General features: G+C 33.8%; 7 protein-coding genes, 2 long non-coding RNA genes, 2 other non-coding genes and 2 pseudogenes across 13 annotated transcripts; 7 read left to right on the forward strand and 6 right to left on the reverse strand.

Moving 5' to 3' along the window:
- Positions 1-2,486: 2,486 nt before the first annotated feature.
- Positions 2,487-6,773, reverse strand: LOC125590040. Its single transcript, XR_007326272.1, has 4 exons — positions 6,526-6,773; positions 3,173-4,119; positions 2,964-3,085; positions 2,487-2,693 (listed from the first exon to the last, which is right to left on the reverse strand). It is a non-coding gene; the product is annotated as an uncharacterized LOC125590040 (long non-coding RNA).
- LOC125590039 lies at positions 2,776-4,715 on the forward strand (annotated as a pseudogene).
- A 148-nt stretch (positions 6,774-6,921) lies between the features above and the next one.
- On the forward strand, positions 6,922-8,755 carry LOC125590041. Of its 2 annotated transcripts, XR_007326274.1 has the most exons (3): positions 6,925-7,403; positions 7,510-8,383; positions 8,453-8,755. It is a non-coding gene; the product is annotated as an uncharacterized LOC125590041 (long non-coding RNA). The 2 variants fall into 2 exon arrangements; XR_007326273.1 differs by having other exon boundaries at positions 6,922-7,403; positions 7,510-8,755.
- Positions 8,756-12,545: 3,790 nt separating this feature from the next.
- On the forward strand, positions 12,546-13,831 carry LOC106408368 (annotated as a pseudogene).
- Positions 13,832-25,431: 11,600 nt separating this feature from the next.
- On the forward strand, positions 25,432-28,290 carry LOC106415975 (shaggy-related protein kinase eta). The gene is made up of 8 exons (XM_013856790.3): positions 25,432-25,640; positions 26,386-26,811; positions 26,889-26,963; positions 27,023-27,079; positions 27,156-27,296; positions 27,384-27,434; positions 27,509-27,688; positions 27,776-28,290. Exons 1-8 carry the CDS (start codon positions 25,626-25,628, stop codon positions 27,971-27,973), a joined length of 1,143 nt encoding a protein of 380 aa, XP_013712244.2. The 5' UTR covers positions 25,432-25,625; the 3' UTR covers positions 27,974-28,290.
- Positions 28,291-30,489: 2,199 nt separating this feature from the next.
- On the reverse strand, positions 30,490-31,401 carry LOC111209498 (glutathione S-transferase T3-like). The gene has a single exon (XM_048764317.1). It carries the CDS (start codon positions 31,399-31,401, stop codon positions 30,490-30,492), a length of 912 nt encoding a protein of 303 aa, XP_048620274.1.
- Positions 31,402-34,809: 3,408 nt separating this feature from the next.
- TRNAE-CUC lies at positions 34,810-34,882 on the forward strand. Its single transcript has one exon. It is a non-coding gene; the product is annotated as a tRNA-Glu (tRNA).
- On the forward strand, positions 34,845-36,168 carry LOC125590042 (60S ribosomal protein L11-2). Of its 2 annotated transcripts, XM_048762951.1 has the most exons (5): positions 34,845-35,035; positions 35,144-35,251; positions 35,363-35,405; positions 35,473-35,668; positions 35,760-36,168. In XM_048762951.1, exons 1-5 carry the CDS (start codon positions 35,033-35,035, stop codon positions 35,956-35,958), a joined length of 549 nt encoding a protein of 182 aa, XP_048618908.1. In that variant the 5' UTR covers positions 34,845-35,032; the 3' UTR covers positions 35,959-36,168. The 2 variants fall into 2 exon arrangements, with proteins under 2 accessions (XP_048618908.1, XP_048618907.1); XM_048762950.1 differs by lacking the exon at positions 34,845-35,035 and having other exon boundaries at positions 35,138-35,251.
- A 326-nt stretch (positions 36,169-36,494) lies between these two features.
- LOC106414726 (transcription factor MYB98) lies at positions 36,495-39,260 on the forward strand. Its single transcript, XM_013855329.3, has 3 exons — positions 36,495-37,949; positions 38,128-38,254; positions 38,346-39,260. The coding sequence occupies exons 1-3, from the start codon at positions 37,375-37,377 to the stop codon at positions 38,823-38,825; spliced, it is 1,182 nt and encodes a 393-aa protein (XP_013710783.2). The 5' UTR covers positions 36,495-37,374; the 3' UTR covers positions 38,826-39,260.
- On the reverse strand, positions 39,167-43,162 carry LOC106415724 (cellulose synthase A catalytic subunit 8 [UDP-forming]). The gene is given in 12 exon segments (NM_001315941.1): positions 39,167-39,864; positions 39,944-40,297; positions 40,393-40,839; positions 40,919-41,131; positions 41,203-41,328; positions 41,410-41,547; positions 41,608-41,953; positions 42,037-42,312; positions 42,404-42,560; positions 42,648-42,699; positions 42,786-42,865; positions 42,970-43,162. Coding segments are annotated over 12 exon segments (2,955 nt in total). The 5' UTR covers positions 43,148-43,162; the 3' UTR covers positions 39,167-39,276.
- Positions 43,163-43,421: 259 nt separating this feature from the next.
- On the reverse strand, positions 43,422-47,619 carry LOC125590043 (metal transporter Nramp5-like). The gene is made up of 4 exons (XM_048762952.1): positions 46,349-47,619; positions 45,659-45,795; positions 44,933-45,585; positions 43,422-44,845 (listed from the first exon to the last, which is right to left on the reverse strand). Exons 1-4 carry the CDS (start codon positions 46,927-46,929, stop codon positions 44,621-44,623), a joined length of 1,596 nt encoding a protein of 531 aa, XP_048618909.1. The 5' UTR covers positions 46,930-47,619; the 3' UTR covers positions 43,422-44,620.
- A 134-nt stretch (positions 47,620-47,753) lies between these two features.
- LOC106414049 (ras-related protein RABA1d) lies at positions 47,754-50,001 on the reverse strand. The gene is made up of 2 exons (XM_013854769.3): positions 48,572-50,001; positions 47,754-48,359 (listed from the first exon to the last, which is right to left on the reverse strand). Exons 1-2 carry the CDS (start codon positions 48,790-48,792, stop codon positions 47,933-47,935), a joined length of 648 nt encoding a protein of 215 aa, XP_013710223.2. The 5' UTR covers positions 48,793-50,001; the 3' UTR covers positions 47,754-47,932.
- A 2,000-nt stretch (positions 50,002-52,001) lies between these two features.
- TRNAG-UCC lies at positions 52,002-52,073 on the reverse strand. The gene has a single exon. It is a non-coding gene; the product is annotated as a tRNA-Gly (tRNA).
- Between the last annotated feature and the right edge of the window lie 19,220 nt (positions 52,074-71,293).

Genomic DNA, 71,293 nt, shown 5'->3' on the forward strand with positions numbered 1-71,293 from the left:
ATAACAATTGATTAACTTTGACAAAAAAAAACATAAGGTTAACTAATTTAAACTTAAAACATTAACTCTAAACCCTAAATCATAAACTCTAAACCCCAAACCATAAACATCAACTCTAAACCCTAAACCCCGAAACATCAACAATAAACTCTAAACCTTAAACCCTAAACCCTAAACCCTAAACCCAAACCTTCAAACCTAAACCCGAAAATATCAACTCTAACCCTAAACATAAACCCTAAACCCTAATCTAAAACTTAAAACATCAACTCTAAACCCTAAACATGAAACATCACTCTAAACCCTAAACCCTAAACTCTAAACCTTCAAATCTAAACCCCTAAAACATCAACTCTAAACCCTAATGTAAACCCAAAACCCGATATTTTTCTGAAATTCGAACCCTAAACCCTAAACCCCTAAACCCCTAAACCTTCAAATTTAAACCCTAAAACATCAACTCTAAACCTAAACATAACCCTAAAACCTAAACCTTAAACCTTCAAATGTAAACCCTAAAACATCACTCTAGGGTTTTAAGGTTAGGGTTAATTTTTTAGGTTTAGGGTTTAGAGTATACTTTTTAGGGTATAGTATTGATAGTTTAGGGTTTAGTATTGATGGTTTAGGGTTTAGAGTTGAAGTTTAGGGTTTAGAGTTGATGTTTCGGGTATAGGGTTTAGAGTTGATATTTTTAGGGTTAGGGTTTAATATTTCAAAAAAAAAAGGGTTTTGGATTGATGGTTTAGGGCTTAGCATTCATATTTTTTAAAAAAGATTTAGAATTGATCGTTTAGGATTTAGAGTTGAGTTTTGAATAATTAAACCCTTCATACAAATATTTATATTGGGATATTTTGATAATGGTTAATTTATAAAAAAAATATTTTTGTTGAATTTAAGTGATTGAAAATTAATTTAAAGTTCTCAGAAACTTATTTGTTTTTAATCTAAATATTTATTTATCTGATTATGATTTTTTCTCGATGCCACGCACCAGATTTTTATTATATATTATAAAGACATATTTGATTGTTATTTGAAATTTGAAATTTTTTTGAGCGGATCTCCAACGGATTGGGCTACGACTCCTGCTTGATGGAGAGGAGAGGAAGATAGATACGACGTAGAAAAGAGGCGGTGGTGCTAGACGATTTTTTTTTTCCCTGCGTCCGCTTGTGATGGAGGCTAGATTTTTTTTTTAAATACACCCGAAACAAAATAAAAGGATTTATAGGAATTGGCTTAAATAAGAGAACAATGTTAGATCATGTATTGTTTATGTTTTATAGTATAAAGCCCATACGTAAACACAATCGTAAACTTTAAGCACAAAAAAAATGATCTGATGGTCATAAAGCCAAACGTAAACTTTAAACCCAAAAAAAAAATTGATTAGGCGAATATTTTTGATGACGTGGCGTTCTCTGGATACAGAATAGGTTGCTTTTAGTATTGTGATCTTATTTTAAATTTTATAAACCAGTGTAAGATTGAACAAGTTTTAGCAGTATAGACTTATTTTTGTAGAAGAATTATGGAAACATTACTTACTATGATTACATTTTTAACCAAATTTGTGACGTTTATAAAGTATGAAATAATATTTTTTTATTAACATAGGATACGCTAGACCAATGGAAATGTCTAAAGTAATTTTCAAGTAGAAATGTAATTTACGGATGGATTTTTTTTTTTTGCAGGCATTCAAATGAGATTCAAAACATGACTTCATATTTACGTAGTTACACGGATTTGGTATTGTGAATGAAGTAATGTTTTTATTATACCATTTTCTTGTTTTTTTTTTTAATTTTTAACACTTATTGGATTAGTAGTAGTAGTGCATCACTTGATAAAGTAAACTAAAGCTTGAAGTATTAGAAATCTTGCTTTCGAGCTCTAATACTTGAAGAGTGTTCACCCCTTAAACCAGTTAACAATTGATAATAAGTCAATTTTAATTTTGTTGTCTATAAAAATATTAAAATGCTAATTTCTCTAATGATACATCGAGGCAGTGTCGAGACTTTTCTTCGAAAGACTTTGAACAAATGGTCGTCTCAATTACTTAGTGTATTCGGAGAAAAAAGAAAGAAGATTAGTGCACATGATCAAACGTTGCGTGGCTCGGAAAAGGACAGAAGAACATGCGTTATATTACCAATAAAGTCGGTCCACTTCACTTAGTGTTTATTTGGCTCACGTCAGACTCCTTTTCTCATTTTGTACTTTATTTATTTCATTTGTTTTATTGCTTTTGGAAAAATAGTCGAAACTTGAAACACAACCACTACTCACGTTTTGCCTGAAGAATCATTTACACTAATCACTAATGCAAATTTGTTTGTCTCTGATCTTCTTGTATTCTAATGTCTAACGATGTCATTTTCTATGCATAGCAGGTTAAGTTTCCAACAGCAAAACAAAAGTAGTTAGTTGTTAATCTCATCATTAGTTTTCAATCAAATCTTTCGTGTGAGGGATTTGTTATCAAGCTCAACTATATGAAATGAAAATATTAAAGATCTTACATTAAATTCCCTCAGCTAGAAATATTGAGAAAGTGATTTTAGAAAAGAAAAATCAAAGAGAAAAGTCTCTTTATTGACAATTAATTATCTACATTCATCTCCTATTTCCCTAAACTCAAGCCTTCAATCTCGGCGCTAGGCCCCAAGCATTCGGCGACCCTATAGACACAATAAACTCTATTGATTTTCCTTATTAATAAGAACAACCAGAGTCTCAAACACATAGACTGGTCTCTTTTTCATGTTCGTTTCCTGTTTTTTGCTCCTTGATCATCTTTTTTTTGATAACTTTGATTCTTTAATTTTTTTTTCTTTATCAAGAATGGAGGGGAGGAAACTGAATTTGTATTCTCCATTACCATCAATAAGGCGAATTTCAAGTAAAACAAAGCATTCAAGTGAATCAGATAACAAGACAACAGTTATTACCAGACCAGAGCGTCGATCATGCCTAAGAATAGAACAAGAAACGCCGGTTTCTGTATTACCAGACCAGAGCTTCGATCATCTCTCCGAACCAGCTTCAGTTCCTTTTATGTGGGAACAAACCCCTGGAAAACCAAAGATAACATGACTACACTGATTCAAGAATCAGGTTTACTAGAAACTGATGATGAAGAAGAAGAAGATTTGTATACAGGTTCTTCTGATGGAACCTTCTCCGTTAACTGCAGCACAAGTGGAGTGAGTGAGATCGAAAAGAACGTTGAGAAAGCTGACGATGCGTCGTCTAGAGAAAGTCTCGATCAAATGATGGCAAGATTCTTACCAGCTGCTAAAGCAATGGCTTTCACACATCAAAAACGCTCTTCAGAGCAAAAGCAAAACCTACAAAACAGAGAAGCACTTGCAATTCGCCAAAGAAGTCAAGTAGTCGCAGAACATGAGCATTTCGCTATTGTTCAGAGTCTTTATGATGATTTAAACATTGATGATGATGATGATGAGTATGATGTTGATCACCGAATCTACCCTGAAGTTACTATCAAGAAGGCTTGTGGGTTCTTGCCAAGGCTTTGTGCCAAAAACTCATTCAAGATTTCAAACCCGGTTCCTTTGGTTTCAGGATCAAACCGGGGTTTGTATCATTCTTGTGAACAAACCGGTTTACCAAACTGGTCAACCAGGCGTCTTTCCGGTTTTATATCTCCGTACCGAACCTCTTGTTCGGCTCCGGAGAAACCAGAGAGCTTCAAAAGGTTAAACAGAGGAATCAGCAAGTCTCAAGAACTGTATACACCAAGAACAAGAAGAGAGAGTCTTCCTAATCACTCACATTCTGGAGAAGTCCGAATGTTTAGAAACTCCATCTCAACTCCGTCGAGGATCCAAGGGACGACCATTCACGACACGAGGTTTCTTGCGGAGGAAGTAATTAGAAGAAGAAGAAGAAGCAGCAACAGGTCAGGGAACCTTTTGAAAACATGGCCGGAATGTACGGCGGCGATTTCTACGCCACCCTTACCAGAAACTCCGACTCGGCCTTGGCTCCGACGAACACTCCTCCCGCCGGTAAGCCCTAGACCTTACGGCGTCGTGTTAGGTCAAGTTGGTGCTAAGAAACTGAGTCAAGAAATTCTTGAATCTACAAAATGGGAAACGATGGTTAAAACATCTTATGTTCACAACGACCACGTTCGTTATTCTCAGGTATTGAATACTATTTGAACATTCTCCATAGAAAAATAAAATTTATATAGATATGTGTATTAGTGAACATCTAATTTATATATATTCGTTTTGTGAAATTCAATGCAGGAGCTGACTGTTCATCCCTCTCGCCAGAAAATTACATAAAAACAGAGAAATTACTTCTTCGTTTTTACTTTACAATTAAATTAATAAATAGCTTAAATTTCTGCCTCTTATTTTTCATGATGCAGGCAACACGAATTTACCTGAGATTGATTTTTTTTTTTTGTTATATATTTGTGTGTGTGTGTGTGTGTGTGTTTTATGATTGTTGGCTTTGTTTTTCTGACCACGTGTTTTGTAATTGAAGACCTAAATGTTCTTGATGTTTGATAAAACATAGATAAACCGGTTATAACTAATACGGCTAGGCCGGGACAGTTACACAACATAACAAGGCTGGTTCATAATATTGAAGTATGTAATATGTATCATCTACAATAAAATTTTCGGTTAGTTTCAAAAAAAAAAAAATCGGTTTATGATCAATTTAACAGCGTTTTTTATCAGTTGATTAAAAATAATAAAAAGAATGACGATATTAAAGTTAAATTTAGAGTTCAATTTCTGTAATATCATATACAGTAGAACCTCTATAAATTAATAATGTTGGGACTTTGAAATTTTATTAATTTATAGAGATATTAACTTACAAAAATTTCCTTATTTAGATTTCTTATTTTAAGATATATTTATCCTAAGATGAGAAAAATATTTGATTTTAGAGTATAGACATTAATTGTTATTTTTTTTGAAATTTGATATTTATATTAATTTTATTATATTATTTGGTGAATATAATATATATTGTATTGCATAGAACTTAAATGTGGTTTTAGATAGAATAATACAAAATCTCATCAAAATATATTAAGTGTTAAAAAAATATAAAGATAATTCCATTGTGAATATAAAACAAACCATATAATAATAGGTTCTTACTTATATAAAATATGTATACATATAAATTATTAATTTATAATTTTAATGGGACCATATATTTACATATAATTTTTTTAAAAATTATTATCTTACTATTTTATCGATTTGTATCAAATTTTGAACCGACCCAAGTTGGAACCGGCGGAATTTATTAATTTATAAAAATTATTAATTTATCGAGTATTAATTTATAGATGTTCTAACGTTTTATTTTAATTGTCATTTTAGATTTGAATACACAAATTAAAAAAATATATTTAATTTTGTGTATTTCTAAAATAAAAGATCATTGAAACGAAAATTTTGAAATATAAAGTTTGCATTGGGATTATAAAACAACAATTATTTTGAAACGAAAATTTTACTGTACAACTATGGTTAAACTGAAACGAAGAAAGTATTTATATATATATATATATATATATATTATATTATTTAATTAAGAGTATATTCAAATATTTGGAAACCCAACCAATAATATCTAATTTGGATACTATTTGTTGGGTTTTCAAGAATTTTAGTATGCTTATATATACATACATAAATATATAATTGAAGAATTCCATAGTAAGATATTTACCATTGTTGTTGCTTTTAGAGCAATCTCGACAGTGGACTCCTCAAAAAAAAAAAAAAAAATATATATATATATATATATTGGAAAATCGGTGAGAATTCACCATTAGAAGTGCTCTAATTAGACACCATTACATCAAACATAATAATATCGAACGGTGATAAATATTTATTATTTTATTAAAAGCCCTACATTACTAGGTCTATTAGCAAAGTAGAACATGATTATTTGGAGGTTCTTGGGGTGAAGTTCTTAACGGAATATAAGAATCTGTTTTTTAATTTTTAACTAAAAAAATTAAGAACCGGTTCTTAGTTTTTTTAGTTAAAAATTAAGAAACATGTTTTTATATTTCGCTAATAATTTCACCATAATAACCTCCAATAATGTCTCAGGTCCTACTTTTTTTGTACTGTCGAAATCCAACTTCTTCTTAATTATAATTACTTTAAATATTTACACAGTATAAGGATCTGTGATTTAATTTGAAGAATTAAACATCTATAATTATGAAAATGTGAAAACTATAAGAAAATTACTAGGGATTAGAGCATAATTAGTGATGGTTTCCGAAGAAAAATTTCTCAGAAAAATAATTACAATATTAAAAAGTAAGAAAGAGAAAGACTAAAAATTGAGGTACGTTTCTTTATGGCGAATCGATGATGAAATGGGATGAAATGGTTTCTATGGCCGTCTATATTTTACTGGTGTTTTTGTTTTCTAACTATTAAATTTAAATCAGATAGATAAATTAAACTAAAATAGTAATATACATACTTATGAATCCGTGTCGGAGAGATTGAACCGTTGATGATACTCTTAGGGGTTGAAGAAATTAGAAATTTATATTCCAAAAAAGTTCTTCAGAAAAAAGAAATTTCTGGAGAGAGAGGGGGAAGAAAAAGAAGAGGCAGGAGAGGCAGAGCCGTGCTTACCCATCTGAAAAAAAGGCAATGGCCTCAGGCCTCTTATATAAACATCAAATCTTAGGCCCCGTTTTTACAAAAAAAAATTGATTAGCTTATGTTTTAGAGGTTTTACTTAGAAATATTTGTATTTATTTTATATAAGTAATTTCCCTACATATTTTTTTGAGAAATTGCACTCTACACATACACATTATAGCTTATTTAGCAATATGCACATTTAGAATTGACATTGTTTTCATCGAATTTTATCGGACCATTATATCCCTATGAGTAAGCTATAATTTGCCTTATTACAATAATGAAATTTATGTTTACGTGTAAAAATCCTGCAAAAAGATTTTGAAAAGAATAATAATAATAAAGCCAATTATCCCAAAGAGTAAAGTAGATTTCTTGCAACTGAAAGTACTTTTCTTGAGCTTCTCTCTTTGGTTTCTTCTCAGTCTAATCGAAAACATCATTCTTCGATATTCATTTACTGAAGTTTTGAGTGAAGAAAAACCCTAGAAATAAGTACAATTTTTCTTTAATAGGTTGAAAATCTATGGCTGTTGAGTCCTCGCCGCCTTCTGCGACAGACTTCGCTTTCTCCACGGTTTCGCTTTCATCCGACTGACTAGGAAGTCGTAAGCTATAACTTGAAGATAAACGTTCTGGGTAAACCCGTACACTTCGATGCAATTGGGGAGGTTGATATCTACAAGCATGAGCCTTGGGACTTAGAAGGTTTGTTGGGTTTCTTTGTCTCTTTTTTTTTGTTTACGTATATGTATGATTTGGTTTCTCTGGTAGACCTGTGAGTTTGTTTCTTCTGATTTTGGATTCTTTGCAGTTTGGTCTCTTAACTCAATTATGGGAAAAGAGCTTAGCTTTATGGACTGAATTCCTTTTCTGGAGAAGTTTCGTTAAAGATTTACCCTTTTGCTATGTTTAGACTATAAAACTTTGACGTAAATTGACTTATTAATTGTATAAATCTAGTAATTTTTGGCAGATTCCTTAAGAGTTTCTTGCTATGTTTGCTTGTGTTTCAGGGAATGAAGCTTTGTTGCTTTGTGGTTAGCCATTACTCTGAGGTTCATTCCAATTCTAGTCTATTGATTGCTTTTTCAATTATATTGATCTAAGAACTGTTTTCTTTGTTGTTACTTCGTGTTAGTGTTAATAACAATTTGACTTGAATAGCAGATAATTGTTACAAACATTAAATCAGTTTTTCGGATAGTTTGTCAACATTACACGGCAATTAGAATGTTAACCATCTCCAGCATTACTTGACCATATTGCCGTTGTAGCTGGGGTATCAAAATTATTGTCTAGATAATATTATATTTACCATTTAGCAATACAGAAAAGAATTACTTTTCAGGAACAAATTCCATCAATATAGCCCTGCTTAATTGTTAATTGCATATTTTGTCTGAAAATAAGAACATGTTTTTCGTTTCGCAAAATGTTGTTGAAGCTTTTGATGAAATGGATAGTCTCGTTAGAATGCATCCTTGTCTCTTTCAATCTCCATTAGCTACAAACATTCTTTAAAACACTTTTAAAAGGCTCACCTATGATCTCTGCACAAAGAATGTGGTTTCTTTGTATTAAGTTCTTGAAAACGATAGGTGTAGCTTATGCTTCAGCTGTTTAGTTATCTCGAGAGTGGGTGTTGTGATTTGCTCGGAGATCATGGTCTCAACCATTTTCTTCTGGTATGTTGAATCTTTTAAGCTAGCTCATCAAGAGATTGCAATGTGTGAATTATCGTTTTTTTGTGTTAGATACCATCACCACATAGAGACGAAGATGATCAAGAAAGGAATGTGTATTTTTATAACACGGAGTGTGTCTTTAAAGGCATACATTATTAGCTCAAAAGTAGTAACTGAGGAAGAGCTTTAAATCACTCTTCGAGCTGCAAAGGAAGGAATATATTCGCTCCAACGGAATTTAGATGCATCAAGCGATTTGTATTTATGTGTTAAAATTTTGATTAATTTTCTAAAAAGTTGTTTAGCGCGATAAACAAATAGTTGAAAGTCACTTACAGATTTATTCTAGACAATAAAAGTTTTAGCCAGATATTATCTACATATAAATTCCAAATGAAGTTTAAAATTCATTGTTAGATTGCTAACATATTTAATAACATAAAGAACTATTGTTAGATGTCTAACCATTATAATAGCAATAACAATTTGTTCATATTTTTAAATGTATCTTTGAATTATTTGTGAACATTTTTTGTTAGCTTGCTAACATATCTAACAACATATAACAATCTGATTGTATTTTTATAAGCATTTTTAATTAGTTTTTGATTTTTTTTATTAAATGGCTAATATATCCAATAACATATAACAATTTATTTTATCTTATTTAAATTTTGAATTTTTTTAAGTTGCACACATTCAAGATTAATAACAAGTATTATATAGAAGTATTGTAAACAATGAACAATATATTACAATCAAACACTTTTTTTTTTTTTTTGGCATCTACAATCAAACACTTTATATGATTGCCAAATCAAGGTTAGACTCCTAACATTTATAATAATTATTAGCTAATAACAAATAATTTATTAGTGAAAGGTAATGTTTAGTTGTAATAGAATAACACGTTCTATTGGATATAACAATCTGAAATATATTGATTTTGTAAACTTGAACAAACTGATTTAACTCGGTATGGTGAGAAAACCCAAATCCACCTCACTTAGTAAACTCTTGTTTGCTGAAATACAATGGACAATGTATACTGCCAATGGTTACACTGTCAACATCGTATATATTAAAACAGAAGTCACAACCTTGATTCATCTGTGATTTTTTTTTTTAAATAGACCCAATAGACCTATTACTGTAAAATCATGTTACATTTAATCTATAATTTTATCATTTAAATTTTGGGTCAACCAGAAATTTTTATTGGGCTATTGATTTAAACAATAGATGATCCATTGGATTTTTAGATAGTATAAATTAAATATATATAATTTAATGTTGTAATACTATACCTCCATATGTTAAATATTTAAATATTTATCTATGTTAACTTTTAAAATTATAAAGATTTTTTTTAAATAACAAAAATCATATTATCTAAAAATGATTAATCTTTACTACTTTAAACCAATGAAAACAAATTTTAAACTATATAGTTTATTTTAAAAATGAAACAAAAACTAAATGTTTAATTATTTACTCGATAATATAAATCTATGAGGCGAAAAGTTTAATTTTTTAAAAACTTTCTAAATTTGTGAAATGTTACAATATCTTTGAACATGACAATAAAATAATATTTTACTAATCTTTATATATATAGTTACGATTTTAATAATGAAATAATAATCTGAAAATATATATATAGAAGAAGATACATATACATGTGAAAGTTTGAAACAATCTATTCAATGAAAAAAATATACCGTAAACTTATTATGTTTTAAAAATTGATAGACACATATATATATATTATAATATATACCAATTTAGAATCGAAAACAAAATATTTATATAAAAATAAATAAAAACAAAAATCCGTGCGGTTGTGCGGATCGAGATCTAATTATATATTAAAAGATAAATAAATATTTAACAGGTCAATAAATTATAAGACACGTTAAATATAAAAGAGGTCATTTTTTATTTGTTATAACATAGCGATATATCCATAACTCCTACACACCTTCAAGCTGAGAAAAGCAGTGCTAGTATTATACATAAGACAAATATTTCAGTATCAAATTTAATCATATTTACATATAATTTTTTCAGTTCGCCTTAGGCCCCTAAATACGTAGACACGACACTGAGGAGAGAGAATGCAACACCACCATTTGGTTCTGTAGAGACAAAAACGGTGGAAGAAAGAAAACTCCGAGATTATTCTGTTAGATTTGGATTTAACTATGGGCTTCCAACTTAAAACCAATTGGTGATTAGTGGATTGTCCGTAACCCTTTATATATTACTTAACGTTCTTTAGAATTTCCGATGGGATAATATATCCTAATACTCCTCATCGAGATGATGACTCTTATTGGCCAGAAATCTCGGAACTTTAGGACATTTGTACCTGATCGGAAAGGTTAATATTAATTAGGAGTTTGAATATTTAGGATCTAGGCTCTGATACCATGTTAGATTTGGGTTTAATTATGGGCTTATAACTTAAAACCAATCGGTGATTAGTGAATTGCTGCCAGTAACTCTTTATATATTACTTAATGTTCATTAAAAATTCCGTTGTTGTGTGATATATATCCCTAATATAGTCTGCAAAAGCATTATCTTGTCCTACCTGTGTTTTTGGTTTCTTCATTCTCAAGAAACATAACAAAACTCATTATAAGTAAATTCCTTTTCACGGTAAGTTTTCTTTTTGGTAAAAATTGCACAGTAAGTTTATCTAAATCTTCCACTCATTTGTTTGATTCCTTTACGTAATTTGCAATATTCTTCAATTAAAGAGGAAATAGGATTTCCTATACACTGCTTGTTCGAGAAGGTATCCCTTTTTATGATTTTTCATCTAAATTTTGTTTCTTTAATCTTTGTGTCTTGTCAGGTATTAAGAACCAACGACTTGTATAGTGGATTCTACTATGACTACTACTACTACTACTACTCTTGCGTCCTCTTCTTGATCATTAGCCTTGAAGCTCCTCTCTCGTTTTCTATCAATACCCAAGTCCATGGTCAGTTTTTTAATAATTCATCTTCTTCTTCTTTTCAAGATTTGTTTAGGGTTTTGGTTCTTTAATTTAGGATTCGCATTGTTGAAATTCCGGGTAAGAATGAACTCGGATCCTCATGGAACTCTTTCAAATTGGAATGTTTCTGGTAGTGATCTCTGTTCCTGGTCAAGGGTAACATGTGTTGAAGGTGAAGTGCACATTCTGTAAGATCCTCTCTTCCACAAATCTACCAAATGTGAGATAATTAATGTATTTTAATGTTGTGAAAATGTTTTGTTATCTCTACATGTATTTATAGGGATCTTAATTAGCGGATGTTCTTTGGAAGGAATGTTAGCTCCTGAGCTTAGGCAATTGAGTGAACTAAGATCTCTGTAAGGATATCCTTGATGGTCAAACTCCAATATTTATCGACTATTGGTTGGTTGATGGACTAAACCACATCTTGTTCTTATAGAATACTCTTCAGGAGCCATTTCTCTGGAGAGATTCCAAAGGAGTATGGGAGTTCCGGAAAACTTAAGTCTTGGATTTCAGGATTTGAGAGACAATGATTTGAGCGGCACAATTTCACCCGAGCTAAGCAATGTCTTGTCGCCAAAACACTTGTGAGTTTAATTGCTGTATATATCTTGAGCAAAAAAATTCCTACTCCATAAAAATGTTTGGCGGTTCATTTTACTATCTACAAACAGATATTAAAAACGAATTTTGACAAAAGGTTGTTTAGTTAGAAATCATCTTTTTTTTCTCTCTTCTTAGTGCTAGAGTTGTCAAGGCTCAAAGTTACATTTTGGTTAGTGAGTTTATCATCCAGCTAATTTCCCGTATTCTAAACAAAATATATATTACTTGCTAACCATTATTTACGGAACTCCAACACGAGAAGATATTTTATATCTTAAGTTTATATTTCAATTTGATATATACGTCCAAAATTGTTGTCAGGCAAGTGCTAGCACATTCATCCGAGTTCTTTTGTCCGTTTCCGTCTTAAAAGGAAAGATCCACAAACCAAGAGAGAAGCATTCAATTTTAATAAAGGTTAAACTAGATTTCGCATAAAGCTAATTCTTATCTTGATAACACGTACCCGCCGTATCTGCATGTTATTATAATTAGAGTTTTTAACTTAACGCACATATATTATACAAATATTATTAAAGGGTAAACATACATGCACCAATCCGATGTATATAAGGCCATCGAGTAACGTTTAATAAACTTCACGAACTAACCAACGAAGAGAGATGGCGAGTGGTAGTTCTTCGATTTGTGGGATTGGGCACCTTCAAAAAGAATGTTACTATGAGTGGATGCGTACACAATCCAAACACATCGTTGATCTCAAAGAAGTGCTCATGAGCCAACGATCCAACGCCTACGATCATCACAAACTTGAAGAACTCGTTGGTAGAATCGTCAACGACTTCCAAAACTACGCCGACAAACGATCCGAGCTGGCCGACCGAAGCTGCTCTAGCTACTTTGCACCATCGTGGAACTCTTCTCTAGAGAATGGTCTTCTATGGATGGGAGGGTGTCGTCCTTCATCGTTCATGAGAATCATATACGATCTATGTGGTTCCCATGCAGAAACTCAGCTTTCTCAGTATCTCCTCAAGATGGATGGAGAAGTCGTTGATGGGCATGACGGTGATAGTTCCATGAGCGAACTAAACGCGACGCAGCTTGCGAAAATCAATGACTTGCATGTGGAGGTGATAGATAAAGAAGATAAGTTATCGAAGCTTTCCGCGAATATGCAAGAGGATGTTGCTGATATGCCAATAGCCGTCACGGCTTTCTCGAGGGACTCGGTTGAAGCTGACGTGGCTGTTGAAGACGCTTTAGATAAGCATGAAGAGGGCATGGCGGTTTTAATAGCGGATGCTGATAAGCTGAGGCTAGAGACACTTAAGAAGATCGTGGAGGTTTTGACACCGGTTCAAGCGGCGGAGTTTTTGCTTCCGGGAAAAGATTACACGTCTCGTTGCACGAGTGGGGAAGAGTTAGAGAAGAGCGTCGTTTTGGGTGTGCACGTGCGGAGGATGCTGCCGCTGCTAGAGGTGGAGCTGGAAAGTCGAAGAGATCAGCCACTTGTTGATGTATATATGCGTGCGAGTCTTGTAAGGTTTAATATATAATCGTGTAATATTTTGGTCTAAGTAGACATGAGATCATCTTAAGCATCTTTATATATTTATCTTGTGTAATATTTTGGTCTAAGCAAGCATGAGGTCATCTTAAGCGTCTTTATATGAAATGTTGTATAATATTTTGGTCTAAGTAGACATGAGATCATGTTAAGTGTCTTTATGTGTGTGTGTGGGAGAGAGACGTAGTTACGAGACGCATAAGCTTTTGCTTTTTGTCTTATATAAAGAATAACAAAAGCTGTAAAACGTCAAGAGACGACTCTCTTAGTTATGAATACACAAATAAGTTATGAATCTAAACCAGAGCTGTAACACCCCCAAAACCAGCCCAATTAAATTTCTAAAGGCTAATGGGTTCTCTACAGCCCAACTAGAAAACCCTAGGGTTCTCCCTTTCCCCACATTATAAAAGCAAGCCCTCACCTCCTTTACCTCTCATCAGAAGTTTAGAAGCGAAGCCCTCCAGAGAATTCCCGGAGACTGAAAGCCCTAGCCGTCGACTTTCTCTCTCTCTCCGCGCCGCCTCTCTCCTCCTTCTCTCCCTTCGCCGCGTCTCTCCTCTCTCTCTCTCTCTCTCTTCGCCGCGCCTCCTTCTCTCTCTCTCGGCCGCATCTCTCTCTCCTCGCCGTGAACAGCCGCGAATGGTGGTGGTGGCCGCGTGGTGTCATAGACCTCAGATCCCGTTTCTCTTACCCTCTATTCTCAGATCCAGATCCAGATCTAGGCTAAGGTGAAGTGTTCTACCCAGATCTCTTCCATGCTCTTTTATATTGTTGAATGGGTTGCTAGGATTGATTAGATCATGTTTGTTGTTAGGATGATAGATCATATTGCATCAGGACTCTCATACTGAATAAGAACTTTACACGAACGGGTTTAATGATGATTGATGATTGACTGATTGTTTGACTGGTTGAAGATCTGTGGTTTGTGATTGAGAGCTAGGATGGTTAGAAAGAAATGAACGTAGGATCATAAGAGAAATGTTAACCGATCTGGTTAGATGAATGATAGGATATCTATGAATGATTGTTAAATGGATTGAGTGTGACACCGAGAACGGGTGGCGTCTAAAAAGGAAAGTAAGAAAGAGTCTAAGGGTTAAGGAAAAAGGAAATAAAAGAAAAAGGAAAAGTTAAATGATTGAAATACGAACCACCGAGGAACTGGTGGGGAGTATGAGAAATGAATAGAAATGGAATACGAACCACCGAGGGACTGGTGGGGAGTATGGGAAAACGCGGCGGCCGTAGCGTTCAAAAACGGCAGGTTAAGAATAGAGGCGCCGGTAAGATTGAGTCACGCCGAGTCTTGGCGGGAAGGGGCCGTAATACACTGCAAAGGGTATAAACTACATCCAAGGGAATCGGATGCCGAGTGTACCAGGGCAGGCGGCTCCACAGGAACGCAGCAAGAAAAGGGGAGGGTTGGTCCGCTTGAGCTGTGTAGGTCCTAGAGTTCTAGGATGACTGGAGTCTTAAATAATAAACCGAATTGGGTGAATTGAGTGATGACTGAGTTCATTGCATTGCTTCTTTTTCGTGAAATGAAACCTTAATAGCTAGTTAAGAAATGGGTGTAGTGACTAGTCGGTTCTCGTTTCTCATTGAGCAGTATAAAAGCTCATGGAGGAGACTGGTCTAGAATCGCTTCACTGAGTATTCATACTCACCCCTCTTTTTTCCTTTTCTTTTTTGCAGAACTATAAGTGGAAATGTCAATGGTAAGAAAGGAAACGCACCTGAAACTCATGAGACTAGAAACGGGACACACAGAGATGTCGGGAAAGCAGACATGTGTGTCCTAAACCCCGCGCCCAGGAACCCCGGTTGGAAATGGGGAAGAAGCGGGTGTTTCAAGAGCCGTGCTCACCATAGTAAAAAAAAGGCAATCGCCTCAAGCCTCCCATTTTTCATCAATATTTGGGACCCCATACAAAATACAGTAGTGGTTTATAAAGTATAAGGAGTGAGTTACAGGTTGCTCAAAAAGAAGAAGAGTGTATATATATATATTTATAAAGAGCTTGTTGTCTATATATTTTGTTCTCTGCATTTGAGTTTGATCTACAATTTCAATTACTTTTAGAATTTTTTTTATGAAAACCTATTTGTTTTAAAAATAATTAGCCTTAGGCCCCAAAAAGTGTAGGCACGGCACTGATCTAAACGTCAAGATTAATTTTGTATTTTTCTTTGCAAACGTTAATTTTTTTGCTTTCTTATTAAATTATTAAATTTAAATCTGATTTTTAGATGTCACCCATGTTCGAAACTACGCTAGACGCTAGTCGGGCAGCAACCCCGGACCTAGCGAGTTACCGAAAAATCGGAGATTAAGCGGGGTATACGCGAAGCTTAGTTTTTATATAATTTTATTTAATTTAATATTAAAATTAGATATGATGTAAATATAATATATATTTCTGTATATTAAATTTATACTACTATCTATCTCTAACAAAATCCATTATTAAAAATATATATACATATGATACAGCTGTGAATATTAAACAGACTTCACCATCAAAATATTATAATATTATGTAATTTCACTACAACCTTTCATCTAAGATAGTATTAAAATGTTTATTTCATGGAGGGAAAGGGAACTAGTAGTAAGTTTGACATATTTTAAATTTGTTTTGTCTCAAAAATCCCAACAAGAAATAAGAAATTAAAAATGCAAAAATCTAAGAATTGACAATATCCCACATCGGAAAGAACAAACAAAAGTTACTCGGCAAGAACTCTATAAATATACATATTTATCTGTTGCTCAAATGTGTTAGTGGGCTTTGAAAGCCCAAAACTTTCCAATAATTTAAAATTTACACGGAAAAAATCGATTAAAAATCGGTTTTGGTCCGGTTTATTATGCTAGGCGGCCGATTTTATGTGGGGCCGAATTAGTATTGGTCTAAAGCGACACAGTTCCTTTTGAACAGGGATGTCACGAGCATACTACCTCCAAGGCTCCAACGATAATAATGACCAACTTTAACAATTATTTCGAAAAATATATTTGAATTTTGAAATATTTAACTAAATACGTAAAAGCCCTAAAGTAAAGAAATACTGCAACAACAGTGTACCTCGGCAATTGGTATTTTATGGAAATTAAAGGTGGCTCGCTATTGTGATTATGACATTCCAATATTTCTTTTCTATATATATTCCGTATCCAAAGTAGAAAACAGGCATGTACATCGGATATACAAAATGGGTAAAAAGATAGAGATATTTATGAATCAAACAAACCAAAGACTCGAAGGTTCAGAGATGACATATGTACATTTTCTGGAGTTAAGTAAAGTGACAACGTGCCAACTACATCAACTTGTTACTTGTTCTCAGCACGTCAGCAAGATCACTAGTGCAAAAGATCTAACTCGGTTGATATTTATATATATGACATATCAGAGACATTTTTTATCCATGGCTAAACCAAGTGAAACATTAGCTTATAACCTATAAAACTATTTAAAATTTACTTTTAAAAATTATTAAAACTTTCACTAAATCGTCTAGCCCCCAATATTTTGGGGACATGTCATGTTTTTATCACATTGTCATTCATCAAAGATGCGTTGTTCAGTTACCACTATTGTTACAATTATTATTTATGCAATTTTTTAAAAAATCTTATAAGAAATAAATAAAAATAAATGTGCTTTAATGGGGACATGTGGTTTGTTCTGGTAAATTGGGTCACCACTCACGCCATTTGCAATAACCATTGTTCCGTGAAGAAAAGACAAGGCAGATTCGAATTTCTGGCTATAAATATGATAATTTCTGTTTCTTATTTCCCAACAAGTTACCAGTCATTTTTTTTTTAACTTTTCGGTGGGCACAACCAGGTTGATACGAGTATTGCCGTATTTCATTTTTTTTTTCTCAAACAATAGAAGTAAAAGAAAACAGATTAGGCTGATTATCATTAAGCACATTCAGACAAAAGCTCCAAAAGAACTTACCAGTTAGTTATATCATCAATGCATCATCATTCAAATCAACTTCACAAATATATATGCTTTACTACACTCGCATGTAGAATCGAACAAGCTTAGCCACATCAAGGAAAACACTTTTTTTCTGGTATGTGATTGTCAAATCAAATCATAAAAATATAACAATCTCCTAAAAGAGAAAAACCTAGACAAACTGCTTTCAACTCGAAACTAACTTGTTTCACACAATGACCAACACTTCACATGGTTCCTCTCAATTTCTTTACCCACAAATAGTTAAAACTCCTTTCACAAAGCTTCTCTATCTTAATTTCCGCCACAAAATATTTAAGAATCAAGAAAAAATATATTTTCTTTTTGTCTCATTGTAAGCAAATAAACAACAAACCAGAAACAAAAACAAAATTTCACAGACAAAACCAGTATCAAGCTTCAAGCAACAGAAAGAGGATTCTTGAGAAGAAGAAAGTAAAGTTTCTTTATTTGATTTAGCTGTTTTATATATATTAAACTATTAAAGCTCGGATGCGAAATTGTTTACGAAAGTTAGTAAAAACATAATTTTAAACCTGTATCGTATTTCTCTAACGATCCCTCCAACAGAAGCATAACATATATAATGTTACATAATTTGATTCTACATTTCACCAACCCTAAAACCAAATCTTCCACAAGGAGATAATCAAAACGTATACATATCCCTCATTATCTCTGTAGTTTTTGGCCTTTTATCTTCTATTCAGTGCCTGAAGGCAAGAAACAAACCGGTGGAAATTCACGATTGCACTCGCGGCTTCATCAACCGCTGAAACCGTCACAGTCACAGACTTTTTTTACTTCATCAGCTGTCAGATTCTGCAACTTAGGTTTGTAACATACTGATAGAAAAACGAGAGTCCATTCACTTCAAAATATAATGATATAATAAAAATAATAATAAATTAACCAAATCATCTTGACTTGGTGGCAAAGAGACTCCGGCTTGAGCTTTTGCCTTAAGTTCAAGTATCATTGACCATTTAAATGCGATTTAAGTAGATTTAATCGTCTATGCGTACCCGATGTTAGGTCTCGAAGAATTAGTATTTGAGCATAGAAACCCTCTCAGATTATATATATATATATATAAGTATAACAAATTTAAGAAATTAATTGAAGATGTTCTAATGTGTTCCAAAACACTATGATGTATCTCCAAAAACACACAAAACCATATAGTCGTAGACTGTAGTAATTCTGAGCCTGCGACTAGATAACCAACCGTCTGCACAAAACTCGGTCACAGGTCATGTACTAGTCTTTTATCTTTATGTTGGATAAATATCTAAGGGACTTAGTAAGAAAAGCCCATTCCTCGCGAGTGGTAAGCAGTACTCATGGTGGGCTCAAGTTTCTAGTCGTACCCCGCTGAGACTCTACAGGGCTCCGACTATCTTTTGGACTTTGGTTTGTTCGCAGAATCTTCCATTGTGAAGTTTTCCTTTAAAGCGACGATCCCTCCAAAGATGTGTCTCAGATTTGATATTGTTCTAGTCAACTGCCGCAACGTCTCTGTGATCTACTTTGCAAGAGTGTGAATCCGCCTGATTTACTCGCTACTACGTCATTGTTGCGTCTCCATCACACTAAGTCGTCTCAAGCATCGACAGTTCTTCACAGAGTCTATCCTACGATCGCCCATCCCTCTCTTTGTCGCAGGAACTATTGTGCAAGAGTGTGGACTCGCCAGTTCTAATCGCTACTACGTCATTGATGCGTCTCTATTACATTACGCCGTCTCAAGCATCGACGGTTCATCACAAAGTTGGTATTGCGATCCTCTCACCAGAGCTGCAATCTTCTATGGAGGTTGGACTTCTTGCTACCAAAATCCATTGGTTGGGTTATTCAACGTCGATTTCGACTTTTTGCGTTTCTTCGAACGCGGGTTTTAGGATTACAAGTGAAGCTTCTCTATGGGTCTCTTCTTTCCTTATCCACATCTATTTTTCGTTATGTTTTAGTTGTTTTCGTTTATGAGCTTACCGTCAAGGATCTTTCTGGTTGTAACCGACTTAGCCCGTTGGATTTTTAATTTAATATAAACATTTGGTGTTAAAAAAAAAAGAACAGACAACTGTCAACATCGAAGACGAGTTCACTGTGAGAGTTTTATGCTCGGTTCTAGTCGTTCATAAGAAGTTTGAAGCTTTGACCAGCCCATCTTCATACCACCGACTACCAACCCAAACTTTACCCACCAGTCAATCTGTTTTTTTGCTAAAATTTGGACACCAGTCAATCTTTCTATCTTCACCATTTCATAACATTATTATATTCACTAGAGATTTTGCCCGGACTATGCCCGGATTTATTCAAATAACGTTGCATTTAATATCTATATTACAATATATTACTTCTATGTTATAAAAATATAAATAAAAATTGAATTAGAAATGAGTAAAACTTACAATTTATTTTCTTACTATCTAAAATATATATGGAATGGTGAACAAATGCGAAATGAATAAAGAATTTGTTAAATCTTAGTTATTATCCAAAATATATTTTCTTACATATTTAGGTTATTAATAAAATATATTATTAATCTCCACATCACATATTTCTTTGTTATATGTATTATTTATATCATATTTATGTTTTTAATTTATATGTTATTTAATATTTTATAATATATTTTCTTATGATTATAATCTATTTTTTACAATTGTACTAAGTAAAGCTAATTTAAATACTCATTGCTTTAAATTTAAAAAAAACTTTAAAAATTTTTGTATGTGTTAAACACACTGAAAAATCTATGAAAATATTATTATTACTATATTTTTTTGCCAGCAATTATTTTACTATATTGTTTGTTTAGTTATAAGCAAAAAATTATCTTACAATCTAGCTATAGTTAAAATATTAATATGGATTAAAACTAAATGTAAAATGATAATCAAAATATTTTCAAGAGATATTCACAATTTATTTAAATTTTATTATAATATATTAGTTGGTTTTAAAATTACTATTTTTTTAAATACAATCTGGTTATTACGCTGTTATTAAAAATGAATTTTTGGATACCAATCAGGGGAGTTTTGAATATAGTTTTAGTCCAAAACTATGATCCAAAAACATTATAATATATTTTTAGTCCAAAACTATGATCCAAAAACAATATTTTCTTATTATTATTTTTCCAGTAAAAACATTCTACAATCTTGTACTAATATCACAAATTGAAAATATAAATTATTTTTAATTTGATGTAGCCTTATTATTTTAATTTCCATTAAAAATAGTCATTTTGTTTTTTTCTTACTTCGTGTCTTTAATATTTGCTTTGTTAAACTTCATACACTATTTTTTAAAATCTTTCTTTACTTTTTGTGAACAAAAATTTTAAAATGTTTGTTGGCCATTATTGGTTAATGTGGTACGGTTAATCTTGTAGGTGTGTCTTTAGAGAGGAGGCAAAAGCTCATGAACTGATTTATTTTTATCTTGTGTGGTTCAGTGGTTCTTTCATTCTACTTCTCTTTGTTAGAGTTTAAGTCTTTCTTTTATTAGTCTTTTGCGATTGTTTAAATACCAAAAATAAAGATTGCACATTATGATCAAAGATGTAATTCCAGTGAAATGCCAAGTAATGGAAAGAGTACAAAGAACTCTGCAATAAACTAACATAGTGGAATTGAGACAAAACAGAAGTACATAATTTCTCATGATAATAATACGATCATGTTATGCATATTACAATTCCAAACTGTATCACAAGTAATTTGTCAACATGATTTACTCACTGAGCTAGTTTGTGTCTCTTTGTCCTCTCTAGCGCACCCAAAAGCCTCTTTACCGTCTTGCTCTCTCTTTCTGGCAGGTCCTCCAAACACAGCATCTCATGAACGAACTCTACTTTGTCTTCTCCAATAGATTCATCATCACACTCTTCAGGAAGCTCAGTACCTTGCACATTCCATGTCACCACCTCACAAACCCCAGTTTTCTTGCACCATCTTTTGATGTAACTGCGGTAGACATTGGGGACATGAACTGCCTCTTCAACGCTGCCAATTCACCTTCTGGCTAACCTGCTTTATTCAGCTAGTGTTTTGCCTCCTCCACATCTACCAGCTCGTCTTTTTGCGTCGTGTTATGTAGCCGAATGAAATGAGCCTGAGATAAAAATATCTAATGCGGTCACGTCAGTCAGCTTCCAACTGTCAAAAGTACAACAAATGGATACTCAGAATTGACCAAAAACAGTTGCTTGTGAGCTGAACCTGATTGTAAGAGATTAGAGAGCAAACTTGACTGTAACCTGCGGAGACGCTTCTCTTGATCCTAAGCATTTCTCTATGTGTCTTCTTTCCCACGTTGCACCTAAGACTCATGTCACTTGGTGTAACAGAAACTTCCAAACCAACTTCTCCTCTTATATATTAACCAACACCAAACTTATATAATTAATCACACTGAAATATATATAAAATATATATATATATATATATATATATCCCAATGTATACACTGAAAAACTAAGCTGGATTCATTAGATTCTCTGACTCCAAGTGACAACAACAAAGTCATATATTATAGTGAAATTTGTATACGTACCTTTGTTTGTTTTTCTTGTTGGTTCGCAGCTGCACCAACTTTTAATCTGGCCTCCTCTTCCACACATCCGTGATTCCACATACTTTATATATGCAATGAGTAATGCCATAACCATTTTATCACAATACATAACGGAAAATTCATATGGAACCAAATAAATCCATACAAACCAGCTATAGAATAAGAGAAAATTGAGACAAAAAGGAAAAAAAGAGTAACACAAACAATTTATAGTTTCAAGATTTTTGTCTACTAAGCTGATTAAAAATGCAACGTTACCTTTTTCTAGAGAGAGCTTAGACCTCCCCTTTCTTTTTTGTTTCATAGCTAATTTGTTAATGCATCTCAATTCGACTATGGGATCATCAAAACAGGTGAAAACTTTGTTAAAGAATAACTTCTCTAGAATGAACCAGTAGAAATGCAGTATAGAAAATGGATCATACCTCATAGCCGTCTCTGAAGGTGCAACCCTTGGCCTAAATAATTGTGACTTGTGAAATTCCTAGAAGCTCAAATATCAAAATATGTCCGAGATCTTTAAGCTAGGACTGAAGAATATTACACTTCATGAGATATTTGGGGTTTCTGAATTTGCTTAGTCTGCGTCCATTATCATTGTGAGAAGAGAGATAATAGATATGCGAATCAGTTTCTTGTAGCTCCTCGAAGACAGGAACATAAGAAGCATTAAACAATTTGAAATCCTCAAATATCTGAATCTCAATAGTGACTCCTGACGTTGTCTAGCAAACCATGACTTCATTGCCGCATTAGTTGATCTCGTTAGTGAGAAGATGAAAGATGACTCTCCTGGGGGCCTTGGAGTTGAGAGCAGTGGAAATGACCACAACTGAAGTAGCAACAAAGTTATTAGAGAAGAGACAGAGATTGTTATCTGTGAGTTTGGAAACCACATTGTAGCTTCTTTCCATGAGCTTTGAATGTAGGTGGTGAGAGGAGCACCAAGGCAGTAGAGACTGTTTCATAGCCGTCCTGTGTGATGCCTCTCCTACTGATATCTTGATAACCTTCAGAGAATGTGACAGTGTCTGGTTGGTCCTCAAAACCAAGGTCAATGCCTCCATTTTTCATTCCAACCTCATGCTCAAGGATAAAATTCCCATTATCCTATACACCAGCTGAAAAGAACGGACAAAAACAAAAAAAAATCAAATAAGCATGAAATCATCAAAACCCTAATGAGAAAGATGTTATAAGTCAAACTATTGACCAAATCAGATTGTAGTGAAAATGCTTTAGTTATTGAATTCTAGAGAGGACGGGTAAATAGCTTCTGGTTGTTTCACAATCATTAGACAGAGGCTAAGAAACAAAATTAGAACTTTTTGATAGTTTCAGTTTTAAGGAATCATACCTGCAATACAGATTCAACCTAATAAGACTGAGAATGATCTTTCGTAAAAAAAAAGAGAGTTAGATTTTTCTGAAACTTACTCACGAAAAACATATTCGTTCTTGGGGTGCTCCTTCAAAGTAAACTCACAAAGGTAAAGAGCTAACAATCGCCATAGCTTGAGATTCTTGAAAGGAGGTTTCTGAGTTTGGTTCGAAGTAAATCTCTACGAAGACATGGGAGCATTTTATATATTGAGGTGAAAGAGAGGAAGGTAGAACGGAACAATAAAGATGAGATTTAATAGCGTCATTGATTGATGAAGAGGAGGAAGCAGTCACAGAGTTACTATCGCAACCGGTGAAGATGAAGCTTAAGAGTCGGGATAGGGAAGATGAGCTCCACGCTCAAATGAAATTGCTAGGCGAAGCATTAATGGGCTTGAACTGGTCATTTCTGTAGTTTATCTTTGGATAGCCCAAACTAAGACTCAGTTTCTCTCTTCTTTCGACAGAAACAGTTATGACGTGGCAAAACGAAACTTCACTATTGGTTGATTTTTTATAGTGACTTGGATAGGTTTAGAGTGGAGGATATTCTCCTTTTAGTATTGTTAGATTTGCAAGTTTCGTTCACGTTTAGTTGTAACCTATATAAATCTTAACAAATTATTTATAATCAATGAAATCTGCAGCTAAAACTGAATACATATGAGCATTAAAACTGGTTGCTTGAGGATTTTATTAATTATAAATAATTTGTTAAGATTTATATAAGTTACGAGGTGAATGAAACTTGAATAATAAGTATATTAACATGTGAATTATTATGCCTTAAAATAATATACAATAATATGTAATGTAAATCCATACAGCCAAAAGTATGTATGTCCCATGCATGATTTGAACAAAAGGAACGAAGGAGTACAAGATTTAAGAGTCGTCGCGGTGGTTGGATGGAAGAAGCTTTACTGGCGGTAACAGTTTTACTGGCGGTGGAGTGGAGACAATACAATTCATAAATGAAGACCATTTAGTAGAGACTTCACCTAGGGCTTACACGTATAACTCTTGTGTTGTATTATCCTTATCTTAGTGGAGTATGTGTGTGAGGTTTATCTTAACTTGTATTCTTTTTAAGTCTATAAAACCTGATGAAAAATAGTTGATAAAAAAAAAAAGAAACATAAAAAGAAAAATATATTAATATAATAATATGCTTTTGTTGTCATCTGCAGATACTACTGTTATCAGTTTTGTCATTGATTGTGTAACACGATAAGTGAAGCTACACCATTAGCCCATTTGGTAATAATTAGAGACCAAAGAAACATAAATGTTTTTTTTTTTTTAATTTTGAAACACAACTTTCTTTTTTCTTTCGTGAATGTCAAAAAAAGTTTTCGGACCACATGGTCAAACTTGGATCGTTGACAATTTTGGACCACAGGGTCAAACTTTGTTCCAGTTCATCCTGCTCTAACTTTTTTTTTAAATATTATTACCTGACATGTTTTGTTTACTTCAATTTATTTAGTTATACCTTATAGATGTTTTAGACCACAAATGTGGAATATACACTGAAGTTACGATTGAAAAATAATCATATTTGATTGAATGTTGTAAAATGATGTGAAATTGTAACTATAAAATGCATGATTATTGTTATTACTTTTTTGGCTTGATTTTTATTTTGGTATTGGTTGGTAAAGATTACCTTGGATAATTTTACCAATAAATAGTGAGTGTTATTTTTACATTGCACTTTATTAAATCAAAAGACAATTCTAGCATTTAATATTTTCTATTCATTAGGTACCTGATAATACCAGTTTAGACCTTAACCAACCGATTCAAATCTGGCGGACGACAACATCTATGAATGCCATACGTAATAAATTTCCATAGAGAAGAGTCATTGCCTACGTAAACTTGAGGGTGTTTATGTAACTTTCTTTTAATAACCGAAAATTAATTTTTAAAAAACACGAAAGAGGATGGCGAACAAAACGGAAACTATAGAGATAAATAAAAAGGAGCTGGATTCACATGGCCTTTGTTCTTTCTCTCTCTCCACCACGATCATTACCAACAAAACTGATTGAAACCCACCTGCTCTCTCTCTCTCTCTATCACTCTTCTCTGCCTCTAACGCCATGGCTGCCGATAAGGTAAGCTACTTCGTTTCCTTTTCTCTCGTCTTTCAGGCAAGATCCTGTCTTTATTTTATTTGACTAAAAGATCCTGTCTTTATTGTTTTCCACATTTAACCCTTCAGTTAGTTGTCTTTGCGTAAACAGCTTTGGTCGGAGAATGTTGTTCCTACAAAGATTTTTTTTTTTTAATTTGGATAACAAATCTCTAGCTAGTTTTCTTGAAGTTTAAAGGTTTTCAGTTTCTGGGTTTATCAAAAGTTTTGTTCTTTTTTGAGTTACCTTAAGATCTCTGTGCTCTAGAAATGGGTTTTGAGTTCTGAGTTGAACTATACATTAGCTTTTACTTGAAGAGGGAAAAAAAACTGACTTGTAATAACCTTCTGAGATGTGTAAATTAAGCATTTTTTTGGTCTTAGGGTTTTGTGAATTTAGCTCTGTTTAGATAATCCATGGTTATAGATCTCAATCGTAATTTAAATCCACAGTTGCTAGATCCAGAATTGAACATATATTCTCATTCTTTGTTTTGTTTTGTTAACCTTTTCCTCTCGCGTGACAAAAGTATATTATATTATATGCTTTTTATCTACTAAAGAAAATTCATTTTGCGTAACGGCTATTTCTTAACCAATCTTTTTTGACTAGTAAAAGATTCCTTTTGATTCTCAGACAAGCATTATGCTTTTAGCTTTTGGTTATTGGAATCTTAAGTAGAATCAATGGTTTACTTGCATGACCTTTACAAGCTTGTTTCTTACAGGAGATGCCAGCTGCTGTAGTTGCTGGGCATGATCAAGTCACTGGTCACATAATCTCCACCACAATAGGAGGAAAAAACGGAGAACCTAAACAGACAATAAGTTACATGGCGGAGCGAGTCGTCGGCACAGGTTCCTTCGGGATAGTGTTCCAAGCAAAGTGTTTGGAGACAGGAGAAACCGTAGCGATAAAGAAAGTTCTGCAAGACAGGAGATACAAGAACCGAGAGCTTCAGCTGATGCGCGTGATGGACCATCCGAACGTGGTTCGTTTGAAGCATTGCTTCTTCTCGACCACGAGTAAAGACGAGCTTTTCCTTAACTTGGTTATGGAGTATGTCCCCGAGAGCTTGTACCGTGTTCTCAAACATTACAGCACCGCGAACCAGAGAATGCCTCTTGTCTACGTTAAACTCTACATGTACCAGGTAGACAACACGGCTCTCTCTCACATCTTCTATTTTAATACTCTTGTTCTGATACGTTTTCTTGTTGTTTGGTTCAGATCTTTAGGGGACTTGCTTACGTTCACAATGTTGCTGGTGTTTGCCATAGAGATCTAAAGCCTCAAAATCTTCTGGTATGCGTTTAACATTCAAGATTCATCAACTCTTGTGTTTAACATGTCTCTTTGTACAGGTTGATCCTCTAACTCATCAAGTCAAGATCTGTGACTTTGGCAGTGCGAAACAGCTTGTAAGACTTAAAACTCTTTTTAACTTGTAGCGTCCTTGTTTTGTGTAATCTCTTATCATTTACTTGGTGGCGTCAGGTTAAAGGTGAAGCCAACATTTCTTACATATGTTCAAGATTCTACCGAGCACCTGAACTCATATTTGGTGCCACTGAGTACACAACATCAATTGATATCTGGTCTGCTGGTTGTGTCCTCGCTGAGCTTCTTCTTGGTCAGGTAAATACCAAAAATATTCACTAATCAACAGCTCCTTTAAGTGTCCATTGTATCCGCCTTATGACTCATTGTACATTTTGGATGCAGCCATTATTCCCTGGAGAGAATGCTGTTGATCAGCTAGTTGAAATCATCAAAGTAAGAATCTCTAAACCAATGATGTTTTGCAAAAACTACAAATCCTCATTGTATATATGGCTGCTTGGAAACAGGTTCTTGGTACACCAACTCGAGAAGAGATCCGTTGTATGAATCCACACTACACAGACTTTAGGTTCCCGCAGATAAAAGCACATCCTTGGCACAAGATTTTCCACAAAAGAATGCCTCCAGAAGCTCTTGATTTTGCGTCAAGGCTGCTTCAGTACTCTCCTAGTCTTAGATGCACAGCGGTGAGCATAATTGGTCTTTTAAAAACTTCTTCAGTCCCTTGAGAATCCACCAACTGAATGTTTAATAATATATACGTCTAATTTCAGCTGGAAGCTTGTGCACATCCTTTCTTTGATGAACTGAGAGAACCAAATGCTTGTTTACCAAACGGACGGCCTTTCCCGCCTCTCTTCAACTTCAAACAGGAGGTTGCTGGAGCATCACCTGAGCTGGTGAACAAGTTGATTCCAGACCATATCAAGAGACAATTGGGTCTAAGTTTCTTGAATCAGTCTGGAACTTAAAAGGAACAATAGACAAGAAGTTTTTTTTTATATAAAGGTAGTTGAAGGCAAAGTGGAGGACACAGTTCGAAGTTTTGATGGTGAAAGAAAGCTTGTACACAGCCTGACTTCCCCAAATCTGCAAGAAAAGCCATTCACAGTTTATCTTATTCTTTCTCCTTTTGCTTCATTCTTTCTGCATCTGTAAATCTCTTAGAGCAACATTATCCATAGCACCCCATTTGGGGTGCTTAATCACTTTTTTATTATTAAATATGTGTTAAGCATTTCATTAAGAAACTTGTATATTTTGATCCTCCAATGCAAGGTGGTTAATATGGGGTGTTTAAGAAAATAAAATATTAAACATTGTTTTTTTTAGATAAAATTTATTTATTACATAAAACATATTAAAAGATCACATTTTAAACATACATTTAAAAAACAAAAAAATAAAATAAAGATTAGTACAATAAACAAGATTAATTTGAAAAAAAACATGCGAGATCATTGGTTGTCTTCATCACGTCCAAATTTACGCCATACATGTTCAACCAAATCACCTTTCAGTTGTTCATGCATTTGTCGATCACGAATTCTAGTTCGAACACCCATCATATTGACGATATTTGTAGGGATATCTGTAGAATACGTGAGATCGACATGTGAACTTCCGTTGTCTTCTCCTTGTTGGAACTCGGAAATATCAAATTGAGTGTATCCATCTCGCTCGTCTTCTACTATCATATTATGGAGTATGATACATGCCCTCATAATTTTACCAATTTTGACTTTATCCCAAAAAAGTGCTGGATTTTTAACGATGGCAAAGCGAGCTTGCAAGACTCCAAAAGCACGCTCGACATCTTTTCGGACAGCTTCTTGGCGTTGCGCAAATAACACTGCTTTCGGCCCTTGTGGTAGTGAAATAGATTGGATAAAAGTGGTCCATTTCGGATAAATACCATCGGTGAGATAGCAAGCCAAGTGATACTCTCTTCCATTCACAGAGTAAGTCACTTGGGGAGCTTGGCCATTTATTATGTCGTCAAAAACAGGTGAGCGATCAAGAACATTGATATCATTTAAGGTACATGGAGGTCCAAAAAACGCATGTCATATCCAGAGATCATATGAAGCAACCGCCTCTAATACGATTGTTAGTTTGCCCGAACCACGAGAATATTGCCCTTTCCAAGCGGTGGGGCAATTTTTCCACTCCCAATGCATACAATCGATGCTTCCTATCATCCCGGGAAATCCACGATACTCTCCAACATCAAGTAGACGTTGAAGATCAGCCGGTGTTGGTCTTCGTAAGTATTTATCTCCGAACAAATGAATTATTCCCTCCACAAAATTCTCCACACATGACCGAGTTGTCGTTTCACCGAACCGGAGGTTTTCATCGACCGCATCCGCCGCAGTACCATATGCCAAGACACGGATAACTGCTGTACACTTTTGGAGTGCTGAGAGACCAAGCCTTCCAAGACCATCTCTCTTTTGGCGAAAGAAGTCAACTTCGTTCGAGAGTCGATCAACAATATGCATGAACAATGGCTTGTTCATTCTAAAACGTCGTCGGAAATATTTTTCAGGATACGTTGCCGTTTCACTGAAATAATCATTCCATAAACGTAGATTGCTTTCTTCACGATTTCGTTCGATATAAGCTCGCTTTTTTCTTTTTTTCCTTCGTTCTTCTTGATCATTATTGATGGTCAATCTCTCAAATGTTTGATCTAAATATTGATCGAACATTTGATCAAATGATTCATCAAATGTTTCATCAATTGAATCATTTAAATTGTTTTGATAAGAAGAAGAGGCCATTTTTTGTGATTGAAAAGAAAAGATGAATAGAGAAATATTTTTTGGTGTTATGGATATGGGTGGGGTTGAGAGTGTGTCTTTCCGTTTGTTTTTTTTTAAGAATCAGGAGTGAAAAGGTGATGAAAGAGAGGTATTATCAAAGGTTTGGTGACTTTGATCAAAGGGTGATTTTGATCAAAGATGATCTTTATTGTTTATACAAGAAGGTTTGGTGACTTTGATCAAAAGAGAGAAGGGAATTGTTGAACGATGAAACTATGAGAAGAAGAGAAAATGTTTTGGTACAAAGAAAGACCAAAGCTTGCATACTTTATATAATGGTAGACATGATTTGGTACAGAGAGTTAGTACAAAAAGACAATGCACAACAATAATGCAATCCGTGGTACATGGAAACGAGAGGTCCGTGATACAAAAGACAATGCACAACAAAACAAAAGACTTCAGGTCCGTGATAGAAGCAAACAAAAGACATCAGAAGCTTGTTGCTCCAACGGCACACGGATGCTCCAACAGAACATGGCTCCTGCATTCGTTCACCTGACAACAAAAACGAGATCAACATTAGAACACAAAACATATATATTAAACAAAAAATTATGCAACAAGTTACACTCAATCACAATAGAAACTTAAGCAACAAGATACAGAACAACACAGAACAAGAACAAGACTTAGAAGACAAACCGAAACCAGTTAAACTAATTTGACATTAACTCATGAATGAGTTTCTTCTTCAAAGCTTCTTCATAATCCGCAAGAGGGTCTTGTTTAGCAATGAGGCTGTCCAGTAACTTTATCTTCGACACCCTTTCTTTCACCACTAAATCATGCTTCTTGAGGGTGCACATTGTGTCAAAGTGAGCCAGCTCCTTCCCGTCATCCACTGTCTTCTTAGACAGCCTTTCTTTGCTGCTTTTCTTCGCGGCCTTAACTCCCGGGGTTCGACGTGTTCCTTCATCATCAAGAGCTGAATCTTCTTCGGTTGCTTTGTAGCTTGTCGAGTCTGAACCATCCTCAAACCGTCTCTTCTTGGAGCTTCCTTCTTTTTTTTTTGCAGTAGATAGGGCACACCACTTCTGATCATTCCGCAACTCTTTCCAAGCATGCTCAAGAGTGAACTTTTTTTTATGGTTAGCGAAGAAGATTTCGTGGGCTACTTTGAGAACATCGTTCTCATTTTGCCCACTGGTTCTCTCTCTCGATGCAGCCTCGTATGCTCCAGGAAACTTGCATACTTGGTCATTGATCTTCTGCCACCGATTCTTACAGTGAGAAGCCTCTCTCTTCTCACTGCCAGCAAGCCTTCGACTAGCAGAGAAGTAGTTAGCTATTCTTTTCCAGAGAGCGTTACACCTTTGCTCATTCCCTATTACGGGATCTTTGCTCGTGTTTAACCACGAGCTGATGAGCAGCACATCGTCTGAAGGCGTCCAAGTCCTTCTTTCCTTCGGCACTGCTTCACTGTCTTCACAAAAGTTTGAATCATCGGTCAAGGGAACTTGCGGTGAAGATTGTGACACGCTATCTGATACGTTTCCGAAGATTACATTTTGTTGACTGCTAAGCAGCTCAACAAAGTTTGAAGGCTGAGTGAATGGATTAAAATCCATTTCGCAAGAGAATGAAGAGAGAAAAACATATAGGAATCTGTTGGAGGAAGAAAGAAGGAAGGAGATTTAAAGAGGGAAGAGAGGTATTATCGAGAATGCAATGTCAGTGTTTTAAAGATAGAAGAGAAGTAATCAACTAGCAACAAACCCATTTCAAGTTGACATATATCTAACATATATTAATTACCATTTCACAACCGTACTCAAACACAAACCACACGCTAACCTTTTCTCAATTCAACATCACTTCTATTAAATACGGACATCAATGCCCAGTTGCCAAAACATTAAAAGATGAAGACATTTACCTGTTCGTCGAGTAAATGTAATCCTCAGCTTTGGCGATTCTCCCTCAACAACCTTGATCCATGCAACTCAACGGATATACACACAGAAAGAAAACATAAATTAGTATCAAAAACGATCAGTTAATACTATCTGGATTCAATTCCAAATGATCATAAACAATCAGTTCATACTATCTCGATTCAATTTTTTAACAACTCAACTCAGACAAGAACGACACTCAATATCAAAAACGATCAGTTAATACTATCTGGATTCAATTCCAAATGATCATAAACAATCAGTTCATACTATCTCGATTCAATTTTTTAACAACTCAACTCAATTATAAACGACCTACGCATATAACCACAACTTTTTATCAAACGTTCAATGCATGCGAGTGATCAAATCGTGTTGAAGCTTTACCTTGCTTTTGATTTCGTAGAGGAGAGCTCGGGCCCTGAGAGATGGCTTGTTCCACGAGACGCTGAGAGATTCATCGCGGAGTCGTCTAGGAGACAGACAGAGAGATGAGGACAGATCATCCTCGATTTCGTCGAGGATGGAGACGGAGAGACGAGGACAGATCATCAAGAGGGGAGATCGGTTGAGAGAAGACGATGCGGCGGAGTCATCGAGGAGAGAGACAGAGAGACGAGGAGAGATCAACCTCGCTTTCGTCGAAGATAGAGACAGAGAGACGAGGAGAGATCATCAAGAGGAGAGATGGGATGAGAGAAAACGATGCGGCGGAGTCGTCGAGGATGGAGACGAGGACAAATCATCAAGAGGGGAGATCGGTTGAGAGAAGACGATGCGGCGGAGTCGTCGAGGAGAGAGACAGAGAGACGAGGAGAGATCAACCTCGCTTTCGTCGAGGATAGAGACAGAGAGACGAGGAGAGATCATCAAGAGGAGAGATGGGTTGAGAGAAGACGATGCGGCGGAGTCGTCGAGGATGGAGACGGAGAGACGAGGAGAGATCAACCTCGCTTTCGTCGAGGATAGTGAAAGAGAGACGAGGAGAGATCATCAAGAGGAGAGATGGGTTGAGAGAAGACGATGCGGCGGAGTCGTCGAGAGAGAAACACGAGACTTGTGTTTCGCGAGAGAGAGAGAAAAGGACGCGGAGTGACGACTTCGCGACGCGTGTCCAATAAGACGCGCTTCTTCATGCGCTTAATTAAGCACCGCTGCCTCTTTAATTTCATCATTTTCTTTTTTTTTTAATCTAAAAATCATTAAGCACCCCTATAAGCATCTGGGTTAATGCTGCTCTTATATATTTTAGGAAAAACATTGTAATAAATGCGTTGACACATGTCATGTGTAAAAGCATTGTAATAAAGGTGTTCACACTAAAATGGACACATGTCACATGTAGAGAGTGTTTCAACCAAACTCTACATAAATATGTTCACACTATGTACTTTACCTTTTTAATATAAAACTCACATGCATGGTTTTTCTGTACGTTATTTTTACTGTTTACGAATAAAACTAGACAAATTATTCATTAATTTTGATTCGATTCGTTATCCGTTTTGATTCGAACCAAAAAATCCGGATATCCGTTACTCTATGAAGCAAATCAAATATTAAAATGCAATATCCGTAAAAAAAAAAAACAAATCACAAATATCAATATTTAGAGGAACGAATATCCAATTTGATATGTTATATGCATATATATATATATATATATATATATATTTAACGAATTATATATAAGTTATATATTATAGTTTATATAAATTTGACAATATTGTTTTTTAAATAATTTCATTTTAAGAATTTTATTTTTCATGTTTTATTTTGAAAAAAATGTCATTTAATATTAATTAATAATATCTTTATATATTTATCAACCATCTTTATATATTTTTACATACACATACATGTGCAAATTGACGTGAGCACCTTATAACTAAGTATTTACCACAACTAAAATATCTATTTTTTTTGGAAGTTAAAATATTCTCTTTTTTAATGTTTCTTTCACTATCAACCAAATTGTAGTAAAATGAGTTGTCTTAATAATTTTTTTTTTAACTATTATCCGTTTAGAAACTATAATATGAAACCATTGGTTCGACATCACGACTATCTAAGGTTCATAACATGAAAACAAACAAATAATAGTAATTTTTTTATTATCACAGGAAAAAAAAGCTAAAACATAAAATATTTTAACCGAACAAACCAAATAAAGATTAATTTAAAATGATAGTTATATTTTAGGAGATTAAAAACAAAAAAATAACTTAAACCCGAACCGATATCCAGATAAAAAGATTAATGTCTTCTTATTAAAAAATAATGAAACTAATAATCATATTCCGCGCAAGACGCGGTTTATTACCTAGTGAGTTTAGTATTAGGGATATATATCCGGATATATATCCTACATCGAAAATTCTAAGGGACATTAAGTAATATATAAAGGGTTATGGCCAATCCGCTAATCACCAATTAGTTTTAAGTTGGAAGCCCAAAAAACTTATCATGGTATCAGAGTAAGAACAAAACAGATCGCTCAAATTCATCTACACAAGGTATTCCAACTTAAAACCAATTAGTGATTAGTGGATTGACCATAACCCTTTATATATTATTTAATGTCCTTTAGAATTTCCGATATGAGATATATATCCCTGATATTTAGTCAAGAGTTTTCTTATATAGTAAGGTTTGAGAAGAAGGTGAAAGTATCTTATTAGTCAAAGAGATCCATTTTCTTACCAGAAGAGGAAGGCTTGCTCTGCTTTTTGTTTTGTTTATTCCTCCTCTTGAATGTTTGTCTTATGTTTTGTTGCTATTAAAGCTTATGACTCTCTTTCTTTTACAAGGGCTAATCTCAATACTCTTTCTCTTTTCGCATTAACAGAAGTTACTATTTGTGTTTTATGGGATTATTAGTTTGTATAATTTAATGGATTTAGAAATTCTAATTTCAGAGCTATTTGTTATATGATTATTTAACCTTCAAATCATGTACTATACAGTCATACTGATTTATGAAATGGTTTATTTATGACTAACTTAAGGCAAATGATTCCAAATAACAACTAGCCAGAATAAACAGATAAATAAACTACGGTTGCTTAGCTTAACAACAATTCCGTTGTAGTCTAGCTGGTCAGGATACTCGGCTCTCACCCGAGAGACCCGGGTTCGAGTCCCGGCAACGGAGTTTATTTTTTATTTGTCATATCTAGGAGCGGGGCACTCTCGTCATTACATCTAGAACAAACCCTAAAGCGTCTCTCATATAATTACCAGACTTCGCGGCCGTCACTGCCACTCCTCTTAGCCCATCTCCCTCGAGTCTTTAATCCCAAAGATGGTACCTTTGCTCAAACTCTTGTATCCTCTAGATTGCTTCTTGCTTCTTGCTTCCGTTCGAAAAGATTTCATTTTTTTAGAATTTTAACCTACTTGTACTGTGATGCAGGCGTCAGAGAAGAAGCTCTCGAACCCTATGAGGGACATCAAGGTCCAGAAGCTCGTTCTCAACATCTCTGTTGGTGAGAGTGGTGATCGTCTCACTCGTGCCTCCAAGGTTCGTTCTTTACTTCGAAGAGGGTTCAAAATCAAGTCTTTACGGTTTAGCATCATTTGCTTTGTTACCATTGTTTTGTCTGAACGAGGGTTTTGGCGGTAATTTGTGTAGGTGTTGGAACAGCTCAGTGGTCAAACCCCTGTCTTCTCCAAGGGTATGTCTGAGCGTTTTAATTATATGCTGTGTCTGTAATTTTGAGAATGGTTGTTGATTGTGAACAGCGAGGTACACTGTGAGGTCTTTCGGAATCAGGCGTAACGAGAAGATTGCTTGCTACGTCACCGTGAGGGGAGACAAGGCGATGCAGCTTCTTGAGAGCGGATTGAAAGTGAAGGAGTACGAGCTCCTGAGGAGGAACTTCAGTGACACTGGCTGCTTTGGGTTCGGTATCCAGGAGCACATTGATCTTGGAATCAAGTAAGTGTTTGTTTGGCTCATTTTGTTAGAGCACTCTTTGTTTTAAGAGAGAGTAGTTTTCTCATGATTCTGCATTTTTTTTGTTCTTCAGGTACGATCCTTCCACTGGTATCTATGGTATGGACTTCTATGTTGTTCTTGAACGTCCTGGATACCGTGTTGCTCGTCGCCGTAGGTGCAAGACTCGCGTTGGGATTCAACATAGAGTCACAAAGGATGATGCCATGAAGTGGTTCCAAGTTAAGTATGAAGGTGTTATCCTCAACAAGTCCCAGAACATCACTGGTTAAAGAGTTTGTTTTGTGGTGTTAGCTCTGTCTCAGAACATCGCGTTGGGATCTCTTGTTTTTTTTTTATCTTTTTTTTTACTTCTGTTGGTTTAGAATCTGAGTACCCTCGAGATATCAACAATTTTTGGAGGTTATCTATATCAATTTTAAACAATCTCTATGCTTTATAGTTTTGCATGTCAGAGAATGAATCTCACTATTCTTTAGCAAGTTTCGTAGTTTCTTCCAAAGCGAGCTACTTGTCTCTTTGGTAGCTCCTACTTTTGACGAAGTCGTTTATATTAACAGATTGCAAGAAACCGGTTTGGGATTTTGAACCCAAAATCATTGACAACCTCAAGTCTCTTCCCTGTTTCTCAAGAACGTCAGAATAGCTTTCCAAAATATCTTATAGTGTTTACGGGATTACTTCCATATATTTTCCGGCCGGTTCAGGCAGTTGTTTTCCGTTTTGGTGCACACAGAAGTATACCAATGCATACCTTGCGCTCGACGTAACCACGTGGTCTAGGTTTCTAAGCCCACTTAATCCCATCAATTAAGTTGTATCAAATTACAAATAATTAGTACAACCTCTTATATAAGAAATTACGAATGCAGAAAATCTAGCATAGAAGATACTATCCTTTGTAACGTCAAACTAAGATATTTCTCTTCTTGAATCCATTAATTAGACTATAGACCTTAAAGCTAAATGGTCAAGACACTCCTTAGCATCAAAATGGTTATTACTTTTGTTGTTGACTACATTATGCGAGAAATTAACTAACTCAACTAAATATATTTTACAATAGATGAATTGTTAACACATTAAAAGGTAGATTAAATTCCTACTAGCGTTTTGTCAAACATTCAACTATGTTTACCCCAAATTTAACAGCACCCAATATGTAACGTCAACAGAAAAGTTTTTTTTTATCTCACATTTTCTTTATTTCATTTCCAATATATTTAAATTTACTTCAAGATTATACAGTTTAAACTTGAATATGGGGAAAATCACATTTTAAATCTTAATTAAGTATAAACTATGAAACAAATTTGCTTTTTTCTTCCTTACATTCATGTTAGGGAAAACCACATTTTAAATCTTTAAGTTGGCAAAAGTTTTCATTTTAAACCATAGAGTTCAACTGCTAACACTTTAAAATTTAAACAATGAAATTAGTTTCAATTTAAGAAAAAACCAAAAAGGTTAAATATTCTAGAATTAATTAATTAAATCAAAATAACATTAGTGCTAACAACAAACTCCATACGTTACTTTCTTACTAACAAATTAATGGGTATAGTAAATGTCTTTCTTTATTGCTTCTCCTACCATACAAATACAAGAAAGAACAAAGCAACACACAAAAACACTTCACTTTTTTTCCACTAATTAATTAGTTTCTTCTTCTCTTCTTTCCAAAAAATATGGAGAATTACGTCGGCGAGAGTGGATTTGCTCCTCTAAACAAAACCGTCTTCACACGTGATCAAGAACAAATGAAAGAAGAAAATTTCCCCTTCCAAGTCGTTGACCAATCAAAGCCCACAAGCTTTCTTCAAGACTTCCAACATCTTGATCATGATCATCAGTTTGATCATCATCATCATCATCATGGCTCTACATCTTCAAATCCTTTGCTCGGTATCCAAACTAGGCCCTCTTGTGTCAATAGTTCTCTTTTCGAGCATTGCGCTTACCAAGACAATATGGTCAATATGGTCAATAAACATGGACCTATGGACATGAAACAAGACAACATGATGATGGGGATGATCTCTTTTGATTACCCTCCTAGAGAGATCACCAAGCCTATGAACTTCGTAATGCCAGATGAAGTTTCATGTGTTTCTGCGGATAATGATTGTTATAAATCGATGAGTTTCAATAAGACCAAACCAATTCTGACAAGAAAGTTGTCTTCATCCTCGTCGTCATCATCATGGAAAGAAAAGAAAGAAACAACATTAGTCAAAGGACAATGGACTTCTGAAGAAGACAGGTTCGTCATTAACATAATATAGCTTAAGATCAATACTTCATAAATTATATATTAGTCTCATTAAAATATGAGACTCCTTGAACTACATTAAGTTATTATGCAATATTACTAACAATAGTTGGATAAACTTTTCCATTTTTGCGGTTTATTAGTAAAGAGTAATTGTTTTTTATAATAGGATAGTGATTCAATTTGTGGAGAAATATGGATTGCGAAAATGGTCGCATATTGCACAAGTGTTACCGGGAAGGATTGGGAAGCAATGTAGAGAGAGATGGCATAACCATTTGAGACCTGACATTAAGGTATGAACTAGTAACCTACCATTTACGTAGTGATGATTAAGGAAACTAAAGATTAGATAGTTTTTAGAGATTATGAATATATTTGTTGTAGAAGGAAACATGGAGTGAAGAAGAAGACAGAGTGCTTATACAATTTCATAAAGAGATTGGGAACAAATGGGCAGAGATTGCCAAAAGACTCCCTGGAAGAACAGAGAACTCGATCAAGAACCACTGGAACGCAACAAAACGAAGACAATTCTCTAAGAGAAAGTGTAGATCTAAGTATCCAAGACCTTCTCTGTTGCAGGATTACATAAAGAGTTTGGATTTGAAAGCCTTGTCGTCTTCCTCTGTGCCTGCAAGAGGTAGACGCAGAGAGAGTAACAAGAAGAAGGATTTTGTGGCGGTTGAGGAAGAGAATAAGAAGAATGAAGATGACCTTTACGGACTAGACAGGATGGTACCTGAATGTGTGTTTACTGATGACTTTGGATTCAATGAGAAGCTTCTTGTGGAAGGATGTAGCATTGACTCATTACTTGATGACCTTCCTCAGCCTGACACTGATACTTTTGCTCATGGATTCTGATTTGTATTGTTTTTATTTTTTAATTTCAGTTTTTTTTTTTGAATGAGACATATTCACCAAACTAATCAAAAATAATTCAACTCGCAGGGTTTTGTTTCAACTGAATAGAACAACAAAATATCATTCTACTAGCATCTTGATTGTAATGTTATGTGTTTGTCTCAATGTTTGCATATTTTTGATGAAAAGTATAATTATATAGTCAAAGATATATTATGTAAGATATTTAAGAAAGTGAAGAATTGTGACCAAAAGAGAAGAAGTTGAAGATTAGTTTTAACATGTCGAAGTAACAGAAACTTCAAACCTAACTTGTCCAACAAGAATATTACTTAATTTGTGGAACAAGCAACCACATAAGAAAACTTCTGTGACAAGAAAGGAAAGTTTTAGAAAACAACAACAAAAAAACAGATCATCAATCATTCAAAGGGATACATAGCATCACCTCTTAGCAATCAATCAAAAGGCAGTTCTGCGAAAGGGAGGTCGTATCAGTCTTAGAGACAAAAGGATTGATACGAACCCAAACAAGAGAAAACACTGAAGCCAGCAAGATAGACCAGAGAATAACAATGGTGGGCGTTCTGTTCTGTCTTCCCATAAGACCTTTAAGGAAAGGATAAAGATGAAGAACGACCCAAAAGGCGAAGAAAATCTTCCCAAACAATGGTCCCCAAGCTTCATAACCTTTGTTTAAAGCATCAGAGAATCCAGCAACGACTCCAACCAAGTTTATTATGAGAAGTGATGTTGGAGGGATCAAGAGAGTTGTCCATTTGACAATGTAAAGCTCACCGAACTCCAAATCTTCTGCGGTTTTCGATGTGACTGTGAAGTTTGTGTCGAGACCAGCGAGCATTTTGAGGAAGCCTTGGAATACAGCAAACAGATGAGCTGATACACCTCCAATCACCCAAAACTGCTCGTTTCTCCACAAGTCTTCAATGCTCACTCCACTCCATCTAAGCTCAAGGACGCTTGTTAAGATGATTGATATGAAGAGACCTAGAAACAGCATGCTTGCTAGGTTTGATAGCTGCAATAAAATAACAACAAGATTAGTAAAATAACCAAAATACACAACCCCCTAAAATGTTACTTGTTTGACAAGTTACCGTTGGGATGATGAATTTGCCGGTGAGAAGACAAATGGCGGGAAGGGTACAGTAAGCAACAAGGGGCAAGGAAGTGAAGGGATAAACAATGGTGTTTATATAAGCCATTCTCTGGAGCCACTTGAGGCGGCCTCCACTGCAACCATACCAGAGAGGACAATGCCTACTAAGGAAGATCTCGACCGAGCCAAGAGCCCAACGCAGAACCTGGTGAAGCCTATCAGATAGATTGATAGGAGCAGACCCTTTAAAAGCCGGTCTTAGTGGCATACAGTAAATCGACCTCCATCCACGGCAATGCATCTTGAAACCCGTCAAAATATCTTCCGTGATTGATCCATAAATCCATCCGATCTACAAAAACAAAAATAAAGATTATTACAATATATTACCATATATAGTAATAGTTTTAAATATTGATAGTAAAGATAAGAAAGAGTTATACTTACTTCTTTTCCCCATTCAGTTTTCTCTTCATATCCGCAACTAATGACATGAATAGCTTCTTTGATGAGCGTTGAAGGGTTCACAGAGTCAGGAACGCCACCGTTCTCCATAAGTGTAGACTCGATGAAAACCGCAGAGAGACCAAACGTTTTCTCAAAGCTGGTTTGTGAAATGAGCATGGATCTCTCGTACTCATCGTAGTTGTCTAGGTCTCCTAGGTTAAAGATTGCAGCGTCAAGTTCTTCTCGCTTTGCGTCTTTGTAAATTTCTGAAGGATCTTGTGTTTGTTTTTTCTTGCTTGGACAGCAGCAACAAGATGAGGAAGAAGATTGCGGTAACATCTTTGGTTTAGAAGGTGGACTATATCCGTACAGTGCTTGTCTTCTAAAGACACAACCGGTACCGACATAGACCGGTCCTTGGATCCCATCAAGCCCTCTCATATTAACCTGAAATTAAAAGTCACAAGGTATCAGAAGAAATTCAAGATTTTCTTGAATTTATGAGGGAAATTTTTAGGTAACTTACGTCGAAGAAAACTATGTTTCGGTTAGCGTATCGATCACTCTTGTCGATTCCATCGAATCTCTGTGGGAACTGAACATAGCAAACGTCTTGACCAACAACTGGATCCATTAAAAAGCACATTGCTTCACGGACGGCTTTACTGTTGTTGACGTAGTGATCACAATCAAGATTGAGAATGAATGGAGCATTCGTTAGCACCGCAGAAACCCTCACCTACAATGAAAACAAACTCATTAGGATTGTGTCACAACATTTATTGTTAACTATTAAAAAGTAGTTCCTACCAATGCGTTCTCAGCTCCAGCCTTCTTGTGATGCTGATATCCAGGCCTCTTCTCTCTAGAGACGTATACTAATCTTGGAAGTTCGTTTCCTTCAACGTCACGCGCACCGCTATATCCAAGAAAAACCTACAAGAGAAGATCAAAACGTCAGAAGAAGAATCTATTAGTAGACAGAGTCTTTTAGGTCAAATGTTTGAGATATAAAACCTGAATCATTCCGGGATGGTCACGAGTATTGTTTCCAGGCCAAGAGGTTCCATCTTGCATTGTCCATCCTTCTTCTGGTGTCTTTTGAGCCTTGGCCACTAAAGCATTCATTCTGATCTTGAACTCTTCATAATCTCTCTACAAAGAAACCAGATTTAAATAATGCTATGGATATTCTTAAAGCCTTTGTTTACTTACTTTCATGGCTCTACGTTCTTTGACAAAAGAAGGCTGAACCTTGTCCCTCAAGTAATCGATTTTAAGCGAAAAGTAAAACTCCGGAGCTCGTGGCTCTATCGAGTACTTCTTGCAGAAAGGTACCCATTTCCTAGCAAAATCTGCTGTCTCAACCAAAGACTCGAACGAAAGCATCGCAGCACCATCATCAGATACATAGCAAGAGACCTTATCCACCGGATAATCAAGGGCCAAGATGGAAAGAACAGTGTTTGCAGTGATCAAAGGAGGCTCCTTCAACGGATCTACTGTACTGACAAAGAAATCCACAGCTGCAAGCTGTGATTGCTCACCTTCTCTTTCGAATCTACAATGTTTTGATTACAAGATTTTAAGATATTTGACCTACCGGCTACCGTGTAGGTTAAGTAATTGTGAAAGATTTTTTACCTTGCGGATAAACGGTCGATGTAAGTTTCTCTGTTGATAGGAGACCATTTAGGAAACTGATCCAACACCCATGAGAAAGCAAACCAGATCTCACATATCACAGATGTTAGCCATAGACCGTAAGCACTGTCCACAGGATGGGTGATACGGTAATGGAAAAACAGAGCCAAGATGGTCAACCGCATGATGATAACGATTCTGTATGAAGTTATCTTTGTCCTTGGGATAGGAATCACAACCGAAAGCACATCTGTGGCAGAAGCAGCCTCTGGGTTTCTGAGAAATGACACAGACCAATCAGTTTCTCAAACTTTCTGGTGATTAATGTACAAAGACTATGTTGTTCCATGAGTGAGAATGTGCTTACAGTGATATATCTTCCATGTGCTGTTGGGGAGGAACCTGAGCATCAGGGTCTTCATCTTTTGTTGCCTTTGGATGTTTCTTCTTCTTCTTGCTCTTCTTGTCTTTCCAGCTATCAACTCTGTTCTTCCATATCGGGTTTCCGTATTCATCATTAAGTTCTTCAAGGACAAATCACAATTTCATTGGTTAGTTTTTAAACTATTTAAACTCATCAAAATTTTAAACTTTTGGATATTAGTTCTTACCACTGTCTATTGTGGAGACTGTACTTACATGTCTAGCATGAATTCCAGAATCCTACAAAATAATAAAGAAAATCTTAATCAAATACGTTTTGAAAATTTTATTAAGACAAAAAAAGCAACTAATCGTATAGTACACACCTGAGGAGTGTTACTGATGTGTGTTGCAATAGTGGATTGGTGTTTAGATGTCTTTGTCTCAACATCATCAAGCACATTCTCTGAGGAGTAAACAAAGAAAAAATCATAAACTGTGAAACTACGTTTAACAAAAAAAGAAGAAGCAAAAATTTATGGAAAAACATTTGAATAAATGTGATAATACCGTCATAAGGATTGCCGCAACGCAAGCAGATTCTTCGACCTTCTTTGAATTCATATTCAAGACATGCTTTGCAGATCGGGAAACTACACTCATGGCAAGCAACGAAGAACTCTCCGTTTGGTTTCACACCAATCTCCTCTCCGCACGTGTTGCAGACCGGAGACTTAGACTCCATCATCTTCGTTTTCCCTTGAGAGAGAGAGATAAGAAAAGAACCCTAGTTAGGGACTCAGATTTTTGGCTGGGTAAGAGATTGAGAAGTCATGGGTGTGTTTTGTAATAGCGTGGGAAAAGGAGATTTTTTTTCTGTTTTAAAAAAGTTTGGTGGATTGGTGAAAAAAATCGGAAGTTGAGAAGTTTCTATCGTTCACCAATTTTTTTCTGAGAAAGCTGACGGCTAGCTAAAACATATATTGTTTAGTTGGGCAAGAAGTAGATTTTGCGGCAAAGTGAAGGAAAGTTTCAGTTAAGTTAGTGTGTCTGATGTGACACCTAATGCTTTGTCTCTAACCATCGGCAGATATTGCTTGCCTCCTAAGCGTCACCATACTTCTCCATCACGTCAACATTTTAAAATGTATTTATATAGTTTTAAAAATAATTAGCATTTAAAGATTTGGGTAGTTTTTTGAAACGGGCCCGGCCGGAATGTTTTTTATAGTAATTTACTGTTTCAAAATATCATTTTATAATATTTTTTGTATATTTATTTTATTAGTTTTGAGATCGAATTCTAGATTGGAGAATAAATTGTAAAATAAATTTTTTGAATATTATTTGGTATCAATAATTTATATATTAATAAATTTGGTATTTACATGTATAATTAAAATATTAAATTATTAGCAATACATAATTAATTATGTAAAAAAAATGTTTTGTTTTGTTTCCATTATATTTTTTGTTTTCCATTATATATGAAATAATATTGTTTATCATTAATTATTTAGAAACGATTAATGTATGTTACATGCTTGTTTCAAATAATGGAAAAATATTTAATGGTAAGATCGGTAAATGATTAATATCTTAGTGGCAGAATTTGTAATTTTGAATTCGAAAGAAGGGTTATTTTCAAAAGTTACTTCATTTTATTAACATAGATGAACAATTTTTCAAACTGTTGCTAATAAATGACAAAATCAAATTGTTGCTAATAAATGACAAAATAATGCACATAAGCAAATGATCAGTCAAACATTCAAATTAACATAGAAAACAGCGGCACAAATACTCACAGAATCGACAGAGTCGATGAATCTGCAGCAACCAATAATATAATTAAGATCAAAAAGGTAACATGTTTCTAATTCTAACCTTACTACTACCACACTTCTCTGTTTTTTGTTTTTGTTTTTCTTCTTCTGGTTAACCGCTTCTTTGTTTATTAATGTTCAACGTATTTTACATAATTCTACTCAATATTTGCAATGATGTTACAATACAAATTCAACAAATCAATCTACAAATGTATCCCATTCGGTCTTTCCCTAATCTCACAACCCAGTTGCCACTGGTCTACTCTCTGAAATCCAGCAATCGAGCACAAAATGCAGCATGCAGAACCATCAACTCAAAATCGATCAAACCGCTTCTGTCTTTGCTCTGATGTGTTTAAGGGATGAAAAGTTCGTGAGTCAGTGTTGGTTTTCTACGTCTCTGTGGAAACAACTCTCTGTGACATTTCTAAGCTCGACCAAGAAGAAAACTGTGATCTTCTATAGGAAACAAGATAAATGATGAAACTGACGTATGCCACTACTCCAGCAAAAACCAGTAACCCAACAAAAAACCCGTTCGCTGCTGCCATGAAGAAATCAAGAAGAAGATACCCATTTATCATCATCACAAACACCGCCACGGTCCACGCTAGCTTCTACAAAGATTCAAAAACTGACTCGTTACAATTCACATTACAACAACAAACAAAAATGAAAAAAAAAAAAAAACAAAACAACCTAACCTCAAGCGAAGGTCCGATTTTGAAGACGCCCATGATATGTTCATTAGAAACCATAGTCAAAAGAGGAATAACAGCGAAAGGAATCTGCATCGACTGAAGAATGTTAAGCCATTCGTTTAAAACATCAAGCGACCCCTCTGATGTGTTGAACATAAGCGCTACAACCATAGTTGGCACAATCGCAAAGCTTCTTGTTATAAAAGCTGATAGCCATTGCTCCATCTGAAGATCTAAGAACCCTTCCATTATAAACTGTCCAGCGTAAGTTCCCGTTATGGTACTGCTTTGTCCAGCAGCTAATAAACCGATCCCCCAAATGTAAAGTATGGGGAAAACCCCGCCTCCATACTTCTCCTGTAGGTAATGTCCCGCGTTAACCAGTCCTATACTGTCAGCTTGCTTGGTTCCATAAAACCCTTTAGCGAAAACCGCGGTTACAAAGAGATTGATCATGAAAGAGACAAAAAGCGCGGCGGTTGATTCGATGTTGTAGTAGTTGAGAGCTTCTTGAACTCTGTGTATGTCCTTTGGGTTGGTCTTCCTGGACTGCACTAAAGCGGAATGCAAGAACACATTGTGAGGCGTTATTACGCATCCCACTACTCCAACAGCTTGTCTGATTGTCTTTGATCCGAGCTTCGGAATAAGAATGCCTTTCAAGTCATCAAATAATTAAAAAAAAAATCAAGAACAAAGACAATGTCATATTCTTAAAATTTCAAGTACCTATGATTAGTTCTTCTCCGCTCGGTTTAGTTTCATTGAACATCCAAGCAAAGGAAAGAGCCATTGTCGCGATTAAAACCGCGAAAAGACCTTCTAGTTTCCTCATTCCACACTTCTCCAAATACGAAATCAAGAAGCTGTCATTTCACAAGATTAAGCATAAGCATCTGATCCTCTTCAATTTCTCCAGATATGAACTAAATCAAAAAGCTATTTCACAAGAACACACATAAAAATAGAGAGCATCTACCTAACTTGCTTACAAATCAAAGGCCATGATACAAAAACACACATCAGAAGATAGAGAGAATATCACCACTTTTGACCTAACTTGCTTACCTATCAAAGGACATGGTACAAAAACACACATGAAAGATAGAGAGATTCAGCAATTTTGACGTAACTTGCTTACCAATCAAACCACATGATGCAAGAACACACATCAAAAGATAGACAATATCATCAATTTTGACCTAACTTGCTTACCAAGCAAACAACATGAGAAAATAAAACACAATTAAAAGTCACCAATTTTGACCTTAGTTGCTTACCAATTAAACCACATGATACAAGAACACACATCAAAAGATAGAGAATATCATCAATTTTGACCTAACTTGCTCACCAAGCAAACGACATGAGAAAATAAAACACAATTAAGAGTCACCATTTTTGACCTAACTTGCTTACCAATCAAGCGAGGTGATGATAACACCGGCCCAAATAGGTAAGAACCCACGTGTCAATATCTGAAGAGCGATAGCGCTTCCGATGACTTCCTGAATATCAGCTCCGATCAAAGCAACCTCCGCCATGAACCAAAGCAATATCCTCGCCCACGACGGGTACTGGCTTCTGCAAATCTCCGCCAGATGCCGACCCGTCGCGACACCGATCCGAGCCGAGAGAAGCTGAATGAGAAGTCCCATCAGCGTGGCCCATAGAAGAAGCCACAGAAGCGAGTATCCAGCCACGGCTCCGGCTTGTAGGTCCCCTTCGATGTTTCCAGGGTCTAGAAACGCGATGCTCATGAGAAACCCAGGTCCCGTGAATTTCCATAGCTTCGCCCACGAGAACGGAGGAACTGACTCTAAGGTGGTCTCTCCGTCTTCCTCTACGGTCACTACCTGATTCTCCGGTGGCTCCGCCGGTGATTCGCTGGGATCGTCGGATTGAGAGGTTTCGGGGAGTAGGAGACGTTTGAACTCGCCGTTACTTTCGTTACGTTTCAAAGGGCTGTTCACTTGGCGGGAAACGGTTGGATCCGTCATGTTTTGTAACGGAATATTCTTTTGGCGTTTGTGACGATTGTGATTTAGTCAAGAAAAGTCAAATGACAAAACAAAAAATCGATTTTCTAAAAAAAAAAGAATTATAAATGTTGTCAATAATTTCTATTATTAGTTGTTTCTTCACGAAATTTAGCAGAATAATTATTGGTTTAGAGATTTTTACGGACTGAAAAGAAAACAAGCTGAACAAACCATAGACCGGAACCGGTTAAACCACAAAATCCATCAATCGGTACAGAATCTTACCGAAGCTAAGCAGTTTTCAAGCAAAGCCAATTAAAATGCATAACTCGGTGGAAGTCCAATAATTTAATTACAAAAAAACACTAAAATATATGGGGTTCAAGTCTCGGAAAATGATTTATTAGGACATCTCCAGCTCAATCTCTTTTTTCACTCTAAAATAAAATTTAAAGTATAAAAATGCTCCAATAGTATTTTATTTTTCACTCTATAATAGAGTAAAAATAGATTTACTCTATATATATACTAAGTTATTTTTTGTTTGTTCATAATTCTATTTTTCATTCTAAAATATAGTATCATTAGAGTATATCACAACTCTATTTTAAAATAAAAAATATGGTGAACTAGAGATGGTCATGGTCTTTTGAAAATCTTATATGAATTTTTAGCATAGTGAAAATAAAATTTGTAGGCGTGTATATTTATGAAAACGGTTCAATCACGTACAAGTGTGATTTTTTTTGTAAAATACTTATTCTAATAAAATACAATTTTTTTTTTTTTTGTTAAAAATCAGACCAAAACGGGTTAAATTACAAAATCCCTCAACCAGTACATAATCAGACCAAAACTAAGCAACTTTCAAGCAAAGCAAATCAAAAGCATAACACAGTTTGTTTCCTAAAAATAAAGCAAACATCTTCAAAAGTATTTTGAATGTAAAAAATAAAAAAGATCTTAGCTTGGGGACACAGACCAAACCCCTCAAATAATTAAGCAAGAGACTAACAAGTCTTTAGTTGGAGCAACAACCTGTTTTCTTCACAGCAGAGACATCAAGATCAATCTTCTCTCCTTTAAAAACATTACCCGAGTTTGAATCATCACCAGCCTCCATTGCTTTCTTGCTCACAACTTGGTGAATCTGAGTGAGTACTTCCGAAAACGCGTTCTCAACGTTAGTTGCTTCAAGCGCTGAAGTCTCCATGAAGTAGAGTGATTCATTCTCCGCAAAAGACTTAGCATCTTCGGTTTGAACAGCTATAAGATGACGAAGATCGGATTTGTTTCCCAAAAGCATCACGACTATGTTTGGGTCGGTATGGTCACGGAGTTCCCTAAGCCACCTCTCAACGTTTTCGAAGGTGGAGTGTCGTGTAACGTCGTAGACAAGAAGCGCCCCAACAGCTCCTCGGTAGTATGCACTAGTGATCGCACGGTACCTACAAAAATGACCATAATAATATAAAAGCTATCTTATTGGTCAAAGTAATCAACAAAACAGCTAAAATTTCATACAGCACATATTGGTTTATATCTGCTGCATTTAATCAAGATAAGCTGGTCCTAAGATCTACAATGACAGAACCATAAATTCTAAAGGCGAAGGAGTAAAGAACCAAGATTGAGAAGAGACACAAGTCACACAACAAACCTTTCTTGACCAGCAGTGTCCCAAATCTGGGCTTTGATGACTTTGTCTTTAACATTCAAGCTACGAGTGGCGAACTCGACGCCGATCGTGGACTTGGACTCGAGGCTAAACTCGTTCCTGGTGAAACGAGAGAGCAGATTGGACTTTCCAACGCCCGAATCACCGATCAGAACCACCTTGAAAAGGTAATCGTAATCATCATCTGCTTTGTAACCCGCCATTAAAACTGCTCACGGCAAGAAGAAAAGACTAAACTTCACTTTTAGTTTTGTTTTTTTTTGTTTTTTTCCTCTTGGGAATCAAAAGTCTTCCCAGATTAACAGAGAAAGATAGAGACTGTTGTGAAACTAGGGTAAGACTTCTGTCTTTCTACATCTACACACAATTAAACTGATATGGCATGGGTGAAAAAAATGTTGTGGAAAAGACCAAAACATTCCTGATGATTCGTCTGATCTATGGCGTTTTACCCTTTAAACTAGGGGTACAACCGATATTTACCGGTTAACGCCTTTCATTTTCTTGAAAAGGTCACAAAGTGGTGGCCGTCATGTTTAACATTGGTAAACGGCGATCATAGTTTTTTTTTTTTTTTTTTTTTTTGTAACTTAAAACGGCGATCATAGTTTTAGTCACAGTAGTTGGCATTGCCAAAAATATGTAAACTATGTCAACTGTCAGAATGATGATGATCTAACTCCTAAAGTCCTAAATAAAATGTAGAAATATTTTAATCTGTTTATCACAACTAGATAGAAACAAGTCTCAACAATCCCGGTTCGTTTTCTTCTCTTTTATTTTGGTCTTGACTCTTGAGGCTGTGAATCAAACTTGGAACATAACTGAGGAGACATGTGCTACTGCTCAATGATTTGTAACTGATGAAACTTGGAACATAACTGTTTTTAATTTCAGAGAGATATTTGCCATGTGAAAGTGCTCAATGATTTGTAATATGAAGCTCATATAATCATATATTAACATTGTCAAGTTCAATTTTTTTTGTTAATGTAAGAACCATGGTACGGTACTACTGTATATGGTTATTGACGTTTATTTCCAATGTATATGAGCGGGAAAAGTGCCAATTTCGACCCCAACAATTTAGGTCGTGCCAAATACGACCCAAACAATTGATCAGTGCCAAATACGACCTCAACTCAATTATAATTCGAAAAAACTACCCCAACTTCTCAAAACGTGCTTAAATCTACATTGACTCTAACAGAAGTTAGTCAATCGTTAACAAGATAAAACGACGTCGTTTTGATATACGAGGAAAAGTACCAATTTCGACCACAACACTCTCAGTCGTGCCAAATAGGACCCGAACAAATGGTCAGTGCCAAAACCGACCTCAACTTAATTATAATTTAAGAAAAACTACCTAAACTTCTTAAAACGTGCATAAATCTACATCGACTCTAACAAAAGTTAGTCTACCGTTAACAAGATACGATCTTAAATATGTTTAAAACTTTGAATTTATTTATACAATTTTCTTATATAAATTATTTTTAATTTTTAAAATTAAGTGGAAATTTTTTTATTTTTCAAAGTTAATATTATATATTTTGATATTTTGTTCAAAAATGTTAAGAGGCATTTTATCTTTCTTTCACTAAGATATGTTGTACAAAATATTAGACATATTAAACAATAACTAAAATATATAAAGCAATCACCAAAGTTTTAAATTGGATAAGATGAAGAAGAATAGTAGTTTATATAATGGGAATTTCAATTTGTAATAATATTTCAAAAAATTACTTTAGGCTAGTTGTTAGTGTGTTCCTTTAAAAGGATATCCCGGCACGAGTTTGAGTCCCGAAATGAACATATTTTAAAAAAAAAAAAAAATATATATATATATATATCAAAACGACGTCGTCTTAACTTGTTAACGGTTGACTAACTTTTGTTAGAGCCAATGTAGATTTAGACACGTTTTAAAAAGTTTGGGTAACTTTTCTTAAATTATCGTTTTTGGTACTGACTATTTGTTCGGGTCCTATTTGGCAAGACTGAGAGTGTTGGGGTTAGAGCTGGAAATTTTAATCATTGCCCGCGGGCCCCGCCCCGTTTGACCCGCCGCGGGGCGGGTGCGGGTCGAACCATTTGAAAATTTTAAATTGCGGGTGCGGGTCGAGATTATTTTGAGTGGGGCGGGTGCGGGTCAGCCGAATTTGAATCGCGGGTACCCGCCAACCCGCAAATTAAAAAAAAAAAAACATTTTTGAAAAAAAAAACATTTTTTTCGTAAAATATATAAAAAACAATAAATATTTGTATAATTTTAATTATAAATATATTTTTTTAATAGTATTTTTTAAAAATAACTATTATATAAATAAAAAATAATTATTTTTAATTAAAATAACTATTTTTAATATAATTAATATTACCCGCGGGTTTGGCGGGTTACCCGCGGGTTTTGGCGGGGCGGGTGCGGATATGAAAGTTTTTGTTTGCGGGTTATGCGGGTCGAGTTTTTGAATCGAAAAAATGATTCGATCCGCGGCGGGGCGGGGCGGGTCGGGGCGGGTTGACCCGCGAACCCAACACTAGTTGGGGTCGAAATTGACATTTTTCCTCGTATATCAAAACGACGTCGTTTTATCTTGTTAACGGTTGACTAACTTTTGTTAGAGTCAATGTAGATTTAGACACGTTTTAAGAAATTCGGGTAGTTTTTTTTGAATTATAATTGAGTTGAAGTCGTATTCGGCACTGATTAATTGTTCAGGTCGTATTTGGCACGACTGAAATTGTTGGGGTCGAAATTGACACTTTTCCCGTATATGAGCAATGCGATTATGCTACATATACTCTGTAATCATCTAATGTAAACTCTGCCCAAATCATTATGTGTATCAGTGCATGCCAAAGCATAAGGGCATGATTATAGCTGAAACTGTTAGGGGTTTCTTAAATTTTCTTTTTGATTTTTTTTTGTTTTGTTTTGTTTTGTTTTGTCTGATTAAAAAAAAATTAAAAAGAGAACCAATCGCCAACCGCCACGTGTCGGTGGACCCGCAAACAGTGCAAGAAACTAACCAAGATCGATCATTAATTCATTACTTTCGATCATTAATTCATTACTTTTGTAACCGACTCTTATGCTTTTGTGGAGTCTAAACCCTTTAAACCCCTCCTAAGGACTCCTTTAAATACCCCGACAAAGATGGCCTAAAGGATTACAAAATCTATTTTCGATTTGGATTGATACAAGGCTGTTTTTTTTATGCAGGTGTGTTACACAAAATCCTCCAAAACGTATTGACCACTAGTATTTCACGTTCGTCTTTAATGTATCATCTATTCTGCGTAACGCAAGAACATTAAGAACAAAGACTGAGAGATGTCTGTAGCTAAAACATATACACTATGTTGTCGCATCAAAAAGATTCCCCATTAAACATATAAAAATTGCGTCTGCCGGGAGTCGAACCCGGGTCTATTGCTTGGAAGGCAATTATCCTAACCGTTGGACTACAGACGCTTTTGTTGGTTCAAACGGATACAATAACATTTGACCAAACATTATCTAACCTTTGTTGTGGTAATCCTTTGGAAGAGATTTACGCCAAAGTTTTGTTTAAGGTTAAGGATGTAGAAAGCGTTAACTTTTAGGCCTTGATTGATAGAGCATTAGCATTAGCATTATGCTCTACATTATCCAATCAACAATTGTTAAAAAAGTATTTAGAAAAGTATTTACTAAATGCAAATGCTCTCCAAATGCTCTCTGGCCAATGCTTTCACATGAAGCTTTTATAAGAGCATTTGCATCTATAATTTATAAAATTAAGGAAAATATATAATTAATTCATTTATTTTATTTAATAATATCATAAAATTATTTTTATATCCAGAAAATAAAATTTTGATTTCTAAAATTAATTTATAATAAAAATATTTTTTTTTTTAAATAGTTTTTCACGTTTAAAATATATAATTTAATTTTATATAATTTAATTTTTTATAATTTAATTTTTTATAATTTAATTTATTTTAAATGTGAAATATTATTTTAATATATATATATATATTAATTATAAATTTATTTTTAAATAATATTTTTCAATATAAACATAATTTTTAAATTTTTAAATAAAATAAATTAAGTATATATCTTTTTAATTTTATATGTTAATATATATATATATATATTAGAAATATATTCATTAAAAATAAATATATTATATATTATATACTAATTTTTATAATAATTTTAAATAGCATACTCATACTGCTCTACCAATCATCCTATTAAACAGTTAGCAAAAGCATACAGGTCCTGCAGCATACTGTTTCTATAGCATACTGCTACTATTAATGCTAATGCTCTGCCAATCAGGACCTTAGAGTCTTTATGTATATTGTGATTGGCTGCGAGCAGATAAAACAAAGCTCTGTAAACTTTATCTATGATGTGATTAAATTGACTAATTATTTTCTCTAGTAGTACTTCAACATTCATTTGACCAGAAGTATAAGCTTATTATGTAATGTAGCACGTAGATGATAGCTCAATTAACGATATACATGAATACTAACCTTAATTCCATGAACATTGTTATTCCAAAAGGTATAGAATTGTTTGATCATTAATTACATAGGCATAGATTCCTCAAAATCCCATCATTGGTTGCAGTGCCGTGCCTAGACTATATGGAGCCTAAGGCAATTCTAAAAATTGGAGCCGTAATAAAATTTTTTTTTTCTTCTTATTGTCAAGTTAGTAAACATAAATATGAAAATAGTTAATGAAAAATATTTATTAAGATTGTTTACATTTATTCAAAGAATGATGACCCAAAAAATTCACACCCATGCTAATTAAAAAAAATTAAAAATGTACTTGCGAAGTTATAAAAGCATCTAACATTATAATACCAATTGAATAAGAGGAGTATACGATAAAATTATGAAGAAAAATAAAAAATATATATAAAACAATCAATATGTGAATATTCAAAAGGTAAAGCTATATATAGAACTTAAATCGGAAAAGGATGATACTTCCTCCGTGTCACTTTAAAAGAAAAAAAAAATTGTTTCATTTTAATGTTTTCAAGTTTCTATGTTAAAAGTAAATGCAATTTTATGTTTTTGACTATTTATATTCTGCAGTATGATTTTTTATTGGCTGAATTATCTGTACTTATTTGTTTTTTTAGACAAACGAGAAAGATTGAATGAAAATTTGTAATTTGTTAATCAGTGTGCAAAAACCTCAAAACCCACTTATTTTGATACAGAAAGAATATAATTAAATTTGTAGAAAAATATTAATAAAAATAGACATATACAAATAGTTTTAGACCAAATGATTGTAAAAATGGAGCCCCAAAATTAACCATATGAAGAGGGGCCTGCCTGAGGCAGTTGCCTCTTTTTTTAACACATAGGCACGGCTCTGACTGGTTGTATTCTGTTTCATACTAGGGATTAACCCGTGCTACGCCCGGGATTTTTATTTTTTTTCTAATTTAAGTTGTTAAATTATTTATATTTAGGTTATGATATATATTTATATAAATGTTAAGATGCATGTCATAATTAAACTTTATTTTTAACTTTTAACACGTTAAATTAACATATTTTTTACTATTTAAATATTTTTTTTGTAATTTTGTTGGCTATCTAGTTATCATATTTAGCAAAACTATCTGTTGAGTGTTGCAATAAATGTTTTAGATATTTAATTAAACTACAGAGTATTTTCGGATCGACCACATGCTCAACAATCGATCGATCCGTAAAAAGATGGTCGATCTCTTTGGCCAGGTAAGTACAATTTTAGCAAAAATATCTTTGATTTTCAAATATTCAGTATATAACTATTCTTTTGAATATTGATTTTTTGAATTGTATTTTTTGATTAAATTATTGTATTATAATGTTTATGTAAATATTTTTTGTGATGTTTGAATTTGTGCTGTTAGTATACTTAACCTAGATGATATTGATGTTTAACAAAAAATTTTTTCCTGGAAATATAAAATAATGATATATCAAAACGTATTTAATACTTGTTAAATGATAGTATAATGCAAATTACATCCATTATTTGAAAATAACCATTTGTTGTTTTTATTTTTTTTAAATCAAAAATTATTTTTATTTAAAAACATTATTCATATATAATATAATAGTTTAAGTTTGGAAGATTAATCAATATATATATAAATTATGTATATTTTTTAAAAAATAATTTAAGATATTATATATTGAGTAACTGAATAAAAGCTGAATTTCTTATCTTGAAAATGAAATATTTATATTTTTGTCTTCATGTTATACTCACCAATCCAGCATTGGTATTTATAACTCAATATGTTTTTTAAAAAACTTAGTTTTAAGTAATAAACGAATTTAATAAATTAAATTCATCACCTATAATGTTCTGTAAACTATATTTGAAAATTCTCTAAAATTATATTTTAAGCATAATATTACTATTATTTAATTTAAGTTATTTTAAGCATAATATATGCTAAACCAACTTAAATTATATTTACAATAGGACCATCCTAGACCGGTTAATAAACCAAAAACAATACTAAACCAACATGAACCAATACCTGATTCGGCGAGGAAAAAAGTGTTCGGAATAAACGCTTGAATGGTTATTAACTGTAATGGTTTGATCATGAAAGAGTTATTATGAATATTAACAATAAAATTATGGATTAGATTAATTTAAATTTGTAAAAATACCTTTGAGTCTATGAAAAGCAATTCAATTCCCATGAATAAGTTTGGCTTTTGGAAGTTGCGGGTTTCCCAACAATGAATCCACCTAACAAAAAGTTCGTTGTTATAAAAAATCTCTTTCAAGGTCATTAAAAGTTTTTGGGACGGCAAAAGTTGATGGTGGAACCATTTTTTTGCTCGAGTGCTTTGAAGTTTTCCTTGATAGTGTGAGGTTGATGTTGATGGAATAATGAATTTTATAGGGACTTTCTTGATGTAAAACTATACATTTTTTGTTTAATGTGGTATTTCCATTTTTATATAATTTACTACCATTTTAAGATAGATTTACATTTTAAGATAGATGTTTAAATCTTAATGTATTTTTTCCATTTTTAAAAATGTTTATTTCCATTTCTTATATTTTTTATTTACGTAATATCTATATTTTATATTTTAAAATAGATATTTAAATCTTAATGTACTTTTTTCATTTTTTTAAATTGTGTATTTACTTATATTATATATTTTACATTTTAAGATAGATGTTTAATGCTTAATGAACTTTTTCGATTTTTAAAAAAAAATTGTGTATTTACTTATTATTATATATATATAATTCATATATTATATATTTACATTATTTACTTATTATTTATTTTCCTGTATATGTATTTCCATTTCTTGTACTTTTTATTTACTTAATATCTCTATTTTACATTTTAAGATAGATGTTTAAATCTTAATGTACATTTTCCATTTTCTTTAAATTGTATATTTCCATTTGTTATATTTTATATTTACGTAATATCTATATTTTAAATTTTAGGATATATTTTTAAATCTTAATGTAATTTTCCATTTTTAATTGCGTATTTACTTATATTATATAATTACTTAGTATATATTTTTCTTTATATTGTGTATTTCTATTTCTTATACTTTCTATTTACTAATAATTTTATGTTTTAAGATAGATTTACATTTTAAGATAGATGTTTAAATAATAATGTACTTTTTCCATTTTTTTAAATTGTGTATTTCCTTTTCTTATATTTTCTATTTGCGTAATATCTATATTTTACATTTTAAGATAGATGTTTAAATATTTATATACTTTTTCCATTGTTTTTAAGTTGTGTATTTCTTTTTCTTATACTTTCTATTTACTTAATATCTATATTTTACATTTTAAGATAGATGTTTAATATTTAATGTACTCTTTCCATTTTTTAAAAATTGTCCACTTACTTATTATTGTATATATAATTCATATATTTATATATTTATAATATTTACTTATTATTTATTTTTCTATATATTGAATATTTCTCTTTCTTATACTTTATATTTAATTAATATCTATATTTTATATTTTAAGATAGATGTTTAAATCTTAATGTTCTTTTCAATTTTTAATGTAAAACAATGTTTAATAGACGAAACTTGGACAAATAGTCAAATAGTTATATTTATGTTTTTTTTTCTTTTTTTATAAAATGGTAATGGTACATTATGGAGATAAGCCGTTTTTTTTAGTAAAAAATGGTAATCTTACATATGTTTAATGTAGTTTTTCTATTTTTTTATGTTGTATGTTTACATATTATTGTTATTTTTAAATGTAAAATGGTAATCTTACATATGTTTAATGTAGTATTTCCATTTTTTATGTTGTATGTTTACATATTATTTATTATTTTCGAAATTATATATAATGTTTTTTTTTACAAAATAGTAATGTTACATTATGGATATAAGTCCTCTTTTTTTAGTGAAAAACAGTAATCTTATATATGTTTAATGTTGTTTTTCTAATTTTGTTTTACATATTATTTCTAAAAATAAAAATGTAAAATGGTAATCTTACATATGTTTAATGTAGTATTTCCATTTTTTATGTTGTATGTTTACATATTATTTATTATTTTCGAAATTATATATAATGTTTTTTTTTACAAAATAGTAATGTTACATTATGGATATAAGTCCTCTTTTTTTAGTGAAAAACAGTAATCTTACATATGTTTAATGTTGTTTTTCCATTTTTGTTTTACATATTATTTCTAAAAATAAAAATGTAAAATGGTAATCTTACATATGTTTAATGTAGTATTTCCATTTTTTATGTTGTATGTTTATGTATATATATTATTCTCGAAATTATATCTAATATTTTGTTTTTTTTTATAAAACGGTAATGTTACATTATGGAGATAAGCTGTCCTTTTTTTTAAGTGAAAAATGGTAATTTTACATTGTTTAATGTAGTTTTTCCATTTTTTATGCTGTATGTTTACATATTATTTATAATTTTCGAAAATTAGTAATATTAAAATGTAAAACTATATTTTATGCCACGTGTCATCTTTCGGGAGAAGTTTTTTTCGCTAATGTGGACGCTCTATGGAGCCTCAAAATGTTCCTTTTATTAGTATAGATTTAATGTAGTTTTTCAATTTTTTTTATGTTGTATGTTTACATATTATTGTTATTTTTAAATGTAAAATGGTAATCTTACATATGTTTAATGTAGTATTTCCATTTTTTATGTTGTATGTTTACATATTATTTATTATTTTCGAAATTATATATAATGTTTTTTTTTTACAAAATAGTAATGTTACATTATGGAGATAAGTCCTCTTTTTTTAGTGAAAAACAGTAATCTTACATATGTTTAATGTTGTTTTTTCATTTTTTTTGTTGTATGTTTACATATTATTTTTAAAAATAAAAATGTAAAATGGTAATCTTACATATGTTTAATGTAGTATTTCCATTTTTTATGTTTATGTTTATGTATATATATTATTTTCGAAATTATATATAATATTTTGTTTTTTTTATAAAACGGTAATGTTACATTATGGAGATAAGCCGTCCTTTTTTTTAAGTGAAAAATGGTAATTTTACATATGTTTAATGCAATTTTTCCATTTTTTATGCTGTATGTTTACATATTATTTGTAATTTTTGAAAATTAGTAATATTAAAATGTAAAACTATATTTTATGCCACGTGTCATCTTTCGGGAGAAGTTTTTTTCGCTGATGTGGACGCTCTATGGAGCCTCAAAAGGTTCATTTTATTAGTATAGATGTTTAATGTAGTTTTTCCATTTTTTTTATGTTGTATGTTTACATATTATTGTTATTTTAAATGTAAAATGGTAATCTTACATATGTTTAATGTAGTATTTCCATTTTTTATGTTGTATGTTTACATATTATTTATTATTTTTGAAATTATATATAATGTTTTTTTTACAAAATAGTAATGTTACATTATGGAGATAAACCCTCTTTTTTTAGTGAAAAACGGTAATCTTACATATGTTTAATGTTGTTTTTTCATTTTTTTTTGTTGTGTGTTTACATATTATTTTTAAAAATAAAAATGGTAAATGGTAATCTTACATATGTTTAATGTAGTATTTCTATTTTTTATGTTGTATGTTTACATATATATATTATTTTCGAAATTATATATAATATTTTGTTTTTTTTTTATAAAACGGTAATGTTACATTATGGAGATACACCGTCGTAAAACTATATTTTATGCCACGTGTCATCTTTCGGGAGAAGTTTTTTTCGCTGATGTGGACGCTCTATGGAGCTTCAAAAGGTTCCTTTTATTAGTATAGATTCATTAAGCTTCTGAACAATGTATATGACGAAAAAGGTCTCTCTTGAAAGCAAAAATCAAATTCACAATGTTCAATTGTCTAAGAAGAAACATTCAGTACTTACCATCCATGACCGCTCTTAACAAACAAACTAAATATCAAAACTTATTTGTTCAGTTGTAGTTTATAATTGTTTGAGATGTGAAATAGCAAGAAATATTGTTTATTGTTATTGTCGCTTTTCAGTATTAAGAGGAAATGAACGTTAAGTTTATAGTCCACCAGTTTCGTTCTTGCAATATCCACCAGTCTTAGAGTCACAACCTTGAAGACACCATTTGTTGCAACTAGGGGTGTCAATTCAGGCCGGTCCGTCCCGGCCGAAACCTGCTAAGTCCGTAAATATTTGAGCCCCGTCCGGTCCGAAAAATATTTTGGATCTCAAATTTAAAGTCTGGTCTGGTCTTTATAAGGCTACAATGATTTTCGAGCTTTTTGGGTCTTTCAAAAAATAATTTATCATAGTCACTTCTGTCGTTTTAATACATGTGAATTTTCATTATAAAAATAGTTTCAACTGTTTTAAAAATATATAAAGTGAATTTAAACTTTTCTTCTTTATCAAAAATAGTTTACTTTTCCGTATGTTTTAAAAACATATTATAAAAAAACCAAATTTAAATAATCAAATATAAATTAAAACTAAATATATAAGAGAACAAAATTTATGATAAACATGATTCAACGTTTCATACTTTGTATTTTGAAAAAAAAATGTTGTACATAAAAGAAGAAGGTACATTTGCAAAATTTAAATGTAACACTTGTAATGATCAAACAATAAGATGTATTAAACACTTTCATATTGTTGTATTAGAGTTTGGATCAAAAATATTTTTAAATAATATATTACTTTGATTGCAGAAATGATAATATTTGAACTAAAATAAAAAGTTTTGAATTTTTGGACCGGTCCTCACCCAAATGGGCTTAAGCTCAAAATATATATCCAAAGTCCAAATGGACTTAGTCTGAAGAGGTTAACAAAACTAAACTCAAGCTCGGTAAATTTTAGGGCTGGGATGGCTCAAACTTAATCAAATGTAAAATTAACTTAAGAGGATAATGAAACTATACCTATATTTTGTGAATAAATAAAAAGTTGTAAACACTTTTATGATTATATCCTGAAAAGTCTACTCACGTATTTACATTTAAAAATTAATTTTTAATTTTTTTAAAAAAAATTGATAGAAAATAAATTTAAAGTGTGTAAATTTAAACAATTCTAATCAAATAAATTTAAATTTAATAGAATTAAACTGTTTTCCACATAGATGAGTGAATATAAATTGTAAGCATGATTGTTCATTAGTTATGATTTGGTAACATATGTACAATAGTTCAAGTAATGTTAGTTATTATAGGGTCAAATTTAGGAATCTAAAATATTTTCTTACAATTAAAATTTGACATATATTAACCATTTTATAAGTTAATTTTATGTTTATTGATATCTAATTGTGCCGAAATAAACGATCCTTCCAATATACCCCAAAAATATTGTTTATGTCACGTGTGAAGTTCTTCAACACCGTCTATTGAATAATGTATGTTTTCACCTAAGTTTGGTGTCTACTCAGCATCATCGAAATCTCTTAACTGGCGCCACAAAAAAACTATCACTTATTTTAGAAGGTGGGCTGTTAAGCACGATTTTGTTCTTTCTAAGCAATGTTGTAATCCTACGATATGAATAAACTACATTGTGCTAGGTTCTTCTAACCTATATGCAGTTTAAGGATCAACTAATATTACCACAATCAGTTTCTCCATAAATATATCAAATCTTGTAATCCGATATAAACTTATTTATATATAAATCCTTTCAAATATCAGTAGTTCTATTATTTTTACAAGAAGAATAGCATGAACATTTCAAATTAGGGGTCTCTATAGCGTTTGATTGTCGTCGAGCTACCAATAAGAACTAGCTAATACCATTTGCATATTCTACTATAAGTAAGTCTATCACTAGATCTAAAGCAAATTTATTTATTTACGAACGAAAATTTATATATTATATATATATATATTTTTTTTCAAAAAAATAATAATCAAGGGGACTAAAAGTCTTAAAACGTCGCATTGAAGACCGTCTACTTCACGACAAGGTACCCAAAAACAATTTTACATATACGTAATGTTGTTTTCAAGAATTTTGTTGTGATTGGCGTCCAAAAAGCGGGGCGTATTTGTCGTATGGAGAGTGAAAAAACGCATATATTACCAATCAAGAAAAAAAATTGAATAACACAACAGTAAGTGATCAAAAACGCACCTGTGAAAACAAAACAAAAAAAAAAAATTTTGTTTCTATTTTGCTACAAAACCGCACATATAGTGATTACGCTTTGGTTGTGGTGCGGGCCCTACGTTAATGTGCGTTATTTTGTACGTTAATGTGCGTTATTTTGTAATTGACTTTTCAGTGTTACAAAGTTAGTCAAATATATTAAGTATTTACTACTAACATTATTAGATAAAATGTAAGGATATATTATAGACTACTGTAACTAATTTCTAGCATTTTAACCAAAACAAAAAAAAATTACCAAACATAAAGAACTAAATCATAAACTAAAATAAATTTATTTATTTTTGTATCTAAAATATTTCAACGGAACAAAAAAAAGGTGTACCTTAATACTCATATGATTTATATACATAAAAATGTGATAAAAATATTTAAAATACATTTGTAACACTGAATGTTTTTCAGTATCCAGAATTTTCCAAAAAAAATCTATACCTTTCAGATGCTATATGTTCCTTTGCTATCTGAACTAAATCTGATGGTCAAATAATTGGTTAACTTACCAAAACAGATGGTTTAGTTTTAGTTTTTAAATTTGAATAAAAAAGTTGTGGATTTAAAAAAATATTTTACATTATATTTACTATTTATCTAGAAAATTAATAAACACATTTTATTAGGTTCATATATTCAAATAAATAATATTACAATATTTTTCTATCAAAACCGCACTATTTGTTTTATTAAAACCGTATTACTTTTTTATCGAAACCGCACATGTCTCACAAACCGCATGAACCATACCGTACTTTAATTCCGCCCAGCTTATATTACCAAATCCACGGTAACCATTCAGACCATTTATATATATATAAGGCGCATAGAATTATTATATTTTGAAGTAGAAGAAAAGAACAGTATGAAAGAGTTTAACATAGAGTTTATATATAGTTTTAATTAGCAGTAGCAGTGACAAACTATGTTCGTCAGTTTCTTCTTGCAAAAGCCACCTCTCTTAGAGGCACAACCTTGGCGACACCACTTGTTGCAATTTCTATCAACACATACTCCAAATACGGAGTGATCGTTGCAACACAATGAAGCTGCTCCTTTGTTGGGAGAAAAAATCGAACCATCACTCACCAGTTCTGTAGCTTCAACATCTGCAACACAAACACATGTTCAAGATTTGTTTTGACTTTTGAGGAATAGCAATAACAAACAAATATATAAATAAATAAAATTTTATAACGATTTAGATCTAATGAGACTAACCTGCAAGTAAAAAGGAGAGAGCAAGGAAAGCAAAGAAAACATATCTTGACTGAATCATTTCTAAAACTCTCTTTTTTGTTTAACACTGTAACTAGAGTTTATGAGAAGTGTAGGTTGAAATAATGCTTCTTAATTTGTTTTATATATACCGAAAGATTTCACTTCCTTTGGTGAAAAACGTAAGCATTAAACTGTATGTTGACCGCATATATTCAGCATTTAATAGTATCAAAATTCTCTATCGTCGTCAAGATATTAAACGCATGTTTTTTTTTTGAAAAAAATATTAAACGTATGTTGCAATTTGCAAACCAGCGATAAACATTTTGGGAAAAAACTACTGTTTTCAATAAAAGGTATGAGTTCTAAAATATTAATATTGTGATTTGTTTCGTATCATAGGTTGTTTGTAGAATATACACTTCTAAAATATCACAATGGTTGATATCATATCATATGTTGTTTGTCGAATATACACTTCTAAAATATTAATATTTGTGATTTGTTTCGGTTTTACGGATATTGCATATTGCATATTAGTATTTGTTTTGCTTTGTAGAGTTATGGATATCTGAATTTTCTATTCAAATCGAAAATAATAACAAATCAAATCGACATTTACAGATATTTTGTCCAGTCATACGTACATGTGCACATTGACGTCAACACCAATATACCTAAATATTCACTACAAGTTAGGATTCTAATTTTATTGAAAACTGGAATATTTTTTTATTGTTTTTTAGCTAATTTGCTCAAAACCCGTAAAAACTATGAAATTAGGTAAATGCCAATAACAGTATAAGTTAGGTTTCATTATAGATAAGATAGTTGTGAAATGACGACTTCAGCCCTTCACCGTAGACTGTTCGATTTTCAACTCAATTCCTATTGTATGATATTAGCTGACATATAGATTCTGTAAAATATCAAAAAGATTTGAAAAGATACGTGAAAGATTTTATTAGATCTCTGGAAAGAGAGAGAGAGAATGTAAAAAAAAAAAGAGCTTTTTTTTATTTCTTCTCCACCATCTTTTCTTTTCCTACAAAGATTTTGTCCAAGATGGTGAAGGAATACTTTGCGACTGAGATAGACATGGCAATGACGAGTTGTCACAACGATCTCGTAGCTTCCTAGCGTGAATCGAGGATTAAGTCTTTCAAAGGATGGGTCTTTGAAGATGGAGTTGGAGCAAATTTTTGGCACAAAAGAAGCAAAGACATGCGCAGACGTCAAAGCTGCCACGTATGTTTATCAGCGGGAGGTGGTACATCGGAGGGTTCAGAATATTCACTGTTTTAAACTTCATGGGAAGATTTGTCTTCTTTCCTCCATTAATGATATTAAGCTACCAATGATGTTTTCCATCTTGTTGTTGCAGATTTATTGTTCCTTCACCAATTCTTCATTTATCCATTATGAAGAAATTTTTATTACATACTTAATCTTTTAGTTTCTAGTACTTATTCAATGATTTGAATTGTTTGTTTTAATGGTTGTTACAATTCGAGATCTGTTTGGATTATGTATTGTGAAAATATTTACAGGAGTGGCTATAGCAAAGAGTAGACGGCTAATTTTATATTTAAATTGATAACACGTTATTTACTTGTTTTTATAAAAATGGATGGCTACGGTGGAAGGCTAATTTTATACTACTTACGCAGTGGACGGCTAATTTAATATTTATATAAGAACACATTGCTGTAGCCGGATATTTACTTGTAGTTTTAAACTATTAATGATATCATATACAAAGATGGGTAGTCTAAATGATAGTGTGTAACCGGCTAAATTTTTACGTATCTTTTCAAACATATTATTAGCTTCAATAAAAAAACACAAATGCTTGAAAATGTAGGTATCCGGATAAAACCTTCATAGCTCAGCTAAAAATAATGTTAGATATCACTAAAAAAGGTTAGACGTTTAACAACAAATCTCAAGGATCAATTCCAAAGAGATAAAAAATATGAATAATGAACATACTAACAAGAATTGATATCATAAGATTAAGAAGTCAAGATCATAGCTGTGACATATTGAATGAACATGTTAATAATGCTTATGTATATGTATTCGTTGGAAATGTCAGATCGTTTAATATAATATATACACGGTTAGAAAATGAGTTAACTTAGGGTAAAAACTGATTTTTTGGTAACATCAAATTATTAGACGGTTAATATAATATTTACATGGTTAACAAACAAGTTATTTGGGATAAAACATGTTTGAATTCTGTATATCACATTCTTAGGTACCATAAGAATCAAGATCATAGCTATATCATATGAAATGAACATACAAATAATGTTTAGGCATGTTTGTTCATTGGTGCATATCAAATTGTTGGACAGCTAATATAATACTTACATTTTTAGAAAATGGGTTACTTGAGATAAAATATTAAGTATCTTGACTAATAAATTATATAACTGTCTATTATTTTTGGTTTATGACGATGCATCAAAAATTATTGTAGCCGTCTAACACAACTTACGTTACAATTTACTTATTTATAACCCGTGTAAATAAAATGATTTCCGTCTATGTACAGGTTCTTTCAACTGTCTTTAACATCTACGTAAAATAATATCTGGTTAAAGTTTGTATTGTCTCGACAATAATGTAAATGTCTATCCAGCAAGAATAACAACTAACAGCTTCTTCCACCACAAGCACTTTAATCATAACCACCATCAAAACCCAACATCCTCCGCAATTTAATCGCGAGACTGTTATTTGCGACAAAATCATCTTCTCCAAAACGAGACAGCTCGAACCGAATCGTACCAGGGAGATTGTTCCCAGCCAAAGAAAGACGATCTAACCGGCTTAATACAGAAGGAATCAAACCTCAGACCTTGTCGTCACTAAAACAAGAGCGTTCTTGAACTTAAACTCAACGATCTGTGGCAGGGTCGAGCCAGAGTATTTATTACCAGGAAGTCACAAGCAGATTTGAGAAGGAGTCGTACCGGAAAGATCTTTTCCTAAGAATTTAGTGATTTTAAACTACAAAAGAGCTTGAGAGACTCAGGAATCTGACCGGCGAGCTGCATAGATGGGAGCTGAAGAGAGGAAATGCGATTCTGTTGCACGTTCTAGCATGAAAAACCAGTGTGCTAGCTTGCAAAATCAATGAATTTGATGAGTGAGATGGAAACAAAGTTTCTTTGGAGAGAAAGAAAATTACGGAACAGAGAGTTTATTTGGAGAGATGAAAGAGAAAAATATGAACCTATTTTGGAATTCAAAAAGTATAATAACAGTTAAATGGTATTGTAATATCGTGGACAATCTTGCACGCTGATGTTAGGAGTTTTCAAGGCTCCTAAGACAAATGTTGTAGTATAGTGATTGTCGAACCAGTTCTGAGGGATATCAAAGCACTGAGAATGCAAGTACTCACTTAATCTAAGTGCAACCAATGATTTAGATGGGTTTTAAGCTATGACTAAAACTAGAAAGCAATAACAGAATGATACTTCTTGACTAAGGGAAAAGAGAACTCATGGGCATAGGGATTAGACCTTGGGTGATCAAGTATCGAACTAAGGATGGCAAATGATCAATCAAACTATCAACTTTAAGCCTAGACACAATTCTAAGCAAGCTCTATGTCTAGATGAATGCTCATTTGCTAACATATCTCAAACATCAAATGTCTTTGGTTGAATAATATGAAAGCAATCATTACGAACAAGTCTATTAGCTATCTTAGCATCTTTAACAACAAATGTCTTTGGCAAAGTATACTAAAAGCCTAGGAGAGTTGTCTCAGGCATTTCATCAAACACCTTTTGGGTGGGAAATGCCTATTGATCAACTTTTGAGTGGCCAACTCAGAAGATGCATTATGAATACTCTACTAGCAAGGAACAAGAATGATCTACACTAAAACATCCTAGAACTAACCTAATCACCCTTGATCTCCCTAACCCATGAATTCAAAAGGTGATTACTCACTAATCTCCATGATTCCTCTTAAACCCATATTGGATTTCAGATTAATCATGTAGAGAAATAGATAAGAAATCAACAATAACACAAGAACATAACAATCAAAATCCAAGAGATGAACTTCTCAAGAGAGTTTTTGTGTATTTCTCAATAGATCAAAAGATAATCTCCTCTGGTGGTGGCTTCCAGAGTAAAAACATAGGTTTAGAAAATAAAAACGTGCATAATGAAATGACCAAAAAGGCCCTTGAGAAAACATGAATTCGGCCAAACAAATAGGCGTGGAGCGACCTCGGCACGTCGCTGCGAGAGGTCGCTCCCGGGTCGTTTCCTCGCGAGCGACCTGGCTGTGTCGCTCCGAAGACGTCGCTCCCGGCTTGCTCAGAAACCATAGACGCGAGCGACCTTAGGGTGTCGCTCTAGGAGGTCGCTCCCGGCTTGTTCGTCGCTCTCAAATCGACACAACCCGAGCGACCTCTGGGTGTCGCTGCGGTGAGGTCGCTCTAGGAGCTGGAGCGACTTCGCCTTGTCGCTCTAGGAGGTCGCTCCGAAGCGTAGATGGCGAGCGAGTTCATGGCGTCGCTCCGGTAGGTCGCTCCCATGCATTGCTCGTCCAATGATCACTCTAATCACCTCTAATCACCTCCCTTGAGCTCCAAATGTACCCAAATGTCTCCAGGAACTCCATGTGGTACTCCAATACCTAATGGAGACATATGTATGCAAAATGCAACCTAGACATGGCTTAATCCTAATCTATATGATGAAAATGCACATGAATAAATGGATAAAACAATGTGAATATGCAAGATATCAACTCCCCCAAACTTATTCTTTTACTTGTCCTCAAGTGAACTTTCTAGAACTCATAGGGAGAGAGGTTTGAAGGTGGGAGCTCATAGCCAAAAGAAACACACAAAGCACTCAAATCAACATTTAAATTCAGCATTAGTACACCCTCTCTTATTATACTCTAGCTTCTCTAGGCCTATCTGAACTCTTTCCATCCCTACACTCATCATCATGCATTCACACATGCAAATCAGCCAACTCTCAAGTTCATTAAGCATAGCATCAAGTGAATTTTTGCAAATGGTCAATTGGTCCAAGTCATTTGGTTGGGTAAGGGAAGACTTTTATTCAAGTGAGTCAAGAGGTTCAAAATATATGATTTTAAAGGTGGTTCACTCTCAAAACAAGTAGCCTTGACATTGCACATAATATATCTAAGAAAGGGATCAACTCATGCATACAATGCTCAATCTCCATTGTTCTACCCTTTTCCCAAACATACAATTACACAATCATTCCCAAATGTCAAATCCAACTCACATCTCTCACCAAAAGATCCTAAGAACATTAACTCCTTCTCTTTGAAATCTACAAGGGATTTTTCACAACCTCAAAACATTACTTAGCTCCTAACAACTTTGCTAGCCCCCTTTTTCTTTCTTTTTCTTTTCTTTTCATTTTTTTTTTTTTTTTTTTTTTTTAGATGGGGGCCAAGACTTTTCATAACTTGAGCTAGAGGTTTTTCTACTTATCCCAATAAGACAATTCACTTAAACACAAAGAGTCATTTATTTTCCTTTTTCATTGCTCCCAAATCATAATCACAACTCTCACCCCCCACCTATAGCTAGACAATAGAGTGCCCAATCTAGCAAGAATGAAGATCAAGCATTGTCGTTCCCGATACTCTCAACATTATGCACATGTAAGACTTTCCGAAGAAGGCCTCACTCATCAAACAATGAAAGCTTAAAAGGAGGGAAAGGTTTTGGGAGTGGTCTACCACTAGAGTTTGTCAGAATAAGATTGGCATAAAGGATGTGACAACTCAGGTGTGTATAGCCATGACTCAGTACACAAGGGACCATGAGCAAGAAGCATTAAGTTCGTTTAGTTCAAATAAGGTTGTAGTTGGCTTCAAAGACTGAGTTTCAGCAATCAACAAGTTTCAGGAAGAGTTTTCAAGGCTCGAAACATACAAGTCTTTTTGAGAGGTGCAAAAGCTACTCAGGTGCAACGTAGTGTTCTTTACAAGGCATTTAAAATCATTGCTCCCAATGCAAGTAAATGCAACCTATATGCTCTAGACTCTCCTAGAAATGCCAAAGATGCAAACTAAATGAAATTTTTTTTTTTATGCAAATATATATGTATAATGCAATGCATGAGACTCAAATCATCAAAGCAAACGTGATCAAATACTTGGTACCTCCCCCAAACTTAAATAACACAGTCTCTGTGTTGTCAAGGAGAGAGAGATACCCAAAAAGAGAAAACTAATATGCAAAAACGAAATGGTATATACAAGGGAAAGTAGTGGGTTACCTTCTATGGAGAATGAGTAGAGGGAGATGCTCCCTCCTCGTCGTCCTCAGGTGGTAACTCTTCAAGGTGCTCATCAGTAAGAGTGCCCATCTCTTCAATGTAGAAGGCTTGCCCGAACACAGTTGGTTTCTTCATTTTCTCCTTGATGTCAAAGTGGAGAACATGCCCTTTACCCAAATGGAGATCAATCGTGCCCGCTTTCACCTTAACAATTGCTCCTGCTGTAGCTAAGAATGGCCTTCCAAGAATCAATGGGTCCTGAGCCTCCTCACCCATCTCAAGCACCACAAAATCTGTAGGTATCTCATACCTTCCAATCTTCACAGGTAGGTCCTCTAAGATGCCCACAGGGTACTTCACTGAACGATCAGCTAACACCAGAGAGAGTCTACACTTCTTGTACTGAGTGAATCCAAGCTTCTTTGCAACAGACAAAGGCATCACGCTGACACTAGCTCCCAAATCGCAGAGACATTTCTCAAATACCATAGGTCCAAGAGCACAAGGTAGTGTGAAGCATCCTGGATCCTCTAACTTCTCTGGAACATCAAGCCTTTGGATGATGGCACTGCACTCATGGGTAAGAATCATCATGCTTTCCATTTCCTTCTTCTTTGCAGCTACAACATCTTTCAGGAACTTGTTGTATTGAGGAATCAACATGAAAGCATCGATGATGGGCATTGCAACCTGAGCTTCACTCATTTGCTTGTCAAACAAAGCCTTGTACTTCTCTAGCAGCTGCCTCTTGAATCTACCAGGGAATGGTAGTTTGGGTTCATAGGGAGGAGGAACAAAAGAGTTCTCACTTGCTGGAGCAAGAACTTCACCATCTTTCACTGTTTTCTTCGCTTCCCCAACCTTTCCTTTACCCTTGGCTTCCACAATCTTCTCCAAGATTTCATCATTGATTTTCTCATCAACAATCACCACTTCATCATCTAAGTTGATGGCCACCTCTTCACCTAGTTTCTCAGCATCACTGGTGAGGGTTGTAGGAGGTAACTGCTTACCACTCCTAAGGGTGATAGCTTTGGCCTCCTTGGGGTTTTGGTCAGAATTTGGCAACAGCGCCAATTTGATGTTAGGAGTTTTCAAGGCTCCTAAGACAAATGTTGTAGTATAGTGATTGTCGAACCAGTTCTGAGGGATATCAAAGCACTGAGAATGCAAGTACTCACTTAATCTAAGTGCAACCAATGATTTAGATGGGTTTTAAGCTATGACTAAAACTAGAAAGCAATAACAGAATGATACTTCTTGACTAAGGGAAAAGAGAACTCATGGGCATAGGGATTAGACCTTGGGTGATCAAGTATCGAACTAAGGATGGCAAATGATCAATCAAACTATCAACCTTAAGCCTAGACACAATTCTAAGCAAGCTCTATGTCTAGATGAATGCTCATTTGCTAACATATCTCAAACATCAAATGTCTTTGGTTGAATAATATGAAAGCAATCATTACGAACAAGTCTATTAGCTATCTTAGCATCTTTAACAACAAATGTCTTTGGCGAAGTATACTAAAAGCCTAGGAGAGTTGTCTCAGGCATTTCATCAAACACCTTTTGGGTGGGAAATGCCTATTGATCAACTTTTGAGTGGCCAACTCAGAAGATGCATTATGAATACTCTACTAGCAAGGAACAAGAATGATCTACACTAAAACATCCTAGAACTAACCTAATCACCCTTGATCTCCCTAACCCATGAATTCAAAAGGTGATTACTCACTAATCTCCATGATTCCTCTTAAACCCATATTGGATTTCAGATTAATCATGTAGAGAAATAGATAAGAAATCAACAATAACACAAGAACATAACAATCAAAATCCAAGAGATGAACTTCTCAAGAGAGTTTTTGTGTATTTCTCAATAGATCAAAAGATAATCTCCTCTGGTGGTGGCTTCCAGAGTAAAAAACATAGGTTTAGAAAATAAAAACGTGCATAATGAAATGACCAAAAAGGCCCTTGAGAAAACATGAATTCGGCCAAACAAATAGGCGTGGAGCGACCTCGGCACGTCGCTGCGAGAGGTCGCTCCCGGGTCGTTTCCTCGCGAGCGACCTGGCTGTGTCGCTCCGAAGACGTCGCTCCCGGCTTGCTCAGAAACCATAGACGCGAGCGACCTTAGGGTGTCGCTCTAGGAGGTCGCTCCCGGCTTGTTCGTCGCTCTCAAATCGACACAACCCGAGCGACCTCTGGGTGTCGCTGCGGTGAGGTCGCTCAAGGAGCTGGAGCGACTTCGCCTTGTCGCTCTAGGAGGTCGCTCCGAAGCGTAGATGGCGAGCGAGTTCATGGCGTCGCTCCGGTAGGTCGCTCCCATGCATTGCTCGTCCAATGATCACTCTAATCACCTCTAATCACCTCCCTTGAGCTCCAAATGTACCCAAATGTCTCCAGGAACTCCATGTGGTACTCCAATACCTAATGGAGACATATGTATGCAAAATGCAACCTAGATATGGCTTAATCCTAATCT

Source organism: Brassica napus, chromosome C7 (assembly GCF_020379485.1).
Source record: "Brassica napus cultivar Da-Ae chromosome C7, Da-Ae, whole genome shotgun sequence".
Classification (NCBI taxonomy): Eukaryota; Viridiplantae; Streptophyta; class Magnoliopsida; order Brassicales; family Brassicaceae; genus Brassica; species Brassica napus.

Excerpts from the sequence above, each read along its gene's own strand:
- LOC106414726 (XM_013855329.3), top strand. The coding sequence starts at position 37,375 with ATGGAGAATTACGTCGGCGAGAGTGGATTTGCTCCTCTAAACAAAACC. Across the intron at positions 37,950-38,127 it reads TGGACTTCTGAAGAAGACAG|GATAGTGATTCAATTTGTGG; the intron begins GTTCGTCATTAA and ends TTTTTATAATAG. Across the intron at positions 38,255-38,345 it reads ATTTGAGACCTGACATTAAG|AAGGAAACATGGAGTGAAGA; the intron begins GTATGAACTAGT and ends TATTTGTTGTAG.
- LOC106415975 (XM_013856790.3), top strand. Across the intron at positions 27,080-27,155 it reads TTGGCAGTGCGAAACAGCTT|GTTAAAGGTGAAGCCAACAT; the intron begins GTAAGACTTAAA and ends TGGTGGCGTCAG. Across the intron at positions 27,435-27,508 it reads AGCTAGTTGAAATCATCAAA|GTTCTTGGTACACCAACTCG; the intron begins GTAAGAATCTCT and ends GCTTGGAAACAG.
- LOC125590043 (XM_048762952.1), bottom strand. The coding sequence starts at position 46,929 with ATGACGGATCCAACCGTTTCCCGCCAAGTGAACAGCCCTTTGAAACGT. Across the intron at positions 45,796-46,348 it reads ATCATCACCTCGCTTGATTG|CTTCTTGATTTCGTATTTGG; the intron begins GTAAGCAAGTTA and ends GTGAAATGACAG. Across the intron at positions 44,846-44,932 it reads AAATCGGACCTTCGCTTGAG|AAGCTAGCGTGGACCGTGGC; the intron begins GTTAGGTTGTTT and ends GAATCTTTGTAG.
- LOC111209498 (XM_048764317.1), bottom strand. The coding sequence starts at position 31,401 with ATGGATTTTAATCCATTCACTCAGCCTTCAAACTTTGTTGAGCTGCTT.
- LOC125590042 (XM_048762950.1), top strand. The coding sequence starts at position 35,138 with ATGCAGGCGTCAGAGAAGAAGCTCTCGAACCCTATGAGGGACATCAAG. Across the intron at positions 35,406-35,472 it reads AACCCCTGTCTTCTCCAAGG|CGAGGTACACTGTGAGGTCT; the intron begins GTATGTCTGAGC and ends GATTGTGAACAG. Across the intron at positions 35,669-35,759 it reads CACATTGATCTTGGAATCAA|GTACGATCCTTCCACTGGTA; the intron begins GTAAGTGTTTGT and ends TTTGTTCTTCAG.
- LOC106414049 (XM_013854769.3), bottom strand. The coding sequence starts at position 48,792 with ATGGCGGGTTACAAAGCAGATGATGATTACGATTACCTTTTCAAGGTG. Across the intron at positions 48,360-48,571 it reads GACACTGCTGGTCAAGAAAG|GTACCGTGCGATCACTAGTG; the intron begins GTTTGTTGTGTG and ends TCATTTTTGTAG.